The sequence below is a fragment of the Lepeophtheirus salmonis genome, chromosome 9 (genome assembly GCF_016086655.4).
Source record: "Lepeophtheirus salmonis chromosome 9, UVic_Lsal_1.4, whole genome shotgun sequence".
In the NCBI taxonomy this organism is placed as follows: Eukaryota; Metazoa; Arthropoda; class Copepoda; order Siphonostomatoida; family Caligidae; genus Lepeophtheirus; species Lepeophtheirus salmonis.
This window is the reverse complement of record NC_052139.2, coordinates 7,052,671-7,124,759: the sequence shown is the minus strand read 5'-3', so window position 1 is coordinate 7,124,759 and position 72,089 is coordinate 7,052,671. Positions and strand designations below refer to the sequence as shown.

The window sequence follows — 72,089 nt, the reverse complement described above, 5'->3', positions numbered from 1 at the left end:
ATGCTTAAAGTTTAAGCGTAGACTTAAAAAAAGATCATTTATATATTTGTGTTTGGTAAAATCAGATGTTTGTTAGAGCGTTCCAAAATGGAAGTTAAAAAAGTGAAAATGAATTACATTCTTCAGCATCACTACAAATAAGGTGAAAAGGCGGAGGAAACGGTTCAAAAAAATAGTCCTGTCTATGGACCCAATACAGTATAAAATGCAACAGCAATGGGGGTGGGGTCCAACAATTCTGTTCTTGTAATATGGACGTCAAAGATGAGGCACGCTTTGGTAGGCCAATTATCGAAAACGTCCATAAAATAATGGAAATTGTCGAGGGAATTTTGTATCAGATAAGTTGCCCCTAAGTTTGTGACTTCTCTGTAGCTTTTGCAATTCCTATGGTATGAATATGGTCATTACAAATCCGTTTACATTCCTTGCACATAAAATACTTGAATATACATAAATATATTTATTCTAGGTGAACTATAAATAGTATACCTATTCGATATTATAAGAACGTAGGTTCATATTATTCAAAAATCAATAAAATGTAATTGCATTTGATCAATCTGAGGATCCAATTACATATTATATACCTATGTAATGTTTGTACATCGTTCTGGACCTGATGTATTTCGAAGGTTACTTAAAACCGTCAAAACATACACATCGTTCTAAAGCTCCTATCCCCAGAGGACCTTTTACCCCCGTTCATTATAATCCCCAAGCCATCTAGCCCCAACATTTACCCCTATTATAATAAATATTATATTAAAAAGATTCAGGGGTGGTGTCCTGTTCTAATTTTTAATTTGTACATTAATGGTATTAGTCCTAATCCAAGTTGGAAACCCGCATTGATAATGTCACCCATGTTTGGGATTTTAAGTATAGAGTTTTTTGCCTTTCTTTTCATAATTTGATTGAGATGTGCGACTTAAAGATGATCTCGTGGGGCAATACAATTTTGCATAGAAATTTTCATACTATATAACATTTTTTCTGCACGATCCATAATCGAAGTTCAAAAAAGTTGAAAATAAAAACACTCTAATGCGCACGTCTTTTCTTTTTAACCAAATGATTTAAATATTAGTAGAATAGATATGAAATTGAGATGAAATTGAAATGAAACGATCTTACAATTATTGTCTCCAAAATTAAAATATTATTTTCATTTATCAAATTACTATATACGAGCGATAATACACAGATTGTGTAATGAACGTCTTAAGAAATTAAAAGAATATGTTTTATTTATCAATTAATTACATATTATCTGAATAATAACTATTATAAAATAACTCATCAAGACATTTATATGATTGTTTAAATTCAACTCCCTCGTTCATTTCATAACCATTATTATAATTATAAGATAGAGAAAAACAAGTGTAAGTACACAAGAGAAGGGAAAACACTTGATAAACACATATTTCATAGAATCTCAGGGGTTGCATTTGACAGTAGATTCTGTCTGAGGGCTCCGCTATAGGTAGTTATATTTCGCACAAAATAATATGATACAATATGTATATATCCAGTATTTATTAAGAAAAACAAGGAACTCGCGTGAATTAGATGTACAATCATTTATAAAATTTGTTCATTTGGTCACAATCATTAACCAAATTGTCAAAGTTGATAAGGGGATAAGTTAGTTATGCTGGTTCTTAAAACAGAGTACAGATTGGATCTTTGATTTGTTAGTTTCAAGTATTCAAAAAGTATGCTTGCAACTGTACAATGCACATTGATGGCAATATCAAAAACATTTATCATGAAAATTTTTAAGGTTTTTAAATTTGTCTGAGCTAATAAAAATATATAATTGAATCAGAGATTTGCCGTTAATCATTTTCTTCAATGAGTCATAAGCATGCAAACTTATCAGGTATCCTCAGAGTTCTTTACATGTTGTTTCAATATCAAAGGCTAAAGTTGAGTTAGTAAATTGAAGTGTTGTTCCATTGCTTAAAAAAATCGACAGATAAGTTAATCATGTAATTCTAACAGCCAAGAACTGTAATTCTCTGATAATTCTTGTGTGACAGCAGTATCTCTTTTAAAAAGTTGGAAATGAAGAAAGTTTTGCACTTTCACCTGCTTGCCAAAAATTTTAAGCTTCCTTTTGTAAGGTTTTTTCTTCCCAGTACATTTCATGAACGAATAGACTCTATACCATGTTTAACTTATATTTGCAATAAGTCAACAGTAAATATAAAATCACACCCTTATTTCATATTTTTAATTTTATTCAGTTGGAATAATTTTAACATTATTTTGTAGAGGCTTTATTGGAGTTAATGAAAAGTTGACTGTGCTTTTTTAATCCCTGTAAAGTTCACCGCTCTCTTGTTACCCCGAAGGTAAGCTCACCACCAGACAAATTCATTCCAAAACAAGTTCATCACAAGAAAAATTCATCCTAAGGTAAAAACATATCTTTATATAATACAATATAAATATTAGAGGGGGTGAAAAGAGTATAATTTGCTTTTACAAGTTCAAAATGTATTTTAAAAACATAAAATAAATAAACTTGTCTGGGGATGAACATTCCTCGCCATGAACTTGTTTTGGCATTAACTTGCTTCGGCATAAACTTCTCTTGGTGTAAAAAGAGCATCGTGAAAATTCCGTACACGCTTTCGCAGGCCGCACAAAAAATAGTCAAAAAACGTATGCAGCCCATGGGCCGTAGTTTTGTCCACCTCTTTTATAGAGTTGTCCTTGCTTAATAAAAAAACTTTTGAATAGCTCTTTGTGGACTTAACTAATACAAATATTAGTATTTGCATTCAAGTTATAATCATTAGTTTTTAATAAATTAAAGTTATTGGGGATTCCATACGGACTAAGTACGTCATTGTTGCAAAGTCTGTCTACAAGAAGCCTAAAAACCAATTTTAATTATTGTTTATATTATGGGCCCCTTAAATACCTGCTATTAGAGGCATTCTAAAGCAATGCATTTATAGAAATAGTTAAATGTTTTATCGTAGCTTTTTTCAAGCAATAATTTGGATTCCTTAGCTTGATAAATACATTGAATAATGGACCTTTGCAAACAGGATAATGCACTTCCCCTGGCAATAATGCACCACTTGAAAGAGATTTATGGGTATAATGCAATTTAGATAACATATATAACATTTAATTATGGAGTTATTTTGTTTCTTTATTATCTAACTCTAAGATGTAAATTGTGTAATACTACTCTGACACAATAAGATTGACAAATGTGTCACAATTTATGACTCACTGTCCATCCCGATAGAGAATAATTTAATATCTATTTGTACGCACAGTATTTTGAGAAAACCCAACAAAACATAACTATTCCATATATATTATTATTATATTATGAAAAAAAAGAGATCAGTAATCCATATAGAACGCACATACACAAAAAAAGAAGTAAAATTAATGCTTAGTCACGAAAATTACTTACAATTTAATATTTGCTGTCTTTACAATAGGGTAAAAAATAGAAGCCATTTTCAAAGGTTGAGTAATAGGTTAAGCATTACTACCGTGAAGATATATTTAAACCTACTATTTATCGACAAATATTATAATAATATAATAAGTTGGGTAAAAAGTAATTACGTATTTTTTGCTTTATCTCAATGTTTTATAAAAAAGTGTTATAATCATCCCATTTATGTCATGTATGCCCTGTTCTGTTCAATAAATTGTTGCCAAGGAGAATCCAACTTCATAATACCCTTTTATTAGAAGCCCTTGTTCCAATTGGTAAAAAACTCGGACAACCAATTTTTCATAGTCCTTAGTCATAATAAAAGTCGAGAAATATGAAATTACTTTTTTTCCACACAAATACATTCAGATACAAGTAACCCAACATACGAGTTGGATTCTGAGCAAAAAAAATATATTAACACAGGATTTTTATTGAAATAAAAGCTGGTTGAGAGTTAGCTAGGGGATGGAAAAGCTGCTTCAAGTCCATTTTTTTCCAATCTAATCCTCAGGTAAGCTTAAATATGATATCTTTTCAGATTTTTTTAGACATAGTACGTATTGTAATCATTTTTGACATCTAATGATTTGGATAATGGTTAAAGCTTTCAAACAAAAACGTCATCCAATGATTTGCATATTCCATTACCTTTTTTTGGAAAGCTTAAAACGTAAAAAAAAGTACTACATTTTCATCTTTTGGGGAAGTTGAAAAAATGGTAACAATTTGGAATCACAAATGTATCATTTTCATTCGAAGGCTGCTAAGTACATATACATAGTTATCATTGTTTAAATCATTAAGTCTATCAATTTGACAGCTTTATGTAATATGATAACAAGACTTGCTGATAATCGTTCAGAAGAGCTAATCATTCATTGTTCATGAACGATAAACGACAAAATATATACTTTTAAATGGTTTATCATCGTTTATTCTTAATAAGTTATCTTGGACCCTTATTATTTATTAACTTCTTCCATAAAGAAAAATTTTTATTAAAAATTTTCATCATAAATTTATTTATCAGATACATTGATGAGTATTCATGACTTTATTTGAGATTTTTGGGAGAACTTTACACATCTAAATAATTTAATAATTTGTATATTGTACCGACCTTTTGCCAGTTCTGTAATAAAAGATGTTTGAACAACGAAAAGAAAGAGCGATGGGAAGATGTTAATTAGGAAGTACCATCAAGGGGGGAGGGCATAGTGATCAATTCTAAGCTTATTTATTTTATCTCTAGATTTATTAAAGATGTTGAAAATTGGTCAAAACAAAACAAAAAGGCGTTTAAAAAGTGAACGATTAAACGAATTCAATGTAAACAATTTAGCAAACTAAATGAATTCGTAAAAGTTCACGATTAATGTAAACTAAACTATTTAAAATGGTGAACAAAAACAAGTCTGATGATATATTTATAGATGTTAAAAGAATTCAATGGAAATTAGTAGAAAGGTTTAGTTATTATATATCAAATAATAATATCTTCCGTTTTCTTCTTACCACTTCCTCTCTAATCTAGTTTAAAAAATAAAAGATTAATCAACTAAATTTATAAAATTAATAGTAAATTTACTTATTTAGATAATATAGTTCAAATATGTGGATCTAAAGATATGACTGATACAAATGAAACAATATTTTAAGCTTTATGTTTGATGAAAATGAAATATACAAATCATTGTTATTAAGAGACAGATCTGGTGTGGAAAATGACTTTTTATCTGTATCATATTACTCAATTCGTTGTCAAATCATCAGCATGAGAGAATTAAGGTGAATTTACATGCTACAGCAAATGCCTCTGCTAACTGAACAATATTTTTGAAATGAGAACCAAATCAAAAAAACTTTGTATTAGTAAGTGTTTAGACTTGTATATTCTACACATTTTCCCTAATTATATTTTTCTAAAAAAAAACAAATTATATTTTTTTTCAAGAAGGAAGGATGCTATCGCATTTAGTTTTACTTCAATTCCTCGAGGCTGGATTACTCAATTATAAAAAGTGTTGGTTATTTATTAAATATATCTTGAGTAAGTACCCTTTCATATATTTTTTGAAGTAGTTCATATGTACATATATCATGATAATGTTTGCTTTTAAATAGTCATCATTGATCAAGTCTAATACCTTATATTACATTAAATTCAAGCAGTTAGAGATTATAGTTCTTAATTCTATAGAGAAAACCAAAAACCTGGGTAGAAAAATTTAAAGTTAACATTTTTGGGTTGGTTTTAATTTTAACAAATGACATTTTAACTCAAAGCGGTAACTTTTGAGTTCTAACGACAAAGGTTACTTAATTGGAGGGAGGTCAATACCCTTCAGGCGAATGATCCTGAGACATGCAAAAAGAAAAGGTTATATTAACGATAATAACTAATTTACATTACCTAAAATTTATAACACTTTTGATTCATGTTCGTTGTAGAAAGAACGGAAGATAAGGAGAGTTTAGCGTAACACCAAACCTTTTATATTTATATTCTTTTGAACCCTATGTATGAATAAAAAAGTTAGTTTTCTGTGATTAACTACATATTAGTACTCAAATGATAATATAATCTTTGTACCAAGTTTGATCAAAATTTATCAGTAACTTTTGGTGGAATCCTAATGACTAACTATCAAACAAACAGAGTCAGAATCGAAATTTTCATTCAACTTTATTGCAAAGGTACTTAGTGCAGTCAGATCCTGCCTTTGAACTGTTTCACCGTTAGGTAGCTTTGAAGGGTGGAAGCTGGGGGTTTTAATTGCTACATAACGTGTGACCAAAAATCAATATACAATGTTCAATATAGAAAAAGATTGAATTTGATTAAAACTGTTAGTTCACATTAAGCCTTAAATTTAATATGTGGTACAATATGAAAAATCTCAAAGCTATTGATACCCACATTTATTTTATAATCACATAGTATATTGACAGTCAAGATATAAAGTTTCTTTTTTATTAGTATTATTACGCCATTATATAAATATTTAATTCAGTTTTGAAAGGAATACAAGTGTGTCGAAGTTTTTAGTGATGTTTATAAGGGAATAGTGATCACACAGCCTCAATAAAGTGGATGGCTGGAAAGTTAAAATAATAATAATAAAAAAAATAACATGTTTTTATATATTTTATATGGAGTGTACATGATCCATAAGAGGATATGTAATAGTTAAATGATTACGAATCCTCAAATATTAAAGAAAAAGGGTCATTCAATAAAATGTGAAGCCTATTTTAGCCGAAATACGTATTAATAAGAGACATTGCTAATGAATAAAAACAAAGAATAGTCGTTTAATGAAAGGCTGAAGGTATTATTTTTTAAATTATGAAACCTTTTTTCAGTAAAAATCTTTTAAATATAGTCAGATTTTGCTTGTAGACGGAATTCAAGGAATTCCAAGACGAAATTTTGTTAAAAAAGTAGGAGTCTAATGATGGAGGTAGTATTTTTCAAGGTTTTATCATATCGATGGAGGTTTGATGACAATACAATGTTCCGTTTTTTAACATTATAACTATTTTTAAATAACTTACGTACTTTTTGATTTATATAGGAGGAATAATTATGAATGGCTAATAAATTATGCCATAAATGTTGCCTGACACTGAGTTAGTGAGCATCCTTTTTTTACGTAATTAATGAACTTGAGTTAAATTTTAACTCAAATTTTAAGCAATTTTTTCTACTTGATACTCAGTCGACATAAACTCAAAATTATACCTTTTAAATTTAACATTTTACTAACTATTTTCTCCATTTTTCACTTGTAAATCTTGTTGGAGTTCGACCCAAGGAGAAAAAATACTTTTATTTTAAATTATTCTTATTACCTTATATTGGGAAGTAAAAAATACAGAGTTTCTTACAAATATAATTAAAAAATTACAATTTTATTAATAGCTTTTCTGGGATTTTAAGTTTTAAAATGCACTCAATAATGTTGATGAGGTTTAGTGGGATCTATAGAACTGCTTATGTTACATTATCTTAATTAAAAAGTGCAAAATTTGCGAATAATTCCAAGAAAGTATACTTACACAACAACTAAAAAATTGCTTTTATTCTGAAATTATTTCAAAGGAATACGTTTTTTCTGTTTGAAATTGGATTTTTTTAAAATTATTGTTAGCATTTATTTTTTTGCTGTATGGAGCTGAGTTCTAATAAACCTTTTCAAGCCATTACTTAGCATGAACGTAATTTTTTCCCATCAAAAAGCAGTGTAAAATTAAAAAACAAAATGGTTTTAGAAAAAACAAATTAGTATCCACCTTACTACAATAACTCACAAACTAAAGAACAGATTCTTATTTAATTTTGAGAGTTGTCTTTAAAGGTTGGTGCTAACTGAAAATTAAGTAAATTAAAGAAAATATAGCCCTCTGTTTGTGACTTATGCCATGTTTTACGAGTACATATATTCTTCACATAGATAACTAAAGATTGTTCGAGGGCGCTGGTGTCGCGTAAGATCATGGCAACTATATGTAATATATTTCAATATTTTATTATTAATATGATAATATACTCATACATATTATTTTAAATATTTAAAGTTTTAAAATTTAATGTTTTTGTCAAAGTTTGAAAATTTTAAAATATTGTTATGTTGTTATTTCTTAAGAAGTCTCCAATGGAGACGAAATTGATTAAACCATTTTGCCTTAAAGTCATTTTTCCTCCAGATAGTTTGGATTAACTTATGAATAAATAATAAAGGAATCACCTAAAATTTCAATACATACATGCATCTAAATCTCACAATATAATTAGTTTGAACCAGAGACAAAATAGTTAACAATGTTAGTTAAGTAATAAAAATGAAAAAACTGGACAAAAATTTGAACGGAGTATGTGCGTATTATTAGTAACTGTTATTAGCCATGATAAAAAGCATAATATGATGGATGAGCATAATTCCTTCCTTTTTTCAAAAGAAAAAGCCCACGTAATGCGTTTTAAAGTAATATAACATATTTTGATTCAAAAATGCAAAGAGACCATCAATTTCGACCAAGAATAAACAATAATAACGAATTTATTTAAATATAAAGACAAAATATCCTTGAGGCAAAATGGCTTAAAGGCAATTTACCCAAAGTTGTAACTGTTTAAGCCAAAATAGTTTAGAGCAAAAATACTGGCAATATTGAATTGCCACTAGCCAGGCTCCCCTCTACTTAATCTTAACTTGCCATTATAACAAATTTTAAACAATAAAAGGAAGATGAATTTCTGTCAAATAAATTCAATTTGCTTCATTTATTTCACATTATTGTGATATAAGCTTTGCTTTTAGCTTGTATTTTTATTTTTCACAATGTTGTTAGTCAGAGCTATGGTTTAAAATCCTAGTGATTTTTTGCAGCAATAATGGTACCGTGTATCTACAGACAAACTGTAAATTAAAAATGCATATAAAATAAATATAAATTAAATATTTTTCCTCTACAAATGCTGTCTTTAGAAGGTTTTATTCTTGAAATCAGTAATTCATTTTTTCCCTAAAATCGTATAACAGGCGGCTTTAATTCAGCAATGTTATATTCTTTCCCCCCATCTTCTCCTTGCAATCTTACAATTATATTATCTCTAATTATAGTATAAATATTGATGAAAATTCTGTGTATAACAGCATTTGTTAAAAAGAAACCAAAAATCAACATAGTAACCTGACAACTTGAAGATTTTTTTGGAGGAGATCAGATACACTCATCTGTAACAAGGTAAGAGGGGAAGAAGGCAATCAACAAGGACACTAGCAAGAATAACTCTGATGTCAATCCCCAATTCTGTTATGAATCCAAAATGGACTTTTAATTTTAATTCTGCAACAAATCCCCAGGGCTACTCTCCGTCTTTCATGAGCCCAGACGAATTTTCAATCAGGTTCCGCATATAATTGAAACTATTTAGTAAATGATGTTCATTACAAAGGAATGAAATAATAATGGCAACTGCTAAGGAAAAGAAAATTCATTCTTAAGATTACCAAATAAAAAATATCAGGGTAACTAATAAATTTACACTATATATATCATTGACCATAAATATCCCAACAATAGCTGACATCATTTTAAGTATATATATATGCAAATGAGCCTAAAAGGAACATTAAATTAGGTTGCCATACATATATTATTTGTATTTGAAAGTAGAAAAGCTAAAGGGACAGTTGACAATAGTTTTCCTTTCTTAAACTATGAATAAACTTCGGGACATATTATATTATCGCCTGATATATTTTCAGATAAGTACTTATACATGTAGGTCCGTAATCAAGTGTACTCTGTTGAAAAATCAAAAAGAAAGTACAAATTCTTTTTTGGGCAGACAAATATATTGTTGAACTCACTTATATATATAAGTATGTATATATTTACTAGTTTTAGGTTTCGGTCTGAAAATCCTGGACCCTTTTAAGATACTTATGATTTTTAGTATTCTGAAGAATCTGGACAGGTCTCACAGAAAAATCTGTCTGGTTTGGTCTAATTTTTATTTAAGACTTGGGAACATTGGAATAAATAAAAGGATGTTACATGTTTTTAATAGATCTACGATTTAAGATCAAAATAACAGTACATATTTCTCTAAAAAAAATATTTTTTGCCCTAAAAATGTTTGGTCCTGGACTGAGTTGCAACACACGTATGCACTTCACACTGTAGAATGTTGTAATTGTATATAACTCTATTTTACAAATGTAAACAGAATTGAACTTTACCGGGTGGAACATTTTTTTAAATCATAATGAAATAAATATATAAACAAGGCTGTCTGATTTTTCTCAAAATTAAATGTGGAATTTCTCCTTTGTATTATTCAACAAATTATCATCAATTTCTAATAACAAATTATTATTATCGACCCTTAGGAGACAACACAAATTCCACTGACAGTTTTCAAAATTGATCGTCACAATAGTAAAATGATAAATTGATAGACTTTATATGAATGAAGCTATCAGGGCCTATATAAGTTTCTTATAACAAAATAAAGTTCTATAAATTCTTCAGAGAATCATAACAGAAGAAGTAAAAAAGGTCAAAGTAGTAATTTCAATGGCAACTAAAATTTTTTGTCTTCATGTGCAGAGGTGAGTGACGGGGTAATGCCAGATGTAGAGGGGCTGCATTTCTATTTACGTCTTTATTGGATGTTAAATGGCTATTTTTCTCATCCAGAAAATTTTCTTCTTACCAAATGTGATTTGTAATGATATACCCAAGATTTGAAAAATGCATTAATGATAATTTAATCTTCACGAGCTAGTCCTTCAAAATCGTGCCTTAGAGTTTTAAAATACTAAAATTAAATTTAAAGTGTAGTCAATATTATGTAATTATTGACTAAGGCCAAAGTAGAAGTGATTCAACCCCTCATTAGAAAATTTTTTATCCGATGAGCAAATTGATAACAATATCAATAATGAAGAGCTGTTCATTCCAAAAAAATATCCATTGCATATTTAAGCTGTTGAAAGAGAAGTTCAAAATATGATAGAAGAATCATCAAAAATATTGTAATGACGTGGTAAAAGTTGGTTATATTTTTACAAAACTTGCAGAAAGGGAGCATATATCTTCGTAAGAGTCCGAAAAAGACTTTGTTTTTCAGTAAATTAGATTAATCACATTATATTGACTTTTTTTTGTAAATGTTTATTTATTTTAACAACAAACAGTCGTTCATTTAAATATTTTTATATGTATTAAATATCAATTGAATATATTTATGTGTTATGAGAATTAAAGAAACTTGAAAATATTAGAGACAAATATTACGTTTAAAAGCTATTTTTATTCTTCATATTGGTGAAAAAGCTATGAATAATGATGTCACGAAAAAAGATGTCGTCATGGTTAATTTTACATTGAGTGGCACGCTAAATAAAGATACAATGTGGTCTATTATATTTTTCGTTAAATGGTGAGCCTTAGGCTAAGTGGCCCTTAATCATACTGACTCTAGTAATTGTTGTTTGAAAAAGCTTATAAATGCTGCTCGTCAAAACAAATACGGTGCAACACCATTTGACCAATTAACCGAATATAGAAGAAAAGTATTGAGTTTAATGTATACGAGGTGTGTTCTAACCGTAAAGTGAATTTTCAAATTTCGCAGGTAACGCATATTTTGTTGAACATTTTTTTTTTTTGTCAACATAATTCACTTTCAAGACCTACATAATGGACAGGGTGTTAAAATAAAATTGCATGCTCCGGCAAATTTTGTTATGATGGAGCTGTCTAATGGCGTTTTTTTTTCGAAATAAATGTTTTCTTTTCTTTCAATAAACTTTAATGTAAGTTGAGCATCTTGGCAACAGCTGCTCCAAACAAAAAGAAGATTTACAGAAAAGGAATGACGTTCCACTGCGACAATGATTTTTGTCCAGGACTACATTGATATTTCAAATCAAGTAGTCTTAAATGTGACTGGAGATCGCCCTCAGTTCTGGCAACTTGAATTAGCACCATGTCATTTCTTAATCAGGTCGCTGAAGTGACTCAGGTAGGAGCACTATGACATCATTGGGAAAGAAATATGACCACTGCCAGTTTGTATCTTAATCTAATTTGTAATTTTGTCTAGGGCTACGCCAAATCTTAAGAAAATCGATTATCCATTGTCATCAAGGATTCTCTGACTGTCTCCATCAAGGAGACATTTAATAACCATGCCAAAAAACTACCATGTCAATGCCTATTTGTCTTTACGGCCATGATCCAGTCTCTAATTGTTGCTAAATAGATGTTACGGATACATCGAATAGACGCTTTTTAAACATTCATATTTACAATTCAAGCTAATTTTCAAGTAAATTAGCTGAAAAATGTGGGCTCAGTAACAAGTAAAACCTTTTTCTTTTTTTTTTAATAAACCGATTTGATACTAGTATCTCAAATACATTGTATTTGATACATATTACTTTGTGAATAGACGCCGAGTCGTTGCTTAGCTGAGGAAGTAAAACGATGCCAAGATTTTTATACTATGATGTTTTTTTATATGTTTTCTAATACATTTGATTATATTCTTATATGTCTTTGCTATCTTCAATTATACTTCAAGGCATTGCAGGTAAATGTTTGAGTATTACAGTTCACTAAATATGTTTACATTTTACCAGGGTAAATGAGGGAATTTTTTTACATAAAGCAACAAAGTTACTTTAAACTGGATAACTGGCCATGAGCCAGTTTTTTCCCTTTTATAAAGAATAAAAAGTTATTTTGAAATAACTTAAAGGGGCAAATAAAATGAAACTAACAATAATGACTTTTTTATAATTTTTTTTTTATATTTAAGAATGTATATTCATTTATAAATTCACTTTTTATCATTATCAGATATAATTATTTTATAAGATGATAATATTTATGTAAAAAGCAACTGACTGACATATTAATCCAATAATGACCACTATATTAATTTTGATTTTAATGAGTTATACCTTAATACTTGAGCCAAATATAATCGTATACTTTTTTTTATTGTATATATTTTCGGAAATATAACATGTTCCCGAATGGAAAGAAATGGCTACGTGGAACATCATATTTATAAATACAATTTGTTTTATTGTATAATCTGTATATATATATATATATGCAGATTATGTGTTTCCTTTGAGGTGCTCATACCATTGGGCATAGAAGGCTAAAACTTTGAATGTGTGCCTCTACTTAAATCAATCAGAATTAGAAGAGGTTGCCAGTTTTTGGGGAGGTAATATAATGGGGGCTTATGCTATTTCCAAAGCACAAAAAAAAGTTTTTGGGAGCTCAAGGACATTAAATAAGGGGTTGAATTATGAATCAATGAAGGACTGGCGTCTCAAAACACCATTACACGAATTTATCATAATTTATTCTACATTATGATAAATTATGGGCAAAAAAGAAATCGGTGAAATTGCTCTTTCGTTATTTTTTCAGGTTAAAAAGACCGGATTTGCAATTGACTATTGCGTTTGTATGTAAAATAAAATTAATAGAAATTTGTTAGAAAATTCGTTTATAAATAAATTTGACAAAGACAGATGGATGTTTAATCGAAAACTTTGTCATTTTTTATTTCAATTTTTATCATTTTAGTCTTTTTTTATTTCAATTTTTATCATTTTAGTCTTTTTTTATTTCAATTTTTATCATTTTAGTCCTTTTTTATTTTATCAAACATTAATTTTCAATTTTAAAGTAATAATACCACAAAACAATCCTTTTTGCAAATAAATTTTTATATTTAACTATAATAACAAGTATTTACAATTTCTGGATCATTCTATTTATTATTTTTTGCAATATTTGCATAAATGAATAATTATTTTGGGTTATTTTTTTCAAGAACATAATTCTTCATAATTTTTTTGTTTTGTAAATACAAAAATAAAATAAAAAATCTTAGAATTGTATCTCTTTTATAATACCAATGAGTGCTATTAACGAATTTTTAGCAAAATTTGTGCAAAAACAGTTTCCTTCAATTTTTTTTCAAATTTTGATTAGGCAATTTTTTTTTTTGTAAAAAAAAATGGACTTTTCATTTAGACAATTTTTTTATGCATATTTGTTGTTATGTTATTTGAAGTTTTGAGCTTTTGAGCCTGATCAACCTAAGAATGGGTGGCCAATTTTAGGGGACGATATATAAGGAATGCATCTGCAACAATCACACAACACAAAACATGTTTTATGTTTCTCAATGGGACGAAATGGGGTTTAGCTTCAAATCAAAAAATGGCAGGTGTATCAACAGGCCACTATACGAATAATTACGTTTCTTAAATGTATTCAAACCGAAAAAGTTAATGGCAAATAAAAGTAATCGGTGAAAACTGCACTTTCGTTTTTCTTCAGGGTTAAACAATTGAGTGCCCAAGGAATATTGTATTCGTAAATGAAAAAAAATTTGTAGAAATTTGTCTGGAAATTGGTTTGCATATAAGTTTGACGAATAAAAATTAATCTATTTTCTGAATAAGTTTTTTTTTTTAAACTTCAATTATCAATTTCTAAAAAGAAATACTCCCAATCCATAAATTTAGGACATACAATTTTAAACTGTATCAGTAAATGTTATAGTATTTTTAATTACAGGAACATTTTATCTTATAATTTTTGCAATATTTGTAAAAATTTACCTATTCTCAAAGGTGATTTTATTTGACGACATTGTTTTCCATTAACTTTTTTATTTTCCATGTATTAAACTAATCTTGGTGGGTTTGTATTTCTCTGTAGAATGCCAATAAATGCAATTAACTTTTTATAAAAAATAGAGCAAAATATTTTTTGCTATTCTCTGTACAAATTTCAATTTAAAATACAAAAACAAAAGATGGACTTATCATCAAGAAAAGTTTTTCATTTCTATGTCCTAGTGTGTTATTTGAAGTTTATAACAGATTATACATAATCATCTTAATAAATTTCATATTATTTACAGACGCTATGTTACAATACTCTCCCGGACCGAACAGGTCTAAATATAAAGCAAAAATATCAGTGTTATTTAAAATAATAAATTTGGTTCACATTATAATATCAATGTCTCCACAGAAATATTGATCTAAATAGATCTCTTAAAATCGTGCTGGGAATAATGGGGCATGATAGACTGCGTCTAAATACAAAACGAATAACTTGGAATGAAATATTGCTGGTGTTTCATCGCGCCCTCTTGTCTTGGATTAAGTCAAAAGACTCATAAATAAGTTTCAATATTAATAAACTAAGATGATTTGTTCTTTTTTTATGATGTTAATTGTAATTTTACAAATGTAAGTTCGGTATTATTATTAAAACTAATTTTTTTTTTATATATTAGAATTAGTTATTTGATGATTATTATTTTTTATTGAAGTCTATAATTAATTTATAATCATAACTATATAAAATATACATAAATATCTAACTATCGTCTCTCTATCTATCCCCCTCTCAGTTTCTATATTTCTCTGTGTCTTTCTTTTCCACCTTCATTTTTTGTTACTACTCAGGCCTGCAACGCGTGTACCGGCAGCTAGTTACCTTACATGGTATTACAATAATTTATGTGTGTTTTTGTGTGATGTATGTCCCGCTTAGAAAAACAAGGAAGAAAATAATAGTGTTAATCTTAATATGTCACTTTAATCTTTAATATGTTTGAAGAAGGAACAGGGCAACAACAATGGCAATGATAATGTATAAATCACATGGTTAAACATTTGAAAAATTGCTTTATATGTACCAAATTCAGTATTTGTACTTGGTCAATTATATCTAGCATTTTCAAGAATTATAGCTTTAGTTAAATCTTTTTAGTTCATAATTTTAACATAATTAAGCTAAAGATCAATAAAATATATTTAACTTTTAATTGTCTAACATTTAAGATAGCGTGATCGGAAAATAAGGTATAAGTATTTAATATTTTCTAATCAAATTTGTATAACAAGGATTTTACTAGGGATGCTTTATTTTCATAAATTAGATATTATATTAAATTCTGAGGTGTGAAAATATTCTGTTGTCCAAGTCAAGGCACATGTATTCTAAGTCTTTGGATATTATCCTCAATTTCAGTTCGAATCCTTTATTACACTTTAAGAAAATTACCACTAGTATTCAAAATAATGACAAAAGTCAAAATTGAGTCTTTATTCCTATCTCTAATGTTTTCTTTTGTTTATGTACATTCTATTTTTTTTTTTTTTTTTTTGTGAAAATATCTCTTTGCTGACATGTATTAATATGCCAAACAAATTGTTTTGTATACTCCTGATATAAATTTATATTAATTGTTATCAATAAATTCCATAAATAAGCAGAAAATATGTGGGGTGTCACATATAAACAATCCTACAAAAGTACAGAGAAAGAAAAACTCAGAAATTAGTTCTTTTAACTTTATAAAATAAATAGATACAGTTTAATATTTTATAGACATATTTTAGTCAATTTGTATTCAAATTTGTGGGATGGCCATGAAACTCTAGATACAATGAACTACCGAATGGTGCATTAGAATCTGAACACCTTAAATTCTAAACTTTAACAAGATATAGAGGAAGCGGGGATCAAATTGTCACCAAAATATTTTTCTACAAAAAACAACACAAAATATACATTTTTTACCTTTTTTTTCGAAATCACATCTATGACGAGCATATAGGTATAGAGTAGCCATTCACTTGATATAATCACCGTTGGCATCAATAACGTCTTCAATACGGCCTCTGAACCGGCCGGAGGCTCTTCTGACCATCTCATTGTCCACGTTGCCGAATACCTCCTTGATGGAGTCCATCAGGCTGGTCTTGGTACTATGGGGATGTCTGTTGGTATGTCTCTTGACATAGTCCCAGACAAAATAGTCCAAAAGATTAAGGTCGGTTGAGTTAGGAGGCCACAAATCCTTGGTTACGACGTCATAACAGTTCTCGGTTAACCACTGCATGGAGATTTTGGACACATGGCAGGGTGCTGAGTCCTATTGCCACACCCAGGGCCTGTCTCCGGCCTTCATGGACCTGGTAGGGTCATCCTCAACCATCTTCTTCACCTTGTCGACAAAGTCGGCGCCCCTGACGTTCATGTCGGTACCCTCCTCCTTGGGTGCCCTCTTTATGGTGGTATCAACATCCCAGGTGTCCTCTAGTTTCTTATGGACACGCTGAACAATTTGTAAATTCACTCCTAAGGTTGAATCAATCGTTGAATTGGAGATTTCACCTCCATTATTAATCAATGCCTTGACTACAGCGGACCTCGAAAGCTCCTCGTTCCACTTATAGTTCTTTATCTCCTCATATGATGATGGCATGATATTAACTGAACTACGTATCGTCAGTTGACAAACATAGCTTTCCTATTTGGTAACCGGTTTTTTATTTGATAATGTCGTCTTCAAGTTATCAAGGTTTAAAGTAGGCGACAATTTGATCCCCGCTCCCTGTAATTTATTAATTAGCAAAACAAAGTTTAGAATTTAGATAGATATGTATCTGAGCATTCTAAATCATTAATGTAGCCACTTTTAGCGGGATGATGACTTCCAAGCGGTGGCAAAAGGCCTGGAATCTGTTTTAGATATAGTCCTCTGTCATAGAGTTCCAGCACTAGCTGCCAGTTGCTTTGACGACCTCAGTGTTCGGATAAATGTCACTTCAGGCCTTCCCTTGACATGGTCCTAAAAGTTGTAGTTGACAAAAGGGGCTGTAGGCGGTTCAAATGTATCAAAAAAGAGTTCAAAAGAGTCTATCAACGGAGATTATGGTCTTTTTTCATTATTGGTGTGAACATTAGCCTCTCCTCCCTCACCAGGTCCTTGATAGCCACTTTTTTGTTAGCTCTCTGAAAAGTCTGGTATGAAACCCTGAGATCTCTTGCATGGGCCCTCATTGACTTTAGGGATTGGTCTGGGCTGTTTTCTTTAACTCGTCTGGGTACAGTTGGTCTTTGACAGAACCTTTTACCCTCTTCTACGATTCAGGGTTGGTGATGGCATAGACGGTGGTCCTGGAGGACACCAACTGCTTGGATTGGGCGAATGAAAATTCGTCGATTACGTTCAAATGAAATTTTCTCGACTTGTACGTAGGCTACAGGGCTCAGATTTTTTAGCTTATCAACTAATTGCTTATACTTTAATATATCGAAATATGAATGCATTTTTATAACTCAACCTTAATAAATTATTGATCTTTTGCATATATTTTAGCTAGTCCGTTTTTTTTTTTTTTTTTTTTTTTTTTTTTGAATTAGTAATCTAAAGGATGAATTTCCTTTTGCTTAGCAGTTATCATTTCTATGACAACTATCTATGTAGTGAACATCATTCCTTAAAAAGATTCAATAACATTCAAAACCTGATTAAACATTTGTGTAGAGTAACTTTGAGGATTTGTTGCAAATCTATAATAGTAAGTCCTTGTTGGACTTGGGGTAGCAATGCCTAACATTGCTAACTACACTAATTCTAACAATTGGCATTGCTTATTTCCTTTTCCTCCTATTTCCTTGTCACACCTGATTGTAGCTGATTTCCTCCAAAATATTATTCAATTCTAAGGGTTACCATGTTAATTTTTGGTTTCTATTTATTAACATGCCCATTATACACACAATTTCCATCACTAACTTGAATCAAGATGGCATTTTTTCTTCCATTAACCCTGGTATATTTTGAATCATATGCTTCATATTCATTTGAATCTACATTTTATTGCTAATACATATTAGTATGCTCCTAAAACGCTAAATCTGATTATATGCAAACTTTTTTGTCTTGAAATTGATTTCTTTAGCATTTCTCTATGTTTTTAGCCATTTTTAAGAGAGGTTTTCTGGATCCTAAAATGTTTTGTTTCAAAGTTTTTCCTTTAATTTTTTTTTTCAATGTGAGAACTGAGGCATACAACGGTAGCAACAAAAAACAATTTTGTAGGCATTATATGATATCATACATCTTAGAAAAAATTAATGGGTACTGATTTGCTTCTCAAAATCACACATTGCATTTAAGATCCCATTACATTTTTGATCAGAAATAAATAAGTTAAATGTTTTTTATAATTGACTAACAAATGAGTTCTAGTTAAAACCCTAAACATGAATTGATTGATTTTTTTCAATGATAAAATTATATTTAACAATTTAATGGATATTTACGAATGCCACATGGATGGAATAGCTAAAAAATAATACAATTTTTTTGACAACCTAAAAATTGTAATCATACAACAATTAATCACTAACACTAAATTGAGTCATTTATCTTATAACGCATACAACAATATATTCATGTAAACAAGGGTGATAATATATTGTGCTTAACATTTTTAATTTGTCAAAATAGATTGTTTTTTTCTTTTATTGTAACGATCAATTTTAGCTACTTAAAGGAAAAGTGCAATTTACAGCGTTTCTATAGGATTAATAGGAATAATTTGTTTATAGAAATTGACAATTGTATATTTAAAAAAAATACAAAATAAACTTTATTTGGCAAAAAATTGTTATAGATTGTTTTTGTAGTGACAGCCACCATATATAGGTTGACTACTAAATGAAACAATAGTTTAAACAAAATTACATTATTTTTTTCCAATTAAAAATAACTAAGGGGGACTACGTTACTTACTGGGTGGAAACTTGAAACTTATACGCTTGCATTATATTGATTTCAGAGGTTCTGTGTGAGGAAAATATAACTGTTTGTAATTGCATATGTAGTCACTATCATAAGCATTCCTATTTGAATTCTTTAATTCGGACGAGAAATGTCATCATAGCGAGATTGAAGACTTGGGAATCAACTCTTCTTTGTGTTGGTCCAATAGAGGTGGCCAGGTTGACATGATTGGCTCGTAAGACTGTCTGCAATGTTAAGAAGAGACTAGACCAAAGCGAGATCATAGAGAGGAAGGAGGGATTCAGAATAAAATCACATCATTAATTTGGTTGCTCTTAAGGATACCCTTACTATGGTTCCCGGAGGGTTACATGCTCAAGTCAGCCATTTATATTGATGTTTTTTAGACCAACCTGCTCCCCTTGGTCCTGGCAAATTTCCCCGACGGCAACGTCGTCTTTCAGGATGATGAGGCTCGGTCACACTGCAAAAATTACTCAGACCTTCTTAGTAAACAATATCGCTTTCTGGGACAAGATAATGTGCCTACCATATAGTCCTGATGTAAATTCCCTTGACTTTTCTTACTAGCTGCAAAGTGAGAGAAGGGTCTGTAGCATTTGTCACCTGAACGATGAATCCATATAGGCATCTGTCTACGAGGTCGTGGGATACCATTGATCCAAAATTCATTCGCAATACTTATCATTCTTTTTGTAAGATGCTTGTTGCCATCTATGAGGCGATATAATAAATTAGTTTTATATTGCCTATGTATCAGAAAAGGATAAATTAAGATTTTTATTAAATGTATAATTAAAGAATTACATTTTTTTTCTTTTTCCATGTGTATGTTTCAAGCTTCCACCCGGTACATGTGAAATGAAAGTGACTTGTAGGAATAGCTATTTAATGCAATATACCTCTCGCAGAGAAAGTAATTTCTGACGGCAAGTGCGATGAAAGAGTATGGTAAAAAAAAAGGAAATAGGTTAAGTTGGAAAGACATCAAGGCTTACTATTATTTAAATTTGAAGCGGGACTGAGTTATAAGAAATGACGGTTAAAAACTTGTGTTTTCTTTGTCAGGAAATATGTAATCGTCAATGTAGTTATTGTGAAGTATATTTTTGTGCAGACAATCATTTTGAATCCCATCGGAATGATGGACATTGTTTACCATATACCATCTGTGTTAACCCTAAATCAGGACGGCATTTTGAAGCAACAAGGGATATATCTGCAGGGGAAACAATTTTGGTTGATGAGGCGTCTGTTGTTGGTCCAGCAACAAAAACTGAGCCTCTATGTTTGGAATGTTTCAAATCCCTTGATAAAGTTTCGAAAAAATCCTTATGTAAATGTGGATTTTATTTATGCTTAGAATGCATCAATTTAAATGGAGGACATCATGAGTTGGAGTGTAACCAAATACAAACAACAGCAATGCATATTCTGGAAATGGATGATGGATTGTATAAAAAACTAGAATATGCATGTGTATTTTTACTTAGGTTCTGGATGCTTCGAAAGTATAATCCTGTGATATGGAATAGACTCAATTTACTGAGCAGTGGTGAAACTAAGGATTTGGAGAAAACTAAATTTGTGGAAGACATGGTCAAAGTCATGCAGGTCAAATTAGGGGCCAAGGATATAACTTCTCAAGACGTACATCAGATGATGGGTATAAAAAGAACTAATGCTAGTAATCTTTCTTCCATTGGGTTGGATGGAGCAAATGCTCTTTATCCTACTTACACTCTGATGAACAGCCATTGCTATTGTAATTCACGATCCACCATTGATCCAAAAACATTTCAAATGAGAGTGAAAGCAAATAGGGATATCAAGTCTGGAGAAGAAATCTCTACACGCTATGTGACAGTTCTTGAAGGTCAACCCCGACGAAGGAATTTGATTTGGAGTGGATGGAAGTTTATTTGTGAGTGTGAAAGATGTGAAGATCCCACAGAGTTTGGAACCTATTTCTCTGCAATCAAATGTCTTAAATGTTCATCTGGATTTGTCTTACAAAAAAGTTCAAATGGGTTGGCATCTCCATGGATGTGCGAATCTTGTCAAAAAAGTTATGGGAATCTAGAAATTCAAAATATAGTAGATAATTTAGAAGTCAGGATACATGCTCATCAATCAAATACTACCTCACTTTCAAGTCCACATTCTTTTATTTTAGAAACTCTCGAAGAACAAGTAATTAGTATTGCTAATAAATTTAAAACTATACAATTTATATATCTTTTTTGTTCAAAGGTACATCCTTCACATTTCTTAGTGGTTGGACTCAAAAATAAATTCTTCTTTCATTCTTATATTCAAAACATAAGTAAGAAATTTTTTGATGGGTTAAATGAAGAAGAAATTAATCATCTTAATAACAAAATGAAGGAACAAATTAAGTATGGGTATCAAATCCTTTCCTTAGTCGAAACATTTGACCCTGGTTATAGTAATCATAAAGGCACAATCCTTAAACAACTTGCTACACTTAAAATGCAGTTTGCAAAATTAAGATTTTGCATAACTAAGGATCAAAGTGAATATAATGATCATATGGGTAGCTCTATGGAAATGATAAAATCAATTGCTCTTTGTATTTAAGAAATGAAGATTTACCGGGCCATATCCCTCAGCCAACATGTACTTGTTAAATTTAAATAATAATTCGATGTCCAGATGACATTAATTCTTATTAATATATTACTTTTTTTAATAAATCAATTATTGTATGTTTTTATTTATTTGGAGAACTCATTTTTACTAAAAGCGTCTATAGTTGTGGCCTGCATTGTCATATTAAAGAGAAAAGATAATGGCAATGTATATATAAAATAAAATATTATAAATTAGAATTAAGATGAGATTTATTTTTGAGTGCGTGTAGCTAAAACTCAGCCCATCATAATAAAAAAAGGGGTATACATAAATTTAGATTTAACATAAATTTCTACACGTTTTTAGCATCTGTGCAACCTGAAAAATGCGTTATAATTTTCTCAATGGGTTATATTTTTATTTTTTTTTATGGTTGTGAAGGGAACATCCAAGTATTTAGTAATTACGTGTATGTGTGCTCATGAAAGAGGGAGAATAACATTGAATATTTTTCTGGGAATTATCTTCTATTTCATAAAAGCAAAGTGTGTTTCTTTATCAAGCACATAATTACTCCAAGTAATACTGGGTACTACCCCTCCTAATAAATCAAAGAATCTATAATAAAAAATATATTCGGGGAAATTTCAAATTATTCACCTTTTTGAAGAAATATCATCTAAATGTTTAATAAACTAATTTTTAAAAAAATGCCATTCGGTAAATGTTAATAAAATTTATTTTTTAAAAGATCATGTTTTGTGCTAAAATCAAGGTAAATAGAAATACAGAATTAGGCTATCATGTAATCGAGTGAACTAGAATTTTTAATTTGATGCATCGTACCGACTGCTAGGCAAGACAGAAATATTTTGACAAAAGATACAACTTATCATAGTTTATGACTTCAATATTGCTAGAATTTTGAATTTGATGTATTGTACCGACTGCTGGAAAAGAAAGGGAGATTTTGACTCACGAAAGTAAAAAAAAGAAAAAGCGGATATAGAATTTAAAAAAGTATTGATAAACGAGAATCCATTAGAATTTATTTTGCATATAAATAAATTCACAATATCAATATTATTAAGGTTGATGGAAGTCAAACATCAGTCATGCATGGTTTATGGTATAACTTTGTACTTCTATTAACCTTGATTACAAAAGCATGGTCTATATTACCTTTAAAAAAAAATGAAAGTCGGAAAATTTGAAAAAATTCTAGTTGGGCTATTTATAAGGATTTTTCTCCTTCTTTCTCTAAAAATAAATTATTTTCCTTCAATTTAATATTACTGTTAAGCTATTGCGATATTTTTAAAACCGTTTGAGCCAATGCCCTCTATTATACAAGATATGGGATGTCTACAATCAATAAGTTAATAATTTTAATTTTTTCGAGTATTAAATACATTTTTTTATTTAATATTTTGGTATAACTAAAATATCTGTTTTTCTATTTATTTTTCCAAACTAAGAATTAGTTGGTGAGTTATCTTCTAAATTAATAAATCAAATTGTGCTTGTTTGTAAGGCCTAATAACTCCGACCAATGCTGGTAAATACTTCTTGTAATTTAGTTAACGCAAAACATTTCATTTTACAAAATCTATTGATTGATATGTAAAATTTAAAAGAAAATTATATGTGTAATTGTTTACATTCCAATTCACAGCTAAGAGTTAAATGTTATAAAACTTTGTCATTAAGAAACTTCATTGTAAATAAATTGATAAAGTACTCGTAGACGAACGATTTACTATGGTATTGTCCACAAATAAATAAGTAAGCAACCTCACAACCTAAATGCGACATTTGCTGCATCTAATCCCTTCATAGGCAGTTTTATAGTATCTTCAATTTCTTTTATATTTTTATAAATAATATCAACTGATATCAATATCTAGAATAAATCATTCAAATTGTATGAATAACAGTAAAAACAAAGTAAAAATGAAAACATATTAACTAGTACAACTATTTTTTATGGATCCATTCCAATCATCGTTAAGTCTATAAGTTAATTTTTGAGTAGTATCGGAAGAAGAGACACAGTAGAACTAACTTAATTCCACAAAATCCAAGATAAGCAATATGGAAAATAAAGAAAAGGAAAAATACATATATTCTCCACAAAAAAATTAATTTCACATCCTGTCATTTTTTACAAAACGAAGAAAAATTCATAGCAATTTAATTTTTTTCAGCAACAAAATTTGTTTATAAAATTGTAATGTAAACTTTGTGGCTATGTTATTCGTTGAAAGAAGTACTTAGACTAAATTGTTTTGCTTCTATAACATTTCGAAATAGGTATTAAAATTTGCTAAAAAACAATTAATGCATAATAAATTAAAATTAAACAAAACATAAGATGTATTTCCATATATTATCATAGGCTATGTTATTCTTCAGCAATTTATATTGCAAATTGATTCCATCCAAAATTTCATATTAGTAAAAAATATTTTTGTCTATTTATATTTACAATGAGTAATAATTGTAATAGGTTTGAATATTTGTTTTTCCAGATATCCCGTGCATACATATAATAAAAAGCAATATTTCAGTGCTATTTTAATTATGAAGCTGTACATTATATAGAGTGTAAAAACAAAATCTAGTGCTTTAGATTCCCGAATTGTTTTGGTATGTATGCAAACAAAATTGCACTTTTTTTTAATGGTAGAATATACATATATAATATTCCCTTAGTAGCCAAAACACCACCATGGAGTCAACTATAAACATTTCAAGCCTATTTCTTTTTCAAAGGAAGAATGCAGGTGCTCTGATGTGATGATGGTGGTAAGCAGGGATTGGAATATGAGCAATGCTGAGGTCTCATAGCTGACAGAAATTGACATGAGAAGGGTTGCAGAGATGAGGAAGATCTCGTTGGATATTTGGTCTCCTCGCTCGCTCGACCTGAATCTGATATTTCCTTTTGTCTGGAGCTACATTAATTCAAAGCTCAACAGAGGTCCTCATGCCATTATGCCCAATGGTACATTAAAATCTAATATCTTTTAATTTTAAATTTTGAGAAGATATAAAATATTATTAACAAAATAATTTCAGCAAAAATAATACTACAAAAAAAAAAAAAAATCCGAGCTCTAGTGATCATTAATGTAGCCGCCCTTAGCGGCAATGCTACTATCATTGTATAGGCAGTAGGTCTGGCACCCACTGCCGATGTAGTTATCCATCATGGCGTCTCAGTGCTGGCTGACATTGGCCTTTTGGACCTCAGTGTTTGGATGACAGATACTGCAAAACTGTCCCTCGACATGCACCCAAAAAGTGTAGTCGATTTGGTTTGCATTACGCTGTAGAGGACCTAAAGTATAAAAAAAAAGTAGAAAAGAATCACCTAAAATAGTCCTGCAGCGAAAAGATGGTTTTTTTGTCATATTCTTTTAATTTACACTCATAAACTCCATTATAATCATAAACAGAAGTACAATCTACCAAAAATTGTTTGTGACAGATCATATTTTGATGAAAGAAATTTAAATAGATGTGACTTATTTAAAAAGGTAAGTATTTTCTTTAACTATGTGAAAAAATATATAATACAAAAAGTAAGTAACAAGATTAAATACAAAAAAACAAAACATATTGTCATCATGAAAACTGCTTGATTTTGTTGTAGAAAGCTATAAATGTTAATTGGAGTTTTTAAAAGGTATTTATTTGACTTTAAAAGAATGGACACATTGTAAAATCTTTATAAAATATAGTTAATTTAATGGAAATTGAGTAAAAAAGTTTTTTTATCTATCCATAAGTACACTTAATCTTTTAAAAATATTACCATTTTGGAGCATAATCAATGACATCAAATGGGAAAACAGTATCTTTAAGGCATAAAAGATTTTATGATTTTATATTATTTATATTTTAATATAGGCTAAAATAAAAATATGGGTATCACTATATTTTAAGTAATTTTACCTACACTACAGAACAAAATTTAGGTCTGGAAACCCATATTTATTATTGATGATGCAAATTTTGTGTATTTATTAGACGTTTTGCTTTTTTGGAATATGAAGAATCAATTTACTATACTCAAAACCTCATTAAAGACGGAGTGTAACACTGAGGAGTGTTTCGGATTTATAATTTATAATAATCCCCTTTTTCCCTTATCCAGCTGATTGTAACTGATTGAATGAAATGTCATGACATATTAGTTGTTCTCCATTAATATATTTATTTTATTGATAGGATTACTATGCAGATTTTCAATTTTTTTTTTGTTATTCTTTTCATAGAACACGGAAATGGTCCTTGAAATTTTTAATCCGGTAAAATTGTTTCAAAATTGAATATATGTTTATGTGAATTATGTAACTAATGGTAAGAAGTAATTAATATTTTTCAAAGATGAAAAGTTCGTAAAAAAGTAAAATTAGTCTATTAAATTTCTAACATGAATCAATAAATGCAAAAAAAATAAAATAATAATAATAACCTTTATTGAAATTTAAATATTAATTTCTTTAAAGTATTACTGACTTTTTACAATTAGTTAAATTATTCATTAAGTATATGTCATTTAAAACTTTTTCACGTAAGCTTACTTTGCTTATTTATTAAATTCTGTATAAGAAAATTAAAAGTTTTGGGTCTTGGGTCATAGTTCAGGGGTTCTTCATGGCCTAGGATCTTGATAACATGTAAAAAGGCTTTTAACCACCCTTGAGACATTATTTTTTAGTTCTCACTAAACTTATTCAATACTTGAAAAAGGTCAAAAGGCAAAGGGCCCTTTGAGTATGTTTTACTTGAAAGTTCTTCCTATGGTTTCTTTGTATTTTGACTTAATTAATATCACCCAAAAAACTTTACTGATACGGATTGTCGATTCAGAAATATACTTCCACTTCCTTCCTCATTCCTATAGAAACTGTCCTCTTTTTACCGTGATGATAATATTGCAAATACTTTCTGTGAAAGGGGAATAATATCACAAAAGATCCACAATTTTTAGTAGAACTTTTTGGTTTCATATGCATATTTTATTAAGTTTGTTCATCCTAAATGGGACTAACCCCTCGACTGCTTTGTTAACTATGCTTAAAGTCTTTCCCCGTTTTTGCGTAATGTTTCTTCCTCACTATGGCGGGAAACTTTAATACCCATCAGTGATGCAAAGTCAACGTATGAATACGAAGGAAACTTCTACATAAGTTCACATTCCATAGACATTGTGTCTTTGATAGGTTGCCTTTAACCCAAATTCCTTTAGGAATTTGGGTTAAACCATTTTTAGTTTTCGTAATGTAGGTTTTATGATCTTTCAATTTACTTAATTTTTTTAGGATTAGACCCCTTTTGATGAAACCATATCAAAGAAAAAATTGTAAAATTTTGTTATCTTTCGAATACTGGAACGTTTTTATCAATTTCTACTAGATATAATTTTTATCTATATAGTTATTTCACGTCAGAATATGGCTTTAAGTCAAAGTTATGCTCAAAACTTGATTTAAAAAAATGAATTATGGGTCAAACCTGCTCTTATCAAAATTTTAATGGTGATTATTGTGTTCTAGGACTTAATTAACAAAAAAACATACGGAGTTTAATCGACAGGTAAAAATACTGATGCATAGTGTCACTACCTTGTATACAAGTTTATCTACCAATTTATTGAAAACTGCATATAATGGCATTACCTTGTGGATGATGTGGAGTAGTTTTGATGTTAATGTTTCTAAAATTTAGTCTGAATTTTTTTCAACAAAATTGATATACATTGTCCTCCAGGATCAGTTGTAATAATTTTGGGATTTGGGGTCCTTTTTTAGCTATTAACATTTGGAAATAAACCAATTAAATCTAAATTTAAATTAATTTTTTTTCTCTGGTAATTTGATTTTACAAAAAAGTAATTTTAATCCAGAGTTGTTTTTGTTTTATTTCAGAACTCACAATTGTTGACAATTTTTTTAATATTTACAGACATTCCATGAAAAAAATATTGCCCTTCTATCTTTTTGTTAATATTTTTAGCCATCTAATCTCGAACATCACACCAAATATTATGACTGTTTACCTCGACTTGCTCGGCTAAAAGGTAGTAATTATTTGTCTCTTTATGTTTAGTATATTCAACCTCCCATTCTCTCCAGTCAATGAAGTCTAACTGAAGCATATTAATTATTGACAGAAAATTGGCAGGCACATTCGTTTTGGCTGAAATATGTTTCAATGTGATGTTTTTTACACTTAATTCTTGAAAATCACAAAAATACTTTGCAGGCCATTTGGGATTTTTATTAAAATGTCTAACCATGTCTCTATTTGCCAATAGTTCCCTTCCGAAAGCAGAGTATATATTTCCTATATCTGACAACGCCCTACCATAGACACCTAAGGGATGAAATTTACATCCCTCCCCTTGCTCTAATACATCAACTATTCTACCCGGAAGCGTCAACACAAATCTGTAAGTATTTTTCAGGAACTTAATTTGCAATATTGTTATCGAATCTTGTTGTTTTTTAAACGATTCAAGGCATCGGTAACGAATGAAAACCATTCCACTTTATCTTTGTACCTTTAATAATTTCATAAAAAGACTTGATCATTGACCCTATTTGAGTATGGAACGGCGACAATAGATTACCATACCTACCTTATTTGCTTACTTCTTTGACGGAATGAGGTTGTTTAAATTGTTTTAAATCGGAAATCTTTTTATGTATAGGTTTAATTCCCTTGTAAGAAACGGTATAACCTAAAACATCAACCTCTTTTTTACAAATTCACTTTTGCTGACGTTATAACTTAGACCATTGTCTTGTAATGTTTTTAAAAAAGTTGATATTAATTTATGAATTTTTAACTTTTTCCGTTCAACTTTACATCAGTATGTCGTCAATGTAGGCAAAACAACCCTGAATTCTACCTAAAATGCAATCTATCATTCTATGAAATAACTTATGGTGTTTCTTAGGCAGAACGGCATCCGAATATTTAGAAAAAAAACAGAAGACGTCGATATAACTGTTTTACTTTATCGTTTGCGTCTATTGGAATCAGATGATTAGCTTTTAAAATATCAAATTTACAAAAATAGTGCAAACATCTAATTTTTTTTCTTGATAATGTAGGTCACTAGGTAGCGGAAGCTTTAGTAGACCAGGGCTTATCTCCTGCCGATCCAAATAAGTCATTGTACGGGTACCTGAGCTGAGATGTCCCAAAAGTGAGGAATTTTTATAAGCAAGACATCTTCCACTTTTTTGGCCTTGTTGGCTGTTGGAAGGTGTAATTTCTTCCTAAAGCTACGCCACCCATCCGGGGAATTGAAATAAAAAGATCCAAAGAAGAACATGTATAATGGTAAAGCAAAAAGTCGCTTGTTCCTGATAAAGCTTCCGGTGTAATGTGGCTGAGGTTATCAAGAAAGATAGATATCATAATAAACAATTAAATGGCATTAATTTTAGTTTTAAAATAATACAACAATCATGGTTATACTCCATCACGTTCCTTTGTTATAAGCCTTTCAACATTTTTCCCAATTTATATAGACTACCTTGTACATCTATATTCATAAAGCAAAGTATGTCTGTATTAATTGATTTATGTTGGAAGTAAGTTCTTTTGAGTGAAGTTACTCAATCTAAGAAATCAAAGTTCAATGGAGCGTGCGTGTAAAAAATACGGTATGTAAACATGAATGAAATATCACAGGCATTTAGTTCAACTTATATTAAAAAAGAAAGAAAAGGACGTACTTGATATATTAAAAAAATTAAAGGGACTTTATCGAGCTAAAACACTTCCTTCGATATCAAATCAAATAATGAAAAAAACTTTTGTTGTTTTTATCATTCTTTTAATATTGAGGAGAGAATATTTCAGTATTGAGTAACTTCGTGTGATTATACGTATGAAAAATAGAGAGTAACACTGAAGATTTCTTCCAAAGTTATTTTCAATATCATTTCAGCAAAAGTTTTTCAGTTTGTTAAGTTAAAAACTATACTTTTTATTATATAAATGACAAGTTAGAAGATATGTTACTGAATAAACAAAGTATATTTGCAAATACATATATTAGTAAATTTTAAGGATCGAATTTCATAGGATTAAGAATTTTTGTGCATGTTATATTCTCAAAGTTAAAAATATTTCCATCATTCATTTCACCCTCCATTAGGGAACATTCTTTTTTAACGAAATTGGAGTAAAAATAAGGTCAAAATATCTATAAAGGAACTGCATAAAATATTATTTAAATTTTGAACTTTGTTATTTTTAAATAATTATAAGCATGTGCAGATTTGTATTATATTACTTTTGTTGCTGTTCTGAAGACTTATTCAAATTAAAAAATTCGATTCCTATGTTGAAGTGATATTTCTGCAGTATTAAAACTTTTGTTTTAATGGTAATTAATTTAAAGTATTACTGCAGTGAAGATTATTTTGTATTGAAGATCAATTAGGATAAATGAATAATGATAATATTTCATCATCTTAATTCTAAAATCAGTGTCTATATTTGAATATAATATAGTCTCATTTGCGAGAGGAGTAATAATAATAAAATTTGAATGGATGGAATATTTCACTCACCAAAAAAACTAAACAAACATTTTACATTATACTAGAAATTGTATTAGTCCTCGAAAAACGTTCCAAATTTTAGAACACCTGCTACAAGTCATAATTTTAACTTATATTTACTTATAACTTCCCTTACCAATGGAGTCAGTTTAGTAAAACTTGAAATATCTTTAATAAACAAAAAAAAAATGGCATTATATGTAATTTAGATATAATCACAGAAAAAGATAGAGTGACTAAATGTTAAAAATATGTCTTTTTTGTCAGATGTCGCAGGTCTTAATAACAACGAATTATACTTTTCGAGAAAATAGGAAGGTTGATTCTTTATCTATGATAAATCTTTTTAAGTTTGTCAAAAACTAAAAAGTAAATAGAATTTAGCTTGGAAACTTCTAACATTTATGTATAAAAATATTTTTAAAGTGGCTTCCATTGGTGCAAATGATCCTGGAAGTCCACTGACATATCTGCTCATTCCTATACCTATACCAAAAGCCTGCTAGTTTTCAACAACAACACACTAGTCATCTTCTCAACTGCACGCCAGATGCTGTATTCCAAAAGTTACAGCCTGAGTTGGAGTGTGGTCAAGTTGACCATGCCAAAGATTTGTTGATACAGCATATGTGGTCTTTGTTGACCTTGCATCGGAGTGCCGAGTCCTGTTTCCAAACATAGTTGCCTTGATGATAGTTGGATGCCAGACATGTCATTATCGCCGTTATTAAGACATGAAAGCATTAATATCATCCTTGATCACCAAAACCATTTTTTTATTGTGCCCCTCTTCGCCAGATATTCGGAAAGCCCTTGGTACTCATCTTTTGTCTCTTAACTTTGGATACTATGCTGGGAACGAAACAAGCCCTTTCAGAGTATCCAATTCCAGGGTCAAGAAGAGATTATTTCCTGTTTCTTTTAGCTTCCATCTTTGAAATGCTTGGTCAAATTAATTTTTTTATATATGTGATTTGCAAATTTTGGTAGATAACAATTGAAGAAAAGTCATTTTTGGAATATTTTGATTATTCTCTCTAGAAAATTTAAAATTAATTTTCACAATTTGTCTCCTCAAACTGTAGATATACATTTTCACATTCAAAAAATATTCTTATGAAAAAAAGCCTAGTGAGTATGCACAAAAATAATAAAAAAAGCAGGACATCTTTAAGTTTTTTTTATTTGTATGAAAAAAATCAGGCTTTTCTTGTAAAGTTAAAAAAGAAAATGTTCATTTTTTAAATCCTTGTAAAATTAAAGTCATATGTTTTATAATCATATCTTCTTAGTTTACAACATTTATCATGAAAATATATATTTATTATTTTGGTTTGGTAAAATCATTATTTTTTTATGTAGAAAAAATGTCATTCTTATTTTTTGAATTATTACTAACCGACAATTGAAATAAATTGCAATCTTATGAGAAAAAAAAAATATAATTCAATGATTGCACTACATAAAAATGTTCAGGAACCCATAAGATTCCATTGTATTCTTCCCAAAATTATTTTCATTTTCTTTCAACAAATTATTTATAGAATCTCTTTGTGTACGTCACAAATTATACATCAGATTTCCAAAATTGATTGTCACAGAAAATAAATAATAATAAAAAAAGAATACATTTTATTTGAAAGGCCTTATTAGGGTCAAATAAAGTCTCTTAAATCAAGCAAAGGTCCTAATTTATAGCTAACTTTCTTGTATATCTGAATTATCCTTCAATGCTACGATGCTCATAATTGACTCAAATATATCAATATAATATTATGAAATATTTACGAAGTAAAAAAATATACTTTTGTTCTTAATTTTTGCTTAAAATTGTTTTTTTTTTTAAACACCTTATGTAAAGTTGACTAAAGTAATATTACTTAAATTTGATGGAGGCATTTATTAATTGATACTGTTTATTTGTGTTTCCTTTCAAAATGCAAGTTGAAATTAAATTTATGTAAATAATTTGACACAAAAACAAAATAATTCATAGTAATAGCTAAAACAACAACAAAGTATTTTAATTGCTTATATATAGAGAGGTCGAATATTTTCCATAGTTCATTAAGTATTTGCATCAGATAAAATTTTGCCTGACATACAAAAGATATCGTTTCAAATATACGTGAATAATGATGCATTCATATTCAATTTAGAAATGTAATATAATTTGAAAGAGAGTAAAGTATCAATGACATGTAGCCAGACATCGTACTTTTTGATATAAATGTCACAGTGGTACTCAATTGTATAATGTTTATTAGATGATAATCATAAATATGAAAATATAATTTTATGTTCATATTCAAGACATATATTTTATATTTTGGCATTTACCGATATTTCATCGGCCAATTGTAATGTTTTTTTTAACAAATAATACTAATGGGTATAAAAAATATGTTAATTTTTATACAATCTAATTTTTAAGAACATTTAGGATGCGACCTGAATTTAACAACCAACACGATGTGGTAAAAATGGATTTTCTCCTTAATTAATCCGTCAATTTAAACAAAAACTAATGCCGAATAAAAACTAAGTTATTTTTTTATTATTATTCAATACCTTTGGTGTCGATAAAGGCCTCGACTCTACTTCAGTAAAAGAAGCAGGTCTTGATAACAGTCGCCTTTGGTGGATTCCAGAATTCCTCCTGGATCCTGTACACCAGCTCAAGTTTTTGTTGGAGAAGAATCTGTTGGTCCCTAAATCAACTTTACTCCACACAAATAAGTCCATTGTGTTGACAACCAAGTCAAGGTTTTCTTTGCAGTATGGAATTCTTTTTGATTCCTAATCCCAACCGAACTCTTCCATTTTCTTCTTAACTGTCCAGACAAAGGACCTGTCTAGGTTTCAGAAGTTTGCAATCTAAAATTGTCTAGTCTTCAGGGGGTTGTAAGAAGGTCAATATACCTTTTTCAAGATTATAGAATGAATACTTCGTTGATTGTAGCCATTTTTAATTGACACCAAACACAAATCTTTTTGTAAAAAAATTTCAAAACTGCACAGTTATTCTCAAAAAAAATTCAAAAGTCCAATACTGGTCCCAAAAATTTCAAAAGACCCATACTAGTCACAAGAAATTAAATTTTTAGTAATAAAATTTTTAATATAAAATTTTTGGGGAAAATTTCAAAAATTCAGAGCTATTAACAAAAAGTTACCTTTTTTTTGCGAAGAAAATTGAAAAATTTAATTAAATTTCAAATTTTAAATATTTGAAATTTTTTCAAATATTACAGCGATTAAGGTTAAAAAATTTCTTAATTAGATCTTATTACTGATGATACAACATCAGTTATTTGGGCTTTTTATTGTTGTGTTCATTTTCGAAGCGACAAACCCTTCCTTAAAAAACACTTTGAGATATGAAGAATTGATCCTAATTTTATCAACAAAAATCAATAATTTATTAGCGAAAAAATTAAAGTTCCATTCCAAATCCCAGGAATATGGTCTGATCATAATGAAACCTTGCTCAAAAGATGAACTTTCAAATTATAAACAACTATTATTTTATAATGAAAGCCTCTATCTGTCTTTGTTTTTTCCGAGCAAAGTTCGGAGTCAGGTCAAGTGCCACAACTTTTATTTAAATATAGAATTTAATCTTATTATTAATATTATAGCTATTTGAAACCTATTTAACCAAATTAGTCATACTTATAAATTGTTTTTTTAAATATCTATTGAGAGTTTTTATGTGTACTTACAAGAGGTATTTTAATTTATTTTCTTAGATCGTATGTTACATCACCTATTTACAATGTAAATGTTGTAATTCATGCAATAGTTTATGTATATAAGATTATGTATCTATGTAATTTTATACGAGTAAATAATTATTTTGACAAATATTTAAACTTATTTTACCGAAATACATAATAAAATATATTAAATAAGTATCATATACTTTAAAGATAATAGAGTGTTATTGATTCCCTTTGTAAATTATTTTTCAAACTTTCTTGAAGTAATTCTATAAGCATGTAAAAGTCATACTTAAAAATATTAAATAATATTATAAAAAAACATAATTATGAGAAAGGAGTTGCAAAATTTGATGCTTAAGTATGGAAATAACTGAAAATTCATATTGATTAATCAATATAGATTTATAAAATATATCTATATTTTTCAAGTACAAAAAATTATTTTAGAAGCTAGAAAAAAAGGTTTAATACAATAAATAATTTTTTATATCTTGTTTTATAAAACCAAAATATTTTTTTTTCAAATTAAATTAAATTTCTATTATATGAAACATACATATTATTTATATTTTTAAAGGTGAGGTGTAGTAGTTCTCTGAAAGTTCAGTTGATATTATTATTATTTTATCTTAATGATTTTATGTTATATGTGCTGCATCAATATAAAAACAATATTGAACATAAATTAAAAAAAGACGAGAAAATCCCATTTTTATTTTATTTCGTTTATACCAGTGTTGTCTAAAAAATGTCTGATCTCAAACTGAAGATACTATTTTTCAACGTATAGAATATTTTAACTACATATAAAAGTAAATTTGTGTTCAAGTTTGTCGTATGAGTTAAGATGAACTTTAATTTAGAACCTACATTTGATTTAAGAGACTTATAGGTATGGCCTTTCAAATATAGTCTATAAATAGAAATTGATAATAATTTGTTAAGGAATACAATTATAATTCTCTCAATTTGGAGAAATATCCTTCTGGCTTGATATTGTGTTCGGCAATATACTTTTATTGATCTTTTACGCCAAAAAAGTATCCTTATTAAACATAATTAGGATTTTGAACCACAAAAAATATCTATTAAACTATAAAATATAGGACCTATAACGAATCGAAAAAAAAAACAATTATTCTTTAATAGTTCGTTTATGAAGTCAAATCCTTAACATATAAAGATATATGTATATACATAAATTAAAATAAATCAACTCTAGAAATGAAGAGATAATAAATAAAAATCGTATTTGTCAAATTTAACAAGACAGTTTTTGTCGTAGGAAATAATAAATAGTTAAAATAGGATTCTGATTTTGCTTAAAATGATAATAAAAGTATACATTAACATCATAAATTATATAATTTAGAGAATTGAGTTGTAAATATGAAGAAAAAAATAAAATAGCTAAGAATGAAGTTTCTGTGAACCAGAGAATAAATAACCTTGAATGTATTAGTGAAGAATATGTTAAGATTATAAATTCAACGATACAATATAAGTCACTGTCATTTTCTCTTTTACATACTTCATTATTTATAATGTCTAAAAGTCTATATTTTTATAGTTTTAATAGTTATACATTATTACATAAATAATTAGAGAAATCTGTAGTAGAAATTAGTTTTTGAACTATATGATATAAATAATTTACAGATACTATAATTAATTATTCAACTAAAATCATTCAATAAATATTTTCGTAATACCTGCATGAAAACCAAAAGTTTTTAACTATATTGAGCTATTTTCATTTTTTGCCCTTTTATTGATTTGTGAAATGAAGAGGTTAAGTCCTCTTTAAGCATTTTTATAATGATGTTTACATATAAATGCCAATATCTGCGAGGGAAAAATATATATCAATATTAATTCTTTTTAGAACATCTTTGTTGTATAATGACTAAAATAAGGATTTTTGTAACTATTACGGTACCAACAGGTTGAAACTTGTATTATTAATGAACGTGACCACTACCAAGTGTCACAAATATGAAGTTAAATTTCTAAAATTGATTAAAACAATCGGAAAATCTTTTTTTTTTACAGGATCTTACTTGATGTTTCATCTCTCTTTAAACCTACTTTCTGCCTACTTTTTCAGTCCTGACTATTCTTTTTGGCTACCTTGATGTTTTGGACTGTCCTACCCGTAATGCTGACAATTACAGAAATTCTTTTCGGCTCAACATCTTCGTCGAGAAGATGTAAAACCCTTTGCCTTTTTTTTATTCCTGTTTACTTATTTTTTGTCCGGTTTTGATGAAATTAAAACAATGGGCAAGAAAAACAACACATTCATAGGAACATTACTTGAAATCCCATCTGAAATATTACGAAGTGCGAAAAAATTAATTTTTTTACGACGGGGAACATTTCCTTGTCGCACTCTGTAGTTCAAGGAAATTACCTCCGGTGGTTGAAAAGCCAATACTGAATGTTGGGAATTAATTAATTATTCCTTTATTGACAATCATCAAGTTCAAGTTTCTTTGGGTTATTAAATACTCTAAAAGGTTTATTACTCATAGTTTGTGTTAGTTGAATACATTTTGATTAAAGTATGTATGGAAACAAAATTAAACACTTGCATCGTTCAACATTAAAAATTTAAAATACACAATTGTGGTTGTATTTTATTGATGAAAATGGGATAAATACATTATTCTAATAATAATAAACGGAATTGATTCTTTAAAAAAAAGAATTAGGATTTTTTTTTTAAAACTTGAATAAAATGGAAAATCAAGAAGGACTCAAACACTAATGACGAATGAATATTATTCACTATGTATTTGATTTTGAAACATTATCCTCATCAATTGGTTTATTTAATATAGATGAAACAGAGTTCTCATTTAATTTTGTAAAGCCTCCCGTTAAACATTTCCTTGCTTCAGCTAATTTTCGAGCACAAATATTAAGTCTTTTGTGAAATTCTCTCTCAGTTATTCTTTTATACTCATGATCTTCTTTGGAGATCATCATTAGAGGATAAATCATTTCTTGCAATATAGCTCCTCTCCACTTTGTATAACCAGGATCTACTCGTCCTAAAGTCTCTAATACAGACATGCATAGTTGAATTTTTCTTTCTTTTTCAGGTCGAGTGCAAGTCTCTTTGGCTGCATACCCATGGATAAGGTTATGCATGATGTCAATAACGATATAATGGTTGGGATGTAGGAGTTTTTGATAATGGTATAACATTTCTTCCAACTCATCAATTGTCCCATACTCTATGGAACGAACCTATAATTATATGAGTAAAAGATATATAAATAAAAATAATTTATTCATAAATTTGTGAATAAATAAGTAAAATTTGGAAAATAATGTACCATTCAGTTATATTTCTACATAAATATAATAATTAAAAAAAATAACAATTTATTATACTTAAAATATAACCGCATCAGTCTTTACTGCACCAAGATAGTAAAAACAAATTATTTTTGGTCGGAATAAAATGAAATTTGGCTAATACAATCATTAGGCAATATTGAATTTTTCTGATGCAATAATTTTCGATGATTGCATCATACATCAGTATAAAGTGGGTCAGAAAACACCACAGGATCTTAGTTGAAATTCAATATCCGAAATGGCGAGAGAACACTCTTTGGAGACCAGGGCCAAGACTGTTGGCATGATAGAGGGTGGATTAAGCCAGAGAGACGTCGCTCAAAGGTTACAGATTTTTCTTAGGACCATTGAGAAATGGTGTAGGAAAAGGAAGGATGGACAAACCTTTGCAAATCAGAAGGGCTGAGCAAAACTGTTCCCAAACTGGTGATTTCAAAATCTTTGAGGAAAAAGAGGCAAACCACAAGGAAACTTGCAGAAAGATTGACTTCAAATGGCTATCCAATATCCAAATAATCTATTCAGAACTACATAAGGCACTCTTTGAATGCTTTGCCATATTTGTCTGCACTCCAAACTTTAAGAAACCCAAAGGAAGGCCCGGCCTCAATTCTGTCGTGAGTGGAAACACTGGATTGTAGATGAATGGAAATGTATCCTTTTCATTGATGAAAGTCAATTTGAGCTATTTTATTCCCCAAATTTCCACACAGATCGGGTTTGGGAAAGATATAATGGATATGCAGAACAAACTCCAACTGTGAAATTTCTTCTGAACATCCATGTTCGGGCCGTTATCAACTACTAGGCAGTGCCAGATCTTCACCACGAAACCAAATTATGACGGCCGAGTACTACGTTATGGAGATCCTCAGGAAGTCTCTAATGCCAGCTTTGTCTCATACTGAAGAAACTGGACCTCTTTTGAAGAGGAAAATGTTGTCTGACACATCAGGAGCCATTTTCCAGCAGGATGGTGCTCCTACTCACCACTCCAAAAAGGCACAAAAGTGGTCTTCAGACAACTTGGATTCCTGTCAACAGTCCTAATTTGTCTCCCATTGAAAATTTGTGTGCCTTGGTCGAGAGGGAACTCAATGTAAATGCACCAGCAACTTCAGTTTTAAAAATTAAAAAAAAAACTGACAAAAGCTTGGGAAAAAATTTCTTTAGATACTTTGAATAATCTGTATGGAGGGATGCCAAATGCATAAAAAATGTATTAAGCTTAAAGGTCCATCATATTGGGAAGTAAATAAAGTTTTTCGCCAAAAACAGTCACTTGTTTAGGTTATTTCATGATTTTTTTTAAACCACCATCAATTTTTGGACATACTGCAAATAACGAAAAACATAATTTTTATGGAATCCAGAAAAGACAACTTAGAGATACTTTTTAATAGGTTTAAGTTCTATATTTAGGAATATGTTTTATCCAATATGTCATCTTTAACAAGCAATAACAGCCTTGACAAGCTGCCACACAAATGAGCATCTCTTCCCGATAAATACAATTGCGTGACACATTGGCATGATGGCAGCTCGCAACAAATCAAAATTGGAATGAGAGTTGGGGCAGACTTTATTCTCTAAAGCACCCTAAGATTCCAAGTCCAGTGGGTTGAGGTCAGGGCTTGAAGAAGGCTACATGGAGGAAGGTACGAAGTCAGCCATATTGTTACTGAAGAAGTTTTTGCTCCTCTTGGATAAATAGGGCAATAATATATGTACTTCTTAGAACTGTAAGCAGTATATGAGATGTCAACTGTCTCGTCAGACTTCTTGTTACTGACACTGGTGAAGAGGAGATTACACACGCGTTTGATTTTTGTTGTTACTCCTACATTTTTACAATTAGAGACATGTAATACAAACAAAACTATTTGATTTTGGGTTCAGGTGTCGTTTTATGTGTAATAAAACATTTTAATTAAAAATAATGGTGATAAAATTGTAATTATATGGTACTGCAAGTTTTGGGTCCCCATCCGTATTTCTTAGATTATTCAGAAATATGTTTAAATTTATTTACGGGGATGATACATAATATTTTCATTTTTAATATTTAATCAAAAAGTACCTGAGATTCAATTGTATCAATAATATCACTAATTGTTTTGTAGTTAACAATTACATCACAATTATTACAGGACCAGTCAGATTTATAGCTCAAAGAATTAACAGGAAGAAGATAGCCATTTTTGCAATGTTTACAATTTATTGCAGACATATATGTTCCTAGTTCTGTTCGATCTGTACAGCGCTGGCATTCACAATCAAAGAACCAATACTGTTTGATGTCTTCTCTCCTTCGAACATTTCCTAAAGTAAACAAATATATTTTATAATCCCTTGTAGAAACATATTTAATATCATAGATTCTATATCTACCAATTGTTGAAGAAACGTAGCGAGTGAAGATTTGCTCCCCTTTCTTTATGGGGATTTGTGATCGTAGCTCAAGATGAAAGTCTGGGAATTTAACATAATTCGTATTATTGAAACAAGCATGATTAATCAGGCAGTACACTGGATAAAGAGCCACACCAGGACAACCTTTTTCAGGACCCAGTGGCTCAAATTTCATTCCGTTGGTTTTTAGAATCCCAAGCATGCGTTGAATTTCTTTCTGATCAAAATCCAGCGATGTCGATACTTCTTTTTGATTAAATTCCTTGGGTGACGATACTTCTTTTAAAAATAATATGATGTTGAGTAGCTGTATGTTGACTTGCTGATTGATTACGGCTCGCTCTTCAATATGGTCCATAAGCATATCCATTTTTCTAAAAGTATTCGGATCACTTTTCTTCATTAAGAGCATTCGTAATGGAGTTACACATGTCTATTAGTTAAAGAAATAAGTCAAGTTAATAACAAATCATTATTGATTTACGCTTTTTACTTTTACAACTAATTTACAAAATCCCATGATTATGAATTATACATATAATATAAAAAAGGAAACAAATAAATTCGAATATAAATAATCGAAAAAAGAGTTACTACAAATTATTATGAAAACCTCTTATTGTTACTTTACTTAATAAAAACCATATTGTAGATAAAGTAGACCTCTTAGATTCAAATTAACTCAAATGATTTAGGCTTCAAATGAACTCTTACTAAGAAAAAACAATTTAAAAATTGAGGCGTTATTACTTTTCAAACAAACAAAATATTGTATTTTGTTACCCTAAAATTATTTTTCTTAAGATTAAATAATTGCATATAAAATTTAAGCATATTTAATGAATTAAGATTCAATTTTCCAAGGAATGTACCTATTTTCATTTAGGTAACTGATTTTTTTTCAATTATAATTCTTACTTATAAAAAAAAGATAAAAAAACTCCACAATAAATATTAGAACTTATCAAAAACCCGACTGTATATGAAAAAACAAAGTGCATATTCGGAATAAGAGTGTTAAATACTATTTTAATTATATATTAAAGTCCTTATTAAGATTAATTCGCACATAATAATATTATACATTAAAAAGCTCATTTAACGCGAAAATTTATACCAACTGGCCCTCCACAACTTTTACTTTCATCAAAAAACTTTTTACTTCTCCATCATTTTTTCATATCCAAACAGCGATATGAAAGGAAGTTTTTAGAATCATACATTTTGATTTGAATCTTATTTCTGTTTAATTAAAGAAACATAGCCAAATAAATAAAAAATTGTCATATATTTGCAATATCCTAGTATCATTACATTATACTTTAATCACTTTGTCTTTTTAATTTTAACGGTTTAAGCCCTAGAGGTTTAAATCTAAAAGTGAGGATTTCTTGGTTGTCATTATATTTAGTATATTAAAAATGAAATAAAATATATGTGTCTCAAATAGTTTAGGATACCTTATTTTATTCCATCTAATTGTTTTATTATTTTAATTTTAGAAGATAATGTGGAAAACGTATTTTTTGAAAAAATCATAATGGATCATCTAAAGAATTTTTATATCACAACATAATTAAATTTCACATTATGTATATATTTATATGTAGAAATAATTTAGAGTGAGGCTATTGTTCAACAATGAACTTTGAGTTCCTACATCGGATTCACGTGTACAGGTATGATGTTTTTTGTTGTTTTGATTGACAGCTAGAATGGTTTGGATTCACTTAAAAAAATGGAATCGATCAACGAAATATATATTCCACAATTGTGGAAAAAGGCAGAGTATCCTTGTTGCAATCTTCTCCAGACAAGACAATGTTGAGATTGCAAACTTTTTAAATTTAGACAGGTCCATTATCTAGAATCAGTAATAAACTGAAAGAGTCTGGAAGTTATTTAGGATTAACAGCAAATTGTGCTATTCACAAGATTAAGTCATTTCTTTTTTATTGGATTTTCTTGGAGCCAGTTTTTGTCCTCTATTGTTATTGGACTTCAACCCCATGGACTTCTTTGTGCTAGACTCAATTGAGTGACACACCAACATATCGTCTAGAAGTACAAAATCTGAGCTGATGTTCCTGATTCTGGAGGAATTCCAGGAAAATGCCGGAAGAGCCTAGAGCCTGTCATCTAGACCTGCTCCCGTTTGTGCAATCGAATCAATGGCGTTTTTGACGAATAATAGTAAGATATTTTTTGAGGGGGGTTAATATTTCACTTCATTAAAAAAAAAAGGGCTAGAGTGATGACACTGCTTATTCAGAATATTATTAACTCAATTCACATCAAGATTTAGAGATATATTATTTTTAAATAATGGTAAAGATTTTAATAAAAAAATACTTATGAAGTGTCAATCAAAAACAGGTGAGTGTTGTCATTTTGTTGTAATAGTTTATACTTTGATATGATATTACAGGATACTAATTACGAAAATGAAGACAAAATGTGACATTTCCCCTAAATGTGTTATTTCATTTTTTTTAAAGAATCTTTCTATCATATGCCTCTGTTTTTGTTTTTTCCACTAGTGAAGAGTTTCTCCAAAATGAAAATGTGGAAAAGCAAGGAAAAGTTTTCCAAATGGGGTTAAATTAAAAGAGGGCAAATTTGAAAAAATAACTTCATGCCTAAAAATAAAACTTAAGCTAATATCCCCCATCAGCAACTTTATGCAAAATAAATAAAGAAAGTGAACATTGTTAGTGTCATAAGACGTTTATGTACCTTTTACTTTTTTATAAAATTTCTTGGCACATTTGTTCGTCATAGTACATTTAAAAACATGTTCAACCCTTTATAAGTGAAATGGGGCGATGTTGAATCTATTTATAAAATATTTGTATATGCTTCGTTTTGAGAAATTTATTAGATATTCTGATTATTTTAGCATGGCATGGAAACCTATAAGTGTAAGAATGGTGTCAATTTAATGAGGTGTAACATTATTATGAGACGGAACTATTGATTATTTTTTGGTAAATTACTCGGGTTTAAATGCATTAATAGAATAAGAATCGATACAAGAGTTTATCTACCAGAGACTTTGGCTTTAGCCAAAGGACATATCAGTCCATTCCTTCTCAACGAAAGCCAACAGGACCTTCAATTTGGGATGGGGCACTTTGCAGGCCTTTGCAAAAAGCACCATATTCCATTGTCCAATATTGACTATTCCAGTTATTAAAAGTGTCCATAAGTTTGGATGCCAGATGCTTTTTGTGTCATAGCCTCCTTTTTCTGATCATTGTTAGTTAGGTAGACCGTCAGACACGGAGCAGAAAATTTAAATACATGTCGGGATAGGATTTTTAAAGCTCCAGATCCGTAAATTTGTCCCACTTTGCCAACTTTTGCTAATTTACTATTTTTATAAAGTATCTGTTACATACATGCAAGATCAATATGTTTCCCATCATTGCTATGAATAAGATTTTTGTTGATTCTCTTTGCACTTTCTATTCTACTTTTGTGGGCGGGCAAATTGCAGAATGGCAATTTTGCCGAAGGATCTTTTGCCAAATAGACAATTAAATTTATTTGATGATGATTCATACTACAATATTATGTAACTATGATTCTCATGCATGTTACACCAATTTTAAAAGATCAAATTACGTATTGTGATTCTTATTATAAAGGTTGTATGAATTGATGAACATAAAATAGCTTAAAAGTTTTTGTTTCGCATTTATTTCAGCTATTTCATTGCTTATTTCCTTAGAGTCTTTTTATACATGTTTCTCTTCAAACTTCACTAACAAAGTAGTAATAAAGTTTGTATACTTGAACGAGATAGAAAAATATCTTTATTAGTACTTAAAAAAAATATCAAGAATTTTTATTTTTATTAAAAGAATAAAAATTGCTCAAATATAAATTCATTTATCAATCTAAAATATTTCGTAAAAAAATTTAAACATACCCTCCTTTGTGTAATAATTTATTATTGTTATAATATATGCAAGTAAGTTAAGTTGTGTATTCGATGCTAAGTCGCAAACTTTTTAAATTTTATGCATTATTTGATATAGTTCAAAAGTATTTTAGCCGACTCCATTTTGTAATCCTTTGAAATAAACAACGCTTTTAATTGAATAACCATATTAATATTTGACTATAAAAGACAGCCCAAACTATTTTTTTAAACTTAACATTTAATTTTAATCGTTATTGACACTCTTATCACAAGAACTTATTTAGTTATTCCGTAATAAATCTTGTTTTCAGTGCTTCAGGTACAATTGAATATGGAAATTGAACGTTTTTGAAAAGATAAACTTTTTGACTTGATTTTATTAAAAAATGTCATTACTATATGAAGCAAATCAACTTAATTTTGTTTCTTCAGTAGATTTAAGTTAACAAACTAAGCATACATAATCCAAAAGACTATCGAAACGTTCATATCTGGAAAAAAAATTAACTATCTAAAAATATGAAATTTTAATTACCTGACTTGAATAACGATTTTCATTTTTGATTACAAAGTTATTTGCTTGAAAATAACTACATTCTGGACGATGTAAATCTCCAATTTCACATTCTTTGTCACAAACTGGAACTCCGCACTTGGAACAATGATAAGAGTCATCTACGAGTCTAAAGCAATTTAAACATCCGGGAAGCTTTTTTGAATATGGTCCTACAACAGCTGGTTGTTCGCTGAGAATTAACTCTAATGGATTTATGTCTCGAGCAGCTATCATGTATCTATAATCAATAAATGGATAATTATACACTACTTCAATATAAACAAGAGTTCATGTTAATAGTTATAAATTAAAACAATCTTGAACTAAAATTAAATAAAAGAGGAAGTTTTACTTATAAACATATAGTCATATACCAATGGAAATATATTTCAAATTCTTCAATTCAAATTTCATGGGGTACAATAATAAAGAAGAATGAAAAATATGAGGAAAATTGGAGCCCCATAGGTTAAGGAATAAATAAATAAAGGACTGTGGGCCGTCAAAAGCCATACAAGTCAAAATGATTTTTTTCAAAATGGAGTATGTATTACAATTGTACATTTGGAAAAGTTATCATCAATTTCGAACTTTTTTTATCTTTATTTACCCATTGAAAGAGCCTAAAATTGTATTTATTTAAGTCAAAAATGATTGCCACCGTAAATTAATGATAATTTGACAAATAACATTTTAAAGGGACCATATTGGGGCAAATATAAGTCACTTAAAAAAAAGGTTTTATTCTATATCTAAAATTCTTGGGTATCATAACTCATTCCACAAATTTAAATGATAGACCTATAATAGACTCTATTATCTCAACGTTATATTGGGCTTTATGTTTCATAGTAAAAATTAAACAAAATCGCCGTAGCTCATGGACAAGAAACTCGGGAGAAAATTATTCTATTAAACTCAATATGCATAGGTTCAAGCCTAGTTGATTCTTAGAGAAAATAATCTACTTAATGTAAATGTACTTCACACACGATTCCTAGGTTAGTTGGAGTAAAAGTAATACTTTAATGTTTACTTATACTCAGTTTTTTGTTCAAAATTGTTTTTATGTTGATCCACAAAAAATGTCCAAATTGTTCTATTTCATTCCTTTCTTTTTTCAAATTTGTAAATCAAAAAAAAAAAAATAATAATCATACTGTTATAAATAGTTGATTACGTATTAAATAAATGTCCATTTTGAATAAATATTTCATTTTTCATCCTTTTAGTTATTTTCTTTTTAACAATGTCGTATTTTTATCTTAAATTCCTTTACAAATACTTGTGCGTACAGTTAATCATATTGATAAGTAAATAAATTAATATTAGTAATTTGAAACAAAATAATGCTAACCTGAAAAACAAGTATTACGTAAGTAAAAAGAAAATTGCACAGATTCACTTGAATGATTTCCTTTCATATTTGGTATGAATTGTAAAAATTTATTTTTTGTAAGGAGTAAGTGTGAAATATGCTCAGTTTATGTACAAATTGATCAAATTTATAGATATATTCATTTTATTCTGAATAATTATGTGGGATTTTTTTAGGTTTCTTTTTTTTCGGACACAAATGCATAAATTAAATTATTTAAAAGTACATTTATTTTTAAAAAGTGAATTGAATATTAATAGACATAAATTAGTGTAGGAAAATTGTTTGAATTATTTACTTAATCTCAAAAAAATGTTGTATTAAAAATAAATCCTGGACAATTTTCATTTAAACAAGTCCTAATTATATCAATTTAGTATATACAGACAACATTGAATAGCAATATACAAAAAAACAAAAAAACAATTTGTAACTGGACTTTCGCCTGGACTTAAACCCACATTTATCAGTGTTATTTAACCCGTAGAATACCAAAATTATTATTAAAACTTTTAAACTCTATGGGTTTGTCTTTTGGTGCTTAAAAAATATCAATTGTTTAACTTATATAGGGTGATCATTAAGTATGGGAACTAATGTTTTAGTATAGAAATTCATCAAAACTTTTGATAATTAGTGTAACATTGTGAGAAAGTGGTCAATTTGTGATATAAATTATTGAAAGAAAACTTTTGTGTTAGAAATTGCTGGAATTAAATAGCGAAGACCCAAAGACGCTTGGTTAGAAACAGCACAAGCAAAGACGTTAACTTTTGAAGCCATCCAAACCCCCCAAAGTGACCTTATTTTATGCAAAATCATTGACAGTATCCCTTAATTTATGAAAATTAGTAAACTTATATTGAATTTATCAGCTAAAACATATCTTCAGAAACTTATTTATCAATCTGAAGCTACGATTGTAGGGTATATATGTCAATGTGAAGGAACGTTATAGATGAAAATCATAATTTAAAACTAAAAATGATACAAATATTACAGCATTTGAAAAAGGAGCTATTTATTACTTTATCTCCCTAATGATAAATGTGAAATGTGTGTTACTACCAAAAAAGATCCCATTACCTAGAAGCCAATATTTTTTATTTTTCTCAAATTTTCTACATCATATTATATATTTCATAAATTTATAGATTAGACCTTGTAGATCAATATTGTTTTGAATGACTTTCTAAAATTTGTGGATTTTGATTGATTTTTTGTCAATTTAGTTATTAATATTGATTAATATTAATCCATTAGTTTAAATAAATAGGATCTTAAACTTATTTAATCCCCTGGTCGCTAAAATACTAAGTGCATTGGTAGCTCTATATTTCCAGCAACTTAATCAGTTTAAATATTAAATTTCTTCATAAGTATTAAAAACTAAGCAATGCAGAAAAATAATCGATGTCTAAGCTATCTATAGTTTCATAGATGTTCCATATTCTGACAAGATAATGAGTAAATTAAAAAATATGAGTGTGAACCTGAGAGATCCTTAATGTGTATCTAACTATAAAAATAGCAAAAGAGAAGTTGATGATCTCTTGGATGCAATAACAGGTGTAATTCTACCTTATTTATATAGATTGAACCACTTTTGAGAGTAGTAGCCCTGAATAACTTGACAGGCGACAATGGCTCTCACTTTATTAGATTTATCTCTCAGTTAAGACATTGCCTAGGGGCAAATGTATAAGGCAAAGACAAAATTTGAGTTTTCTATATTCAATACAACTATTTATTATATTTTTTCATGAAAATTTCCCCAGTAAGTACAAAATAAATCTATCTGAATATGTTTATTAGATTTTTTAAGATTGAATACAATGATTCTATAACAAATATATCCCTTTTTAAATTTAAATTCTACTGATACTGGGTATTGTTTGCTTATTTAACCTTCTCTTAGCGGGATCAGGGAGATCTTTTAAGATTTTTTTATTTATATAATTCTCTTATTTGAGTCATCAATAAATAAAATATACCCCTGGGTTGATTCAACTGTGCTAAATATTTATCACTAGCCATGGGTTAATGGTTATAAGTAATTATGAAGACTATGCGTTTTAGTCAGCAGGTGCTGCAAGAGTAAAGTTTTATTGCTTTGTGTTATATTTCAGGAATTATAAGTAACTTATTTATTTGGTCCCGTCAAAACAAAATTAAGTTATAATGTTTTTGTGTTTTTTTCAAAAATAAGTGGGGATAAAATTATTTTCGTTTGACCAATTTTCGGCAATTTTTTACTACAAACTATTTTCATCAAACCTTTGGGCGTTCCAAAAATTGTACATTTTAACATATCCCATAAACTTGAATAGAAAGACTAAAATTGAAGCTGACTTCTTGGGTCATATGTACATGGTATATATTAAGCAAAAATAAATGGTTTTGGAATGATTCAGTTTAGTAACCATTATACCTTTACTAAGGATGGGAAAATTATCGAAATCCTCGTGAGCATACATTCAACAGTTTATGTTAGTTATTTGTAGGATATTGGTGCAATTATTGATTATTTCTCCTTGTTTTAAAGAACAAATTTTCACAGGCATCTATTGATTTCAAATTTGTAGCCTCAAGTGCGTTGGCCATAGACAAAAACAGGTAGCAATTACTTGGTGCAATCTCTGGACTGTAGGATTGATGCATAAGAACTTCCCTTCTGAGCTCCAGAAGCTTCTGGTGCGTCCTCAAAGATTTGTGCGCCCAGGTGTTGTCCCAAAGATGTCTTGTTGTCTCCTATTCACCAATGCTGAGCCAATTACGTTGCACTGAAGTCTAAAACTATTTCTTTTTAATTGAAAAAAAGACAATTTGCAAGGCGTATATTAAACATACATAGGTACATAAAGTACTTTGAATATTAAAATAAGTTGTATATTATAATGGCTAATTTTCTTTGTTTATTTCTGCTTTCCAGGTAAAGTCTGTGCAGGTTAACAAAATTTTATTTCTAAAATTGTGGAATAGAAATTTATTTTGCATCTCTCATTTTTCTTATTTTCATATATGCAAACTACACTATTTAATTTTGAAATACATGTACATTTGCGGCCTAACAACACAAAAACAAGCAAGAATCATTTTTGTCAAAAATGAGTGTCAATTATATTTGAATTATTATAAGAATTATTATTTGTAAATTTCTTGCAACAAATTATTATAATTAATTATTTTGATAGGTCTCAATTGACACCTAAAGTAGCCAAAATTGATTGTTTCAATAAAATAATATATTTTATTTATAGGGGCATTATCTGGGCCAATATAAGTCACTTAACTCCAATGAAGGATAAATACTATATCTTAAACTCTTTATGTATTTATAGTACAACGAATCGCTTTGCCTGGACATCCATATCTATTTTCAAATAAAACTTTGTTTTAACCAAATGTATCGTGATACATTTTATATCTAATTGAGTATTTCGTAAGAGAGTTATTTTTAGATAAAATCTATGTTTAACTAATTTATTAAGTTAAAAAAATTGAATTCTCTTCTTTTCATGATTTTTGTTCAATATTGGTTTTATATTGACATACTCCTTTTGTAAAATTAAATAATTTTTTTGAAGTAATATCAATAAATATTTTTTTGTAATGACAGAAATATACATTCTTGTCATATATCAAATTATAAAGAGATTTTTTTTTACATAACCCCTGCATAATAATTATATAAGGGGTCGACAACCTATGGCAATTAGAACATATTCCCATAGTTTGTGTGTGTTTTACCGTTATTTTTGATAGTGGCAAACTCATTGATTAGAAATGATGAAGTTGGCACTTCAGTCTCAAAGGATGCCTACCCCTGATTTATATTAATATAATAAATTATACGTGATTTCCAAACGGTAAAAAAGAAAAAATTACTTAAGAAAGAAAATATTTTGTTCGCCATAATCAGAGTTGACACAGGGGCAAAGATAATGACAATTAATGCCCTATAACAAAAATTTTTGTTTAATCTTTGTCTCATTGAAAATATCACAAGTACTTATTATCAGACAATAAGTTTATACATATGTATACACTCGTAGGTATGTCCTTATGACAAGAAGTGTTATTAAGAGATGAGCAAAATTTCAAGATAAATCTTATTTAATCATAAATAAAGGAAAAATTTTAGTATCAAAAAATAAATTACACTTACATTTCTCATATGTTAGTTGATGTTATTTTGCATTAGCAGAAAGGTGCTGTATACTAAATTACTTTGGATATTAAATCAGTTAAAATACTTTAGGAAAAATATTTAAATATGTAGTACATTCATTTACATGTCTGACTTGTCGACATAAAAGCAAGCTGGGATAATTTTTCTAAAAACTGAGTGTGGATTACATTTGTATTCCTCTGCAAATTATTATAATTTCTATGAACAAATTATTATTATTAGCAATTTGAGTATATCCTATAATGAACTTAAAGTAGCTAAAATGTATCGCCATAATGAATAACGTAGAATGAGAAATTGATATACTAAATTATACAATTTATAATGATATACGATTCTTAAATTAAAGAAAATAAGCTATCTTCGTTTTATTATGAAATATGTCAGTACTAGGATATTTAAATACCATAAATACAAATTTAATGACTATAGAGATTTAATTTAGTAATTAAATATTTTTATATGTGTAATCATATCCTATTTTTCACGATTTTAGTTATTTGTAATTTTTTTAGCACCTAAACTGCGATACTTTATTTATTAATGTGCCTTAAAATTGGTCAGATAGAGTTGCACTGATTAAGTTATAGTTATACTATTACAATTACTCCATCTGCCATAGGGATTGTCTTCGAAGTCCATATACATACATATGCAACCCCAATGCAAAAATGACTAATGAGATGAATGTGTCAAGGACTTCGATGAATCGAATCATCTATAAGTACCTAGGGATGGCTTATCCAAAGTATTGTTACGGTCAGAATCTCATGGAAGATGCACGGATGAAATTGATTCAATGAAGTAAAACGCTACTATAACTTTGCATGCGCAAAGGAAATATTGTCTTTTCGGATGAGAAGAAATGGGACCTGGATCAAAAATTCAACAGTCGAAACGACCGAATCTTGGCATCATCGTCAAAAGATGTATCCTTAGACCAAATAACAATTCCAAAATGGGTTAATTGTCAATCCCTGTTGGTTTAGCCAGGATAAAAAAGATAAGCTTATTTTGGTTTTTATTCCGTAGGGCCTCCGTATGAAGACAAGTGACTACATTTAATATCTTGCGAGCCTGTGGTACTTCTGGGCCTTAAAGCCAATTTATCTAAAACGATACAGGTGACCTTTCAGTATGATAAAGCTCTATTACATACCAGCGCTCAGTACCAAGAGTGGCTTAAAGTAAATAATCTTATTTGAGACAAATCTATGTGTTCCCCTTGAAGTCTAGATGTTAACCCCCTCAAATACATTGTGTAAACTTTTAATCAAAGTTAAAAAATCGTCAATTTTTAAATTTGGAAGATATCCGTTCTAAATTCAGAATGAATAGGTGAAACTTACCCTATCTATGGTGAGTGCAGCATGTGAAGCATTTCAATCATGTCTAAGGGAGGTTGTCGATAAAGGAGGCAACTATATTGCATAATTTATAAAATATTCAATAAAATTATCTAAATTTTCTAAAATATTTAGTTAGAATGGTTCTCTCTACAACCAATCTATCACTTAATATAAAAAATTTAAAAATGTTTAAACTTAGGATCACCCCTGTATATACATATATATATATATACGACGAGGAATCAAAAATAAATTATATTCATGTCTTTTTTAGAAACAGAATATATTAAGTATAAAACCGTTTATTACTTTGTTTATTTTTCAAAAAGAATAAATTATGTAATATCCATGACGTATCCAGTGAGATAAGTATATTGACAACTGAAAAAAAAATATATAGGATATTTTTGTGTTAGCAAGGTAACACTGTGTAAAATGTATGCAATTCTAATGAATAGTATACAACTATCATTTGTGTCTTCTTAAAAAATGTAGACAACTCAAATATGAGCATACAAAATAAATGGAAAATAATTCACTAACTATAATTATTTTTTTTTCATAAATTAAATTGTAACCATAATTGAAAAAGAGAAAATGCTATTTGTATTTTAGTCAAAGCTGGATTTACTATTATAATTTATAGGATAAGCTGATACACCTAAGAATATTTGCCACAGTCTGGAACCTTCATTTGATATATGATACTTTCTGTTGTTTCAATATGGTCTAGATAATATATAATATGTTGTATCCATTTTTGTATGAATGATCGTTGTGAGTAATGTGGGGTGTTTCTCGATGATTGATCAAAATTATTTATAAATATAAATATTATGTCGGTGAAAAAGTAATTGTGTACTTCCAACTCGTTTTTTTTCAACTAGGATTATATTATTTCTTTTTGATCACATTGGATCATACGAACTTTCTGTTGTAAACTTTTTAACAACAAATCCTTTTGGACAGTACTGCACTTGGTCAGTTCAGTCGTGAATTATCGTGTGTCAAGTATGGAGGTCTCAAAAGAAGAAATTTGCTATATTTTACATTTTTATTACCTGAAACGGAAACACGCGTCGGTAGCGAACAAGAAAATTTGTGATGTATACGGGACTAATACTCTTTGGCTCCACATTGCACAACAGTGGCTTGAGTGATTCTCCCCCCTCAATTCTGCCTTTTACTTTGAGCAACTTGAATATTTGAAGCTGAGGATCGTAAAGACGCGCCCATTATTGGTGAATAGGAGACAACAAGACATCCTCGAGAAACCCCCAGGACGCACACATCTTTGATAACGCGCCAGAAGCTCCGGAACGTCGGATAAGAAGTTCTTATGCCTCCATCCTACAGTCCAGGGCTAGCACCCAGTCTACTGTCTATGACTTACGCGTTTGGGGATACACATTTGCTCTATGAAAAATGGTAGTCCGAGTTTTTTACCGGAAAGGACTAGGGTTTCCACGAGAAAATAATTTTGAAGTTGGATTATCATTGGCAACAAGTTTTAGAACGGAAAAGGGCATACTTGGCAAAAATCGAATTATTGAAACACTTACTAAAAAAAATTGAAAAAAAGCTAAAAATAATAAATTACTTGTCTCCCTAGCTATTATAAGGTAATTAAATTCAAAATACATTTGTAATCCAGGCTTGCTTATGTGGTAATGGACTACAAATGTGATAATGTTTTTAATGTAAAGTAAACATATTTCAAAAATAAATAATTTAAAAAAAATTGAATACATTTTTCTCACTACTGCTGTACACTTTTGGTCAGTTTATTATTCATCCACATTCTAAATCCTTCATTGTATATTGACTTTACTATGTACAATATTAAGTCTTTAAAAAATAGTTTACATATTCTAGTTCAGGATATATCATAGATCAGACATAAATACATGAACTGTTTTGAGAGTGAAAGTATTGAGGTTCGACATTCAAACATTTTTTATATTGTTTACAATAATATTTTTACTTAGCATGTATTGATAAATTTTAAGGACGTTTAATAAAAAATTTAATGACTTCAATATTAGGTTTTTGTGGATCAACGTTTATAATCTCATTACTTGTATTACTATATTATTATCAAATAGGGGGAAAGGGGGAGGGCCTAATTGACGTATTTTTCAGTTTTTGAAATTTTACTAAGTCCATGTAAATTATATTAAAATGTGGGCTGTTGTTTTTTAAGTAAATTTAAAAAAAATATCCAACTTTTTGCATAAATTGAAAGTTGGCAACTTTTTGAGCCAACTTGTCCCATTTAGTGGTTAAGACGGCGCAGAAGTGATAATTCATAAAAATAACTGTAGATAAATGAAAAATACGTAATTTATTTCAAATATTCTAATTAATATATTTATATATATAGAGTGCATGTCAGTATAAAAGCAGACCCGGATAGAAAATAAAAAACTGAGGTTTTTTTTTCCAACTATTTTTCTTCATAAAAACGGACTAGATGATTTTATGCCCAACATACAACCTTATTTAAGGAAAATATATTTAACGGTATTTTAGGTAAGGATTTAAGCTTTTTCGTGATACTTTTCATTTAAAATTAAAGAACTTTGAAGTAGTTTTTTAATTAATCAATCAAAGCCAAAATATTTATATTTTAAAAATTGTTTATTGAATTCGATTGCAAGTAATAAAGCTTTAAAAACCGTTTTTAATGGGCTTTTAAAACAAAAGATATCGGCAGGAAATACAAATGTATTCTAATAAGCGTTATTGAATTGCAAAGCTCTTATTGCCAGCAAAATTACATCTTATGAATATACATCTTTTGAAGAGATAAGTCTGTTATCATCACACCTATTTCATGGTATGCTCCCTTCTCTTTGATGGTCCTAAACACCTCTGGATCAGGATGAAAATGTGGATGTAATGTTATTAGAGTTTACCCCTCGATGGCCACAAAATATTTAGTTTCATTAATGTGGATTATAAGATCTTAGAAAACTTTTCAAAAGAAATAGTCTTACTATGGAGTATAGCTTCTTATATTTCATTCTTATTTGATCCTGTTTTTGTTATATGCCTGTATGAGTGTTCTCAATTCTGTACGTTGAAGGATTTGATTTTAGTAATTTGCTTTATATTAGTAATATTTGTATAATGATTAGGTAGGCTTTTTTTTTTTTTTTTTTTTTTTTTTTTTTTTTTGGAGAGGTATAATAATTAACTAAAATATTTATTTACGTGAACCTTCTTCCTGTATTTTTTTTCTAATATAATTTGAGCATATATAATGAAAACCTCAATAAAAATAATAATAATAAATAAAAAAAACCCTGGCCACAATACAAAAATCAAAAAAAAATATTTTTCATATATTTAAAAAACAGAGCTTTATTGATTATTTTCACTTACTAATTGACTTTCAAGAAAAAAAAGAGAAATAATATCAAAAAAAATGAAGACTTATTAAGAATATGATTGATATTTCAGTTGCGCATACATTTTTATGGGTAAATCTTATATGAAAACGGATTTCAAGACAAATTTCTACAAAAAAAAAATCATCTACGAATCCATATTTAATTGGAAATCCATTTTTTTGAGCATGAACAAAAACGAAATTGCAAATTCTTATCTATTTTTATTGTTGACCCATTACTTTTTTTTAAATAAATTCGGAAAATATTTTTATTCGTTCAGTTGTTCTTTTTATTGAGACAACAGTCACTTTTTGATTTATAACTCCATCTAGTTTCCTTGGGGTTTGAAATACAATTTTTTTGTTTTGGGTAAGGAAAGGCCCCTTATTGTTTATGTATTAAATATATGCTTGATCTATAATATTTAATATGTTTAAAATGATGTAACCCGATTTTAATCGATAATTTTTATTAAAAAACTACCAAATTTCCTTTTCGTAATTTTACAAATTTTCAAATCAAAACGTGTCAAAAAGGATAATTTTTTTAAAGTTTAATTGTTATTTTCTTGTTTAGAGGTTTAAAATGCAAAATATAAAAGATCTGGCCATATCAAATTCCCAACTTGTTTGATTTCGGTACAGTCAAATATATATTATTCTTTTGACGATTTGCAGCAAGTAGATTTTTATATTGCAAATATATTATTCAAAACAGATATAATATTTGCCAGAACTTATGGTAGAGTTAATTTACTCACTAAAAAGCTTTCAATAGTTGTTTAAGCCCAAGTTATAAAAATTTGTAGTTCATAGTGATAAAAGGTATCATGAAAACCTATTACAAGCAATATATTACTTTAATTGCCTCTACATATAAGTATGAATTATTCAATTTAAATGAACATTTATGAATGTGTTTCAGTTCATTTGTCGTCTGGAATATTATACGAATATAAAAAAGAAATTTAATGATATTTGCTAGGGCGCCGTGATTACTCATGAGTCTAGCTTGAATCAAAATTTTGTTTACTTTAAAAAAAATGAAACGACGGATATCTCCTATAATATAAGGTCGACATGTTACACTTTAAATGTAACTTTTTTTTATCCCATGATGTTGCTCAGGATCAATGTTTAATAATTCATATTCATTTATTTACACTTCCATTTCATTTTGAAATTATGTGGGTAACAACTTAATTTCGCGTTAGTAGACTAAGCAAAGAGATTTATAAGAATAGATTGTTTTCATTGGAAATATCTTAGTGTTAATGAAATTTTAGAGACAGTGGCATAGATATTCTACTTTCTAAAGCAAGAGTTTAAATAAAGTATGGTAGCATGACATTTTCTGGCAGTATTTTCAAGTATAACTAGGGCGTAATGAATATCGATAAATCATATTGTTTCGGTAATTATCACCTGCTTCTATAAATTAAAAATATACAAATGTACCATAAATCAACTTTTAAAATGTTTTCCATTCATTTAATCAAAATTAATTTTATAAAAAATAATTAATAAAAGTATTTGAACCTAAGGGTCATTTTTTAAAGAAAGACGGAGATCATTATAAATAATTGAACATCATTAAATGTAGCTTTCAAAAAAAAAAATATCCATCTACCCCATCTAATTGTGAAAATCTATAGAGGCTTATCGTTATAAGCCTTTTTAGATTTCCACAATTTATTCAAACTATATATAAAGGTTTATTGATTATAGTTTTTAAGTACAATAATACAATTGTGACAATATGGGGAAAAAAAATTATTTTGAATATAAAAAATAGTTAATAAACATTCTAAATTTATTCCTCATAAATACTAGTAAATACGCCATGGAGAACTTCGCGGACTGCTGGTATCAAAAATGACCCTGCCAAAGTTTCAAAATTATGCCCACAACAAAAGAATAATAATTGAGTCTGTTCGGACTACTTATGCTACAATAAAAGTAATAATTTGCTGCATAAAATCAAAAGAATGAATTCCAATATGTCTGAGTATATTTTTGAATAAGCAATACTCGATGGGTACAACAAATATCCCGCCGTCCACAGAGATAGAATAAACTGTATAGGGAATAATAAGGGTATGGCTCGAAAACTTCATGTAGACGTAGTGTTCCCATTTCTAATAAAACACCATCTTAATTGAAGGATGGGTTTGAAAAGTAGATTATATCAAAATCAATGTCAAAGTCGTATCATTTTTATTGTAGTTTTAAATGGTGGCCAAAAGCTATCAGTGTTGAAACTTTACCTCGTTTCTTTTACAATTTATATGGATATGTTTATGCTACATGTAAAGACAGATAACTATAATTAAAAAAAGATAGACCAGCCTTGTAGAATAATGCAAAATAAACATGGGCTTTCACTTAATTTGATCTGCTTTGCGATTTTAGTGCGAAAAGCCTTTATTTTCATTTTTTTCCGCAAAAAGATTGTAATTCTCATCAAGCTAAAGAACAAATTTCTACACAAAAGATTTGAAATAAATTTACAGAACTTTTCTCTAAATAACAAGTCAGTATCTTTACACAAACAGGTGTGTTGAGTCTGTAAAGTTACGTCCGTAAAATTTGAATAAACATCGTAATTATAAGAAAATTCAATTCAATCTACCATTTGTAACATTTGAACTACAAACATGTTTGAATGTATCTCTTTAATAATGGAAGCTTTTATTACTCCTCTTTTAATGAACATCCTTTTTAAAACAGTGTCATTGAACGGAGTAAAAAAGAAACTCCAATTATAAAACATATTTAATTACATGATACACATTTAAAGGATTTTAAAAACTCTGTCTTTAAAATTTTGTAGCCCTTTTTGAGCTATTCCATTCTATTAAATTGGTATAAATACTTTTATTAATATAAAACATTCACAAAAACAGAAATTCTTATTTTAAAATTACCTCAACAACATGAGTTTCGAATTTCAATGTTATAAATTTTGCAATTCTTATCGGTATAACTTTTTTTTATTTTTGATACAAATTTTTATGAAATATGTATTAGTTTATTTGAGTTTTGGGAATCAAATGAGTACCGATTAGTTTTAGTGAGGTTGGTTGTGGTTTATAAAATAATCGCAAAGATACTATTATTTTGTAGCTGCTTTTATGTATACGCCTCAGTCTTCATTTTGAAAAACTTTTAATTAAAACTATTAATTTAATTCCCTAACCTTGAATAAAAATTGCTAAATATAAGAAAAAAAAATCATAAACAAAGGATTATAAACAAAAAACTCCATATAAATTGATTAATATTTTAGGAGGATACTAAAAATTATTGACAATAAAATTTCGATTTTAAGGAATAACAGACATTTTTATAATATAGAAAGAATTATATACCACTACATTACCGGACGTTTAAGTATTTTTATTAACATATAAACAATCAAAATTAAATTTATGTCTCATTCTAGACCGTAAATGTTTATTTAGATACAAAAATTGAGTATTTACTATAGTTTTGCTCAAATTCAAATGATTTGCCTAAAGTCTTAATTTTACAAATTACTATTTTTAATATATTAATAATTATTTTAAATTAATTCATTATAAAATCTTCCTTTGAAAAACTATACTTATAAGTTAATTTTAGCTCGTTCCTTACGTTTGAACATATACAAATACTTATATCAAACTTTTTTTTTCATTTTTGAAGCAATTTTGTCCTCTTTATAAACTTATGAATATACATATTATTTACATATTTAAGCATATGATTGTTAGATCATAATATTGCCATAATTTACAAACATCCACGCGTAAATAATTGCCTATTTTAAGAGTTGACAAACAAAATTAATAAATGCAATGTTTTTTTAAGTAAAATTTACACAATAAGTTGTAACTCAATATATTATTGATTAGATTTGCTTTTTTGTGTATGTACTTAAATGCAAATCTTTTCCAAAATGCTACAAATATAATAAGTTATCAAAAAATTCAAATATTTCTGCTGCTCGGATTAGAGTAAATTTATGTGTACAATGCAAAAGTAATATAAACATTTTAAAGTTCCATCTAGGTTCTATGATACTTTGCCGAATGCCACTTAGCCGAATGAGAATTTAAATGAAAAATGTTCATCTAAAGTGTGAACAGTTAATATTTTATTTACAAAATAATATTTACTTATAAGAATCTAATTCATCAGTGATATAGATACGATTTCAATTTTATTGAGTAAAAAAATACTCAAGGTTGATATAATTTTATACTTTTATAAAACTCAATACATTACCTTTTAAGTTAAATTACTCTTTAATTTTTGCTCATTTCAAAATTTGGAACATATTTTCTAGGGAATCATCCAATTCTGTGAAAATTTCAATTAAAAGTTTAAAAAACCTTTTATATTTGAAGGGTTTTGTTTCAAATAAAGTAAGAATTAAAATATACTTATTATTTTTACTCTAAAGGAATGTATTTGAAGCATTAATAATTAGGGCTTCTTTTACTGAAGATTATTGGATGCAAAAAATTCTATTCAGCTAAAATTTCTAGATGTGAAGTTTTTAAAATACTTTGATTATGAATTCTATATTTATAAAGAAGAAATAAATATGTTCAAATATGAAGAAGAAAACAATGGAGAGTTTATAAAAATATATTATTTATTTTTTCATTCCTCAAGTAAATCTAAAAACTATTAAATAATGTACCTGACTTATACACTCAAAATCTCTTTTTTTGTAACCATTATTATTCATAAATGAAGCTTGTAGTCAAAAAAATTAACATAAACATTTTTTTATCAGGGTTTCTCACTGATTATGACAAGCTTGAACTACAATTTAAGTCAGCATGCAGTCGTTATTTGATTATAAGCTTTGACCACCAATTACAGCTAAAATGTGAAGGTAGGACATAGTTTAAGGACTAAAAAATAAATTATTACTAAAGATTTAGAAGGTTTTAATACTAATGTATGTAAATATAAGTATAAAACAAATCTTTTGAATGAAGGTACTAGGAAGAAGACAAAAGCTCTCATATCTACTTTTGTATATATTATATATTTATTTAAGACGGCCCTAAAAATTAAAGGTTGACCCTTACTTGACTCAGCTTTTCATTTTGTTCACTTGAAATAAAACTTTTGCTCTTTAATTTCCCGTTTTTTCATTTTAAATCGTACGCTTTGGTACTAATTTATATACGAGGAGTTTTACAAAAATGACTTTTTTTGAATTTCGCGGGCAAGGTACATTTGGTATATTTGATTTTTTATGTTAGTACACTCGCCACGAACATATATTTACTGTTTCAGATATGAAAAATTTAGTTTTTTTGTCAGAGGCATAACGTATTTTGCATGTTCGGCAATTTTTTGATATTGAAAAACACGGATAAAATAATATGCATTAAATTTTGAGTAAAAAATAAAATTAAGTGTTCCAAAACACTTTAAATGTTGACAGTGGCATACAGTGAACATTTTCTGAGTAAAAAAAAATGTTTACAAGTCGTATAAACTCTTCCAAGATGGCCAGGAAGATATAAATAAGAAGCCTCGCTCTGGACGCCATACGACGCCAACAACAGATGATAAAATTGTTTTTGAAAACCGTCGAATCACTATCAGATAAGTTGATGAGGATATAGACATATCGCATGGCTTATGCCATAAATGTTTTTCCAACGTTTTGGGGATAAGTCGAGTATCATCGAAGTTTTTTCCTAAACTGCTTAATTTTGACTAAAAGAATGGTGGCATTTTTTGGGCAAAATCAACACCACAATCATGCCTCAGTCCCCATATTTACCAATTTGGCATAATTCTACTTTTTCTTGTTCCCTGAAACTGAAGAGACCTATAAAAAGACGGAGATTTGCAACGATTTAGGGGATAAACTCTGCATCACTGTAAGTACTCAAGGGTATACCAAAAAGTGCTTATGAAAAGTGCTTTGAGTATCGGTAAAATAATTTGTACAAATGTATTGTATTTGAAAGGACTACTTTGTAGAGGGCAACTTAAATATTGATGAATAAATCAATATATTTTCTGAAAGAAATACAAAGTGCCCTTGTTTTTTCAAAACACCTAATAAGTTGTTTTTTGATATTTTACACGTAACCCATATCAAAAATGACAAGTACTTATATAGTAGCAAAACTTTGTTTTTTATCTTATTTCTAATATTGTTAAATGAACACTTTATTTTTCATAAATTTTTTTGAATTAAGACATTAAAAAAAAAGATCGGATGAATTGGTCTATCCAATAGCAATATCATTAGCAGGAGTTACTCTGATATCAATCCTACACTACAGGGGTTGGGTAGTAAAACATGGACTTTCGAGCCTTCGCAGCCAGTATGACCCAAGCCAAATTTGGAATAAGATACTCGTGTAAGAGAACAATCCTATGTTGCCTTCACTGCCTCCTAATGCTCCTATCATCTATAGAGAAGTCGATGGCGAGGCAATTTATCAATTTGGTGGAGTCTTACTTGATCTTCTTCTCTAAGCTGTTCATGTACTCTGGATCCCTCTTTAAATCGTGCCTTCTACTTCCTCCTTTCCTGGAAAGGTCTTTCAAGTCATTCTTCTTCTTGGTCCTAAAAACAGGCTCCTGGAGCACTTTACAATGTCTATAATCATAGCCAGCTTTATTTTAGTATTTTGGAGATCTAGAATGCTCTACCTTTTGTCTGTTTGCTCATAAATGATGAGTAGATGAAAAAATGTTTATGCCCACAGAATGGCTGAACCAGAATGTTATCAGAATATCAAAAAATAATAACTAAACCTTCCTATATTAATTATTTGTATTATTTTGAAACAAGACGGTACCCCTTTCTCTTGATTTGCTTACAAACTAATATAAGTCAACAAGTCCCACTGGTAGTAATAGTGAAAATTATTTCACTACTAAAAATTGAAACATATGAGCGATACTCAGAGATGGTTAACTAAAATTGTAAATTTCGCAAAATTTAATGAAGTTGTTATTTTAAAACACAAATGAAACGTAGAATAAATAAAAAATTATCCACGACAGAGAAGAAAAGAGTGTATTAAATAGTTTTGTACATAAATTTTGTATTTCAGGGAATTGTAATTGGACTTATATAAGAAAATAAATAAAAATGGGCGAAAGAGTGGCAAGATTAATTAAGGCTTTTCCACTTCCTCCGTAATTTTATTGTATGTATTACTGAAAAATTAAAAATCTTTTTTAAAATCGATGTGTGTATTAAAAAGCCTATTTTTTCTTAAGATTAATTGACAGGAGGTAAAACCGAAAACGATTCTTCAGTCGATCTATTGGATTTATTTTTCTCAAATATTTCTTCCAAAAGCCGTTATTTGGCCACTTTCAACGGATCGAAAAAGGAAAGTCCAAAACTTTTCCCACATTTTGAAGCTCTCTAAAATTTAATTAATATTTTATAAGGATTGAATAGTGATCCCACAAAAACTAAAACAACGGCAGTAAAGAGGTTTGCATACTATTTATTAATGTTTACAAATAGAAGTAATATTGTACAACACTTTATGTGGTTAAAAAATTTAGACTAATACTTCAATATGGAACAAAGTATGAAGAAGCACAATTAAATATTAATTAAATTCAAAAAAATGGGACCACAAACTTTAATTTTAAAAGGAACAAAATAAAAAGGTAAGAGAAGGCAAGGTAGACCATTGATAATTAAGTGCCACCCTAAGTTACATACATACAACATAACGCTTAAATAAAGATTCCTCGTAAAAATATTACAAGTCTTTAAAAATCTTCAAAATATTAGGCTGGGGAAAGAGTAATTTCGTATTTTTCGCTTTATTTCAATGTTTTATAAGAAGTGTCACAATCATCCGATTTAAGGCAAATATACGCTGTTCTTTTCAAAAACTTGTTAAAAAACAAGAAACCCACTTCATAATACCCTTCCTTTAAAGGTATCTTGACCAAAAACTCCAACAATCGATTTTCACAGTCCTCCATGAAGGGGAAATTTGTATCCCGAGCACGTTGGCTATACATATAATATGTTGATACTTACTGTATGTCAGGTTCAGACTTTAGGGTGGATGCATAAAAACTTCCAATCCGATCTTTTGGAGCTTCTAATGCGTCATCAAAGATGTATATTGCCTAGCATTTTTTTGATGATGTCTCCTATTCACTAATACTGGCCGCTTCTATTCGATTGTCAACTTCAAAATGTCGGGCGTTTCACGGTAGAAGGAAGAATTGAGTGGAGAAAAAATCCTTCGAACCACTGTTGTGCAACACAAACCGAAAGAGACTGCACCTAGTATTTTTTTTTTTTTTTGTCGTTTACGACACTTAGTAGTAAAAATGTAAAATAAGACGAATTTCATCCTTTGTGACCTCTATACAATGGAATATTCACTACTGAACTGGTGAAAAAAAGTGTTTGTAGGATACACTCACTCCTTTACAACACTATATCGTAAGATCCCGTGTAAACAATAATGAACAAGATAAAAAAGGTGCTGGAAATAAAAAAATAATTTTTCCCCAACTTAAAATGAGAGTAAAGAAATAAAGTGACATCTAGCATATAAATTAAATGTTGAATATATTTTCAACAGTGCATTTATAATTTGATCATGAAGGTAAAACATAAACTATTAAAATACATTAAATGTATAGAAAGAAAGAACGAATATGTCATATTTGCTTTTTTGATATATTTAAAATATCTAAGAAAGACTTAGAAAATTTCCCTATGTATTCAAATACATACATTAAGGTTTTTTTTTTAATTTAAAAAAATATCGGCTGGCTATTTAAAAAATAAATAAATAATAATAAACATACTGTTGATTAAAAGATTTTAGATGATTCGGAAAAAGAGTTAAAAATAAAGTTTGTAAAATTTTTAAATAAGATATATAAGTTCAAAAGTAACTTATTTTTGAATCTCCAACCGATAAACACTAATATATTCATTATTTAAGACATTTTGATTGTGTTTTATTATTAATGAGTAATTTCTATGAAGAAAATGATCAATAATTTTTAAGCCCACTCAATTACAAGACATTGTTTTTTTTATTTCTTTTTATTACATTGAGTTAAAGGATGTTTTCAAATAATATGTAGATAAGTTCTTATATGGCCTGTAAACACAAAAACAACCTAGTAGGATTTTTTTCAAAATGTATTGTATTCTTTGACATATTATTGTTAGTTTATATCAACAAATACTTTTTTTTAACCCTATGAGTGTATTGCAAATTCTACTCTTACAGTAGACACAATATTTTATTAGGAAGTGACAATTTCAGAGTCAATATAGGTCATTTAAATCACACAAACCTTCTTGATGTTAGATATACATAGTCGTGTGTCCTCTAGAAATTTAAATACACTGCATGTTTTTGACTCAAATATCTCTATGAAATATGCGGATGTATGTATGTAAATATGATCCAATAAAATAATAGATATTATCTGTTTTTCTTTATTTTTGTTCAAAATTATTTTATGTTGACGCAAACTACAATCTTAAATTAGTCAAAGTTGGGTTTTACAAAAAAAAAAAAAAAAGATAATTTCCAATTTCCTTAAGGATTAATATCAGTTTTTAATATCAAATGAGGGCTTTAAACTATAGCTAGAATTATTGGGTATATTAATTATCCCCAGAAATTTAAATACAAGGCCAATAAATGACTCAAATATTTCTATGAACTATTGTGGCGATTATATGTGTGAAGTAAAAATAAATGAAATTTTCTCTTTTTATTCAAGATTTTTTGTATGCTGACGCATCATATATGTTTGTATGTACCAATCCCTAATGTAAATAACAAATAAAAATAAATTTAAAATAATAGATCAATATATTATGTATACAATTTTAACAAATTCGTTGAAAGTGCAAGATTACAGTTGTCAAAAAAGTACAATCACTTAACAAGTAGATTAATACTCAAGAAAAGGAAAAGTCTATAGGTCAAAAGAGAAAGAAATTGACCATTGACGTCATTATAAAGGGGGTAATATATTGTTGCCGGTAAGGAAAGAAGGAGATAACATATTCATATAACTCCACGCGTGTTGAATGTTACAGTTTTATAATAATAAATGGTTTTTGAAATGCCTTACCGTCCAAAACTTTTTGATTTCCGAACAATAAATGGAAAACAACGATCCGTATGACGATGAATAATAGAGTGATCTTCAGAACAATAGTATACAATTTTACAAAAAGGACACAGAGTCAAGTGATTATCTTCCTCTTCTTCATTTCCACAGAAAAAGCAGCACATATCAATATAAACATCAACATCATTTTTTGTATCAGTCATGCCGTTTATCCGTAATACACCGTTTGAGTCTTTATTAGAAGCCGCTGGAGACATAACTAAAGGAAAAAATGTCTCATGAACACTATTTTGCGGGCGTTGCTTACGTACACACATATACAAATATATTATATCATAAAAAGCTGCAGAACAAAACTTAGAAAATATATAAACTAACAATAAACTCCTATTAGAATCAACGTGTGTCGTCAGCTTGACTGTACATGCGTTTATAAGTCTATTATCTTAAGTTATAACATAATGTAAGCAGTAAATGTACATGTTATACATATCTATTCAATTAAAGCATTACCTTCAAAATATTTTGTAAGTACAAGGAGTTCCGAAATTAGGGTAATTGTAAATATATTTGTCATTAACTCATCGAGGTTTTGTAATATCAGCCTTATATTCTGCGTATTCATTCATACTGACCTGATTGATATCTTAAAATTCATGAAAACATTATTTAATAACATGACCTTGACTGAAAAAAAAACAGAAATTGATAGCTTAGTTAATTCCATAGGGAAAATACCATGGCGCAACAATATAAAAATGCCATTGTCATCAGGCAATTTGCAAAATGTTTTGGAGAAAAACAACTTGGCCTTGTATGCCATTTTAGTAGACTAGTCAGAGGATGAAAATAAAGTCAAATCTAAAGGAATAATGGCATCAAAACTACCTGAATTTTATCATAAGTATTACTTTTTTTTGGGTCTATTTTTAACCTCCGTTAGTGAAAATACTTTTTATGGCGTAGATAATGAACTTTGGGTCAACATTATCTTAAATATTTAACGAATTTTATTTCTTCATACAAAGTTTATATACACTCAAAATGACAATAATTAGTCATTACATCATTAAATTTAGGCAGCAATAAGATATAATTGAAATATTATAATTTCATCATCAATTAAAACTTATATGAAATATCATTTACTTTTAACGCACTCTTGGTATAAAAAATGTATTAATTAACTTTGATGAGATTGAGTGTGATCTATTCAATTCAAGCTGATATTTACATTTGTAGAAATACATTAAATTAAAAAAAGATAAAGTAATGGCTAAATAACGACTTAAAAGTGAACAAATTAATCAAATTTACCTAACTTTGATTAAAAATAGCAAAAAATTCGAAGAGTATCAAGAAATATATTTTTACAACCACAAAAGCATACTAATGCAGTTTCCACCATTAAAATCTGTTTTAAACATATTTGAAGCAATTTTAGCAAAATTGGGGTGCAGAAAATCTCGGTTAACAAACAAAGGGTAGAGCAAAGGCATGAGTTACGCCTCATACGAACTTTTAAAGCATTGCTGGTTAAGGCATGGAACAAAACAAGTTATGAAGTTGTGTGTGCTTCCACCAAGGACTTTCATCACTTCTGACAGCAACTGTGAAGTCTTAGCGTAGCTATTTTAAATGACATTTTTATGTCTTACAGAAAATTTAATTTAAATTATGTATCGTAATTTCAAAAATAAATTACATATTATTATTGTTCTGGTTTTCCCATGTTTACGTACACCCTAAAGATTTAAGGCAATAAAAATAAATACAATCAAAAATGATTACAGTTTTTTTTTTTTTTTTTTTGGCTATAAATTGAATAACTTTTTTATAAGCTATACGATAACCCAGCTAGACCTAAAAAGTTGTAGTTAATCCATAAATATTGTTCCTTTTTGGGTTAATATATTGTTACTTGTAATTTTTCTACGAATATTTACGTTGTGGGTAATTTTTCACCATACTTTTTCGCCTCTTGTATAATTTGCCACATTGCATATTCGCCACCTTTTATGTTTTTTACTTCCGAAACAAAGTTGAACGGAGTTTATGTTCGAGCCTCAGTTTGCTTGTTTCTTAGACACAAGGACACCGCCAAAAGTTACAAATTTATTTTTATGAAGCTTAGTGCTAAGATTATATTTGGTTACAGTAAAAGGCCATTGAATTTTGAGAGGTCAAGGTCAGAGTAAAACAAAGCAATATTTAAAATTGCATAATTGACCATAAAAATGGAAAACATTCCTTAATGGGGGGGAATTGTGATCTGCCAAGTGTTCATTCTAAGATGTTATATATTGAAAATTTGGTATTTACTATTCGATCTCTGCTATAGATTAGAAGAAGAAAATTTATAAACAGTCAAAACCGGACATAAAAAATTCAAATATAATAAAAATACGCTTTTAGTCAACATTGTCACCGATACCAATTTTTTACTTCATAAAAACTATTGCATAGAAGAAAAATGAAGAAAGAAACCCACATAAATTCAAATATTTCCTTTTTTTTTTGTATCAACTGTACAGAAATTCATGAAAAAGAAGAATTTCCTTTTGCAATTTTTCTTATTTATACGTACAAATCATAAAGTGGAGATCAACATTTTTTTGCTGTATATTTCATTTATTAAATGAAATTTCAGATTGCTTTTCAATTAAATAGGATTAATATTATGAGTGCTCCGAAAAAACCTTTCACTGAATAATAAGCTAAAAATCCTTCATTATGTTTCGAAAAAAGGATCTAATCAAACACGGATTGCTTGAAATGAGGAGTTTTAAAATTACAAATTCACATAGGTATCCCAAAAATTGTGGTTTTTAATACACACTTTGGATATTAGAAAAATCTAGATATAGATAAATAAAGAAGATAAAATGACCAAATCAATCATCTATAATACGACATACCCTGATGTGTTTTCATACTTTCATTCAATTTATAAATATTACGGTTGTTTGTTCAATATGAACAATAAAATTGACTCATTTACGATTAATATTTGATATGTTCTTATACCACTTAATTATACTTCTGCGTAGCCAACTACCTTGATTACTTTTTTTTTAAATTTACTATGTAAGCTATCCATAATCATATTCCAACAGGTTGGATTGGCACAAACTGCTTCACCTTTAAGCTTGGCTGTGATTGTATGGGTACTTGTTAGATTAATTGTACCAAGATCTGATACACTCTAGAATAACAAGTTTTTCAATTTCTGCATCAGCTGAATGTAATTGTATATAATCTAATACGCATGTGCAATCAAAACTGACAACAAGTATGCATTGTTGTTGTTAGTTGAATTTTTCAATGGTATCGGTTACGTGTAAAAGGGCCATCTCAGTTGAAGAGCCCCTTGTATAGGCATGTTGTGAGTGGGGTGTTGGAATGACTTCTTCAACTTCCCAAAGTAAAATCCTTTCAAGTCCTTTAAGCATATAGTTGGATATGGTCTGTAGGATTTGGCCAGGCTGTATCTTTTTCACCTGATTTCCCCACAAAACTTACTTTCTTTTCTCTCCAGCATCTTGGTGTATAACCAGTAATGGGCATTACTTTATAAAGTGCTGAGATATAGGTAATGATACTGTCCCCATGTTGTTGCAGTACAACTAATTTCAGCTCATCAGGTCCCAAGCTTTTTTATGAGCCAAGGAAGTAGAAGGATACCCTGACCTTTTTGCCTTCCAAAAGTCTATATTAAAATCATTTACTTTGCATGGATGTTCCGGAAGATGTACTGAGTCTACATTGTAAAAATGAGTTTCCATGAGTAATTTTAGTGATTCGGTAGTTGATTGCACGTAGCCCTGATCAGTTTTAAGATGGCCAATGGAGTTATGCGTGGTTTTTTGAAAGTTTATAAGTTGAGCAATATCTTTTGGACCTTCTACTTTGTTGCAAAAACTCCTTCATGATTTTCTTTGCTTTTTCTAAACGCTTGAAGATAAGCATTATTTAAAATAAGGGTATTCATCTCTGTGGGAACTACGATGACGCTTTGGTTCGAGTATGCTTAGTTCATAACTTAGCTGGCAAAATGTTTGGTCCACAAGGGAATTGATTTTGCTCTGATATTTTTTCTTTTTGAATACCCAATATATAATGTCATGTTGTTAGCCTTGTCAAACGATTCAGCTCACTCATCGATAACATTTGGGTTTGATCGTATAACGGTAATGATGCAGATTCTCAGTGGGATCTAAAGATGTCACAGTTAGTTTTCCTAAAATTTCTTGATTGCACTGTTATTGGCATGTAGTTGCCGAATCCAAAAACTATATATCTATGGTCAAACATTAATTGTCTAAGATTTACATGTCAACCTGTTATCTCAACTTGTTGAAGGCATGTTGATTCATGATTGTGATGTCGATGGTTGAACTGGCTCGTTGGAGGATGAAAGTAGGCTAGTTCCCTTCGTTTATATCAGTCAAATTGCTTTCATCAATGATGTTTTCAAGAGACACTTTTCTTGTGTCATTTTCTCTACTACCCCACAGATGATTGTGGGTATTTGAATCCATAGCTAAGTGGATTTTGTTCTTGTTAGAAATGCTTAATGAGACGTAACAATACTTCATTCTCAATAGGTAATAATTGGGCATTGTAAGCAACAAAGATATACGTTACTAGCCCATCTATTTTCATAAATATCGTGCAGATGTCTCTGTTTGAAAATTCCGGAACTCACCAGTGACCATGCCTGCAAATAGTTAGCAGATGGTATACAACCCCTTCTATGGTGAGTAGTGGATTGTAAATTCTCTAAGAGCAAAACTTTTTGTTCTTCTATTTCTGAGATATGGTTCAGTTATTAGGGATATTTGTGATGTTCTCAATTTAAGCTCTGAGTTTGCTGCTTTAGAGTGTTGAGTGATAATATATGAGCAGTTAATCATCACTCTTTTTTGGGTGTTTTTTGTAACTTGATCCATTCTTCTACAGTACTATCAAAGAACTTGTTTATTTTGGATTGCTTTTTCGGACTCTTCCCAGTTAAGTTATTAACTTCTATTGTTGGTTTTTTTTTTGGTTCTGATCGACTTTTTCCGTACTCGGCTGGGCTGCTGCTTGTTCTCTTGGTCTGTCAGGTTCATTCAGAGCTTCAGTTGCTCCAAAATTGGTATCAGTGACACCATGTACATCCATTGATTTGTTGCCATTATTATCAATCTCAGTTTGTTTACTAACGTCAGTATTATCTTTCTTGCTAGTGGCAGTATAATCTTGTATGCTAATGTCACAAGTTGTTTTTGATTTATTATCACCTCCTTGATTTGGTTTTGTGGTGTCCCCCTCAACTTCTTCTTCCTCTTGTAGGATAATAGGTGTTTTCCTTGGGTCTTGGAAACGTACCTTTCCTGCTGCGGGTATTCTGATAGTGAAGTCTATCAATTACAGGGCTTCAAATGCCAGTGGGCCTACACATACCAAAGTTAGTAATTTCAGATTTGGCAAGTTCCACCTTACCTTAAATCTAAAGAGTATTACATTGGTGTGCTATAATGTGAGCAAGAACGTCGTCTCCAATGTTACCAGTCACCCCACGAACGAACCCCGTGAGGTATTTTTTCTCTTTTCTGAGTTCCCTCATTCGCTTTGCTTCATCCCATGAGGTCGCAAGGATAGGGGTATTTACTATAATATCTTCTTTTGGACATATTGCCCAATAGCATCATCATTTACGTAAGTGACCGCTGTTTAATTCCTATAGCGACACACTTCGTAGTAAGGAATTAAGTCACCAATCGGTGCAGACAGACAGACGTACGTTGTCTGTGTCAAGTATTTTAATAACTTTGTTCTATTCAATGATGGAAATATGGTCACCGTTCTTTCTCAGTATCACAACTTCGTTAGCCTCCTTAGCAATGTCGGCGTAAAGAAACTTCTTTTTGTGCCTGGTTTCTTTTTTGTATTCTTTGTTGTCTTCACCAGACATTCCAGGAATATGAAAACTCTTTGAAAGAGGGGGTTCATTAGTTTGTCCCTCTCTCCCTCGTTTCATAACGCCATTGGGGCTAGCTTTTAATCATTCTTTTTTGTATCAGGATTGATCTTGTTTTTGACCTTTTTCGAGTCTCTTTTTGGTTCCTTCTTGAAGACATTGCTTTGGGATCTAACCCTCTTCCTCCACTTGTTGTAGGTGATGGCTTCCCATTTCATACCCATTATTGGGTTGATATCATTATTCATAAATTAAATAAAATGTTGTTATATATGTATAATATTTAGTAGGGAAAGGTTGAGCGATGTTTATGTTCTAAAACTCCGTTCAATATATATATTTATTTCATTACACATACTAGAAGAAAAAGGTATACAACCCCTGGTAACTTACAAATGAAGAAAATGATAGATTTAGGCCGTCAAAAGTCAACCAAAGTCCTCAAAAAGGGTTAACAGTCTCATACATTACTATTTAATCAAATTTATAGGTAAAAAATCCTTTATTTCCAATGATATTTATTTAATATCACAGATATCAGAATGACGTTTACCTAGTCCCACTTGGTTTTGTGAATTCCTATTTCTTCTTTACAACGACATTGGCAACTGCTTTCAACTGTTGATGACGTCAATCAACTTTATTGCTTCTTTTTTAACAGTTTCAGTACTAACAGTCTTAAGGACAAAGGAAGAATTACAGTCTTCATGACATTCAATTCCAACCCTGATGTTTTCTTAAATCTAGAAATGAAAGAGAAGAACACAAATCCTCCTCCTCAGTTGGGATTCCAAATTCCCTTCTACTGACAAGGTCATATCGTCTGCATAAATGTCTAGTGTGTGTCTAAAGTCTCCAAAA

The 72,089-nt window shown here is 29.1% G+C and overlaps 2 protein-coding genes and 1 long non-coding RNA gene across 4 annotated transcripts; 1 reads left to right on the top strand and 2 right to left on the bottom strand.

Annotated features, from left to right (window-relative positions):
- Positions 1-20,611: 20,611 nt before the first annotated feature.
- LOC121124542 (SET domain-containing protein SmydA-8) lies at positions 20,612-22,389 on the top strand. Its single transcript, XM_040719705.2, has 2 exons — positions 20,612-21,845; positions 21,906-22,389. Exons 1-2 carry the CDS (start codon positions 20,688-20,690, stop codon positions 22,251-22,253), a joined length of 1,506 nt encoding a protein of 501 aa, XP_040575639.1. The 5' UTR covers positions 20,612-20,687; the 3' UTR covers positions 22,254-22,389.
- A 14,782-nt stretch (positions 22,390-37,171) lies between these two features.
- On the bottom strand, positions 37,172-65,536 carry LOC121124523 (SET domain-containing protein SmydA-8). Of its 2 annotated transcripts, none has more exons than XM_040719685.2 (5): positions 65,264-65,536; positions 44,811-45,069; positions 40,327-40,780; positions 40,016-40,257; positions 37,172-37,821 (listed from the first exon to the last, which is right to left on the bottom strand). In XM_040719685.2, the coding sequence occupies exons 1-5, from the start codon at positions 65,518-65,520 to the stop codon at positions 37,357-37,359; spliced, it is 1,677 nt and encodes a 558-aa protein (XP_040575619.1). In that variant the 5' UTR covers positions 65,521-65,536; the 3' UTR covers positions 37,172-37,356. The 2 variants fall into 2 exon arrangements, with proteins under 2 accessions (XP_040575619.1, XP_071747115.1); XM_071891014.1 differs by lacking the exon at positions 65,264-65,536 and adding an exon at positions 48,641-48,996.
- LOC139906320 (uncharacterized) lies at positions 37,822-40,002 on the bottom strand. Its single transcript, XR_011781766.1, has 2 exons — positions 39,329-40,002; positions 37,822-39,270 (listed from the first exon to the last, which is right to left on the bottom strand). It is a non-coding gene; the product is annotated as an uncharacterized lncRNA (long non-coding RNA).
- Positions 65,537-72,089: the final 6,553 nt, after the last annotated feature.

What these genes read in the sequence shown, in the direction of transcription:
- LOC121124542 (XM_040719705.2), top strand. Translation starts at nt 20,688, where the DNA reads ATGACGGTTAAAAACTTGTGTTTTCTTTGTCAGGAAATATGTAATCGT. An exon ending in TAGAAACTCTCGAAGAACAA is followed by an intron (nt 21,846 to 21,905) that starts GTAATTAGTATT and finishes TTTTGTTCAAAG; the next exon opens with GTACATCCTTCACATTTCTT.
- LOC121124523 (XM_040719685.2), bottom strand. Translation starts at nt 65,520, where the DNA reads ATGTCTCCAGCGGCTTCTAATAAAGACTCAAACGGTGTATTACGGATA. An exon ending in AAAATCGTTATTCAAGTCAG is followed by an intron (nt 40,781 to 44,810) that starts GTAATTAAAATT and finishes TTTAACTAATAG; the next exon opens with ACATGTGTAACTCCATTACG. An exon ending in TTGATACAATTGAATCTCAG is followed by an intron (nt 37,822 to 40,015) that starts GTACTTTTTGAT and finishes ATATAATTATAG; the next exon opens with GTTCGTTCCATAGAGTATGG.